Raw genomic sequence first — 72,089 nt, forward strand, 5'->3', positions numbered from 1 at the left:
ACATTTTCTCAACTTTCTTTAAAGGTAAGATACTTTACTTCTAGGGCCACCCGGGGTGGCTCAGTTTGTTAAGCGTCTGACTCTTGATTCCGGCTCAGGTCATGATCTCACGGTGCCTGGGATCGAGCCCCACATCGGGCTTCATGCTAATGGTGCAGACCCTGCTTAGAATTTTCTCTCTCCCTCTCTCTCCGCCCCTCCCTCGTGCAGGTGCGCTCTCTTTATCTCTCTCAAAAAATAAACAAATAAACATTAAAAAAAATACTTTACTTCTTGGCCTACACTGTGGGTGTAGACGAAGTGGTGTGCATATATGTTTGTATGTATTTAAGAAAACAGTAAACAGAAAATATTAATACAACGCGACCAAACATCCTGTGAAATCTATTTTGACTTTTCATTTAAAACAAACCAAAACAGGGGCGCCTGGGTGGCTCGGTCGGTTAAGCGTCCGACTTCGGCTCAGGTCATGATCTCACGGTTTGTGAGTTCGAGCCCCGCATCGGGCTCTGTGCTGACAGCTCAGAGCCTGGAGCCTGTTTCGGATTCTGTGTCTCCCTCTCCCTCTGCTCCTCCCCTGGTCATGCTCTGTCTCTCTCTGTCTCAGAAAAATAAATAAACGTTAAAAAAAATTAAAAAAAAAATGAATAAAACAAACCAAAACAAAAAAAAAATCAACAATGCTTTTGTTTTCACAGAAGATACTAGAACCGTCAGAAAGTATTTACTCTGTTTTCGGTATGTCTTCTTCCAGCGACAGGGAACACCAAAATAAGGGTTCTTTCAGCCCAGAGTATCACATCACGATTTATCTGCATGCTAAAGGCCAGGGGCCTTTCGAAACAATCATTACATTGTCCTTCCAGCAATAATACACTGTAACACTTTGCAATTGTTTCCATAGAGTCAGAGGGATCCATCCGGTGGTAGTAGCCACAGGCCGAAACAGGCAGCAACATGGGTGTCAACACATCCTTTAGAGCTTCTCAGGGGAGATGCAAAAATAGATAATGTAAGAACCACAGGACAAAGTCTTACAGGCTATTTTAACCAGGCTTGAGTTGTAGGTGGTACTTTCCAGAAAATTAGAATCAAATAAAATAGGTCCTTTCCCTCCAGAGTCTAACATCTATGCCGCTAAAGCGTGTATGTATTCGGTCTCGCTCTAAACCGCCCGTTTATAGGAGCGCCAGGAGCTCCAAGATTCCTCGGTCCCCAGGGAGTGACAAAGTGGCCTGTTCAGAAACCCTCAGTGGCCTCATAGCAGTTCAAACACCACTTTGCTTCACCCCGCGTTCGGATTCCCTTACTCCCGGCTCCTATCCCTTCATCAGGAGGATGGGGGTGGGATTCGACCTCTTTTCTCCTTCAGTTATGCTCTTGATTCGACCAAACGGCGGGGAAAGAGATGTTTTGAGGGGGGGAAGAAAAAGATGTGCGGACTTCAGGTCTCTCTACAGTCATAGCCACTGAGCCAACAAAATCTGACATTGCTGACTGAAAAGAAATGACCTGTCAAATCTTCATCAGGCCCAGGATCCGCAGAGTTCAGTGGTTGAACTCTGTGAAATCTATTTTGACTTTTCATTATCATTCTGTAGGCCCGGTCATAGTGAGCCTCGGGTCTCTATACCCCTCCTCAGAAGAAACACAAGAGGGGCACCTGGCTGGCTCCGTTGGAGGAGGGGTGCGACTCTTGATCTCGGAGTTGTCGGTTCGAGCCCCACTTTGGGTGGTAGAGATTATTTAACAATAGAATCTTTAAAAAATTAAAGAAACAAGATAAAGGAATCACAGGTTGAGTCCTGGTACCTCATTTTTTACCTCCTGGTGCTAAGCTGTTGTTACACCTGCCGTGCTCGCATTCACCCACTGGGCTTAGACTGCACAGTTTGTCCCGACGATAAGGGCCAGGGCAGAGTCAGACTCAAGTCATGATGGTCCGGCCAAGGTAGGGACAGTCGTGTTCAGTTTTGTTTTGCTTTTTTTCAGTCGCTTCCTCCTTTTTGTCAGATCATTCGGATCACTATATGCTCAATTTAGAAAATTCCAAGAGTATCCATAATTATAAAGAAATAAAATAGGGGCGCCTGGGTGGCTCAGTCGGTTAAGCGGCCGACTTCAGCTCAGGTCATGATCTCACGGTCCGTGAGTTCGAGCCCCGCGTCGGGCTCTGTGCTGACAGCTCAGAGCCTGGAACCTGTTTCGGATTCTGTGTCTCCCTCTCTCTGACGCTCCCCTGTTCATGCTCTGTCTCTGTCTCAAAAATAAATAAAACATTAAAAAAAATTTTTTTTAAATAAAAAAAAAAAGAAATAAAATAATGCCACCACCTGGAGACAAAAGCCTGTTTTGTGTGGTATAGAATACTTTTTCCATGTTAATTTAGAAGCTTACTTACCATCAGCTGAATGGGTAGCAAATCTTTACAAAGCCATAGTGTTGTTTCTCTGGTTTCACCTGGACAGCACTGGAATGTGGTGGTATTTCTCACAGGATATTGTAGCCATCTATTTTCTTGTCTGCCATGCCTTGTTCTTGAGGGAGTGTCTATCACATAGTAGTTGTTCAATAAACACTTCCTTTTTTTTTTTTTTTTAGTTTATTTATTTTGAGAGGGAGAGTGAGCAGGGGAGGGCCAGAGAGAGAGAAAGAGTGTGATAAAGAATACCCAGCAGACCCCATGGCAACAGCACAGAGCCTGATACAGGGCTCGAGCCCACAAACTGTGAGATCATGACCTGAGCCAAGACCAAGAGTTGGACACGCAACTCGCTGAGCCACCCAGGCGTCCCTCAATAAACATTTCTTAACGGAAGTAAATGAAATCAATCTAATCACCCGGCCATGGACTCCCAGGTAGACTTGGAAGCCAGAATCAAAAGTTTCGTTCTGGTTCACAGTTGTAGCCAAGAGCAAATCGAGTTTTATCTGCTAAGGAATATTTATTTTGCTTTCAAAGTAAAACACCTACCCTCTTAAACTTGAATTCGCTTCATGGAATTTTCCATCTCTGTCGATTCTGACATCTCATAAATGTCCAGGGAGAGAAAAAGAAAAAAAAAGTCACAGAATGATCGGTATTTAACAATTTCTAATTAGAGTGTTTCCCATTGTCAACACAGATATCTTATTTTCAAACTTTGTTCATAACTCCGGTGGGGGGGGGGGGGGGCGGGAATCAAAGGCACATGGGATATATATGAGAGATCCAGACCTAAAGGACAGGATGTGGGCTTAAAACTTGGCTCTGGCATTTTCTTTTCCCAACTTAAACGTCCCTTGGTGGGGGGCGGGGGGAGGCGGGGTGGGGGTGCTGGGTGGCTCAGTCAGTTAAGCATCCAACCCTTGACTTCAGCTCACGTCGTGATTTCACGGTTCGTGGGTTCAAGCCCCATGTCGGGTTGTGTACTGACAGCGTGAATGAAACCTGCTTGGGATTCTCTCTCTCTCTCCCTCTCTGTCTGCCCCTCCCCTGCCCGTGCGCGCGCTCTCTCTCTCTCCCAAATAAGTAAATAAACGTTTAAAAAAGTCGCCCTTGGTTTCTTCACTGGTGAAATTAGTAATAGCCACAAATAGCTGACTGAATCACACTCCCTTGCTGGGATGAATCGGCGAAGACACACGATTCTTACTCTGAGATCTAAGACGTGGGTGGAAAAGTTTGAAACAGTGGTGAGCAGTCCCATCTGGGCGTGTCCTGGGGGAAGGACAGCTGACTGACCACCCAAGTGACACCAGTTCCAACCGACTCTTGTCCAGGACATAGCCCACCCACCCGCACGCTCAAAAACTCATTCCTGTCACCGTCCAGAGTTGCCTGGGCTCAGGGGGCTGATGTGCCCTGACAACATCACAGGAGGTGACAGTGATAAATCTCCAGGCCATGTGGCTCACTTACAATAAAAAAATAGCGTGTGGGTGACCTGTGCCCCCAATGTCTCCTCCACCCCAGCCGAGTCTCCCCTCCACTCACCCACGGTAAGTGGGCTACGTGCAAAACAAATATGTGAGGGTGTTGTTTTGTAAGCCTAGAATCAGAACAAGAGAAATTAGTTGTATAATTCAAAGGTTCAAGGGTATCGAGGGTTTGGGTTCCGTCCATTGCACTGAACTCTTCTGTTGTCCCAGTAAAATGAAACCCTTTCAGGCATTGTTATCAGTAACAATCTGACCTGGATGTACCGTGACTGAATGCTGCAGTCAGATTTTAGCGCTTGGAGTGGTCGGACCAGAAACGTTCAGCTTGTCGGCCAGATTCCTTGCATGTTAAAAACATGTACGTTGTTGGGACGCCTGAGTGGCTCGGTCGGTTGAGCGTCCGACTTCGGCTTGGGTCATGATCTCATGGTTCATGAGTTCGAGCCCCGCGTCGGGCTCTGTGCTGATGGCTCAGAGCCTGGAGCCTGCTTCGGATTCTGTGTCTCCCTCTCTCTGTGCCCCTCCCCTGCTCGTGCTGTCTCTCTCTGCTTCTCAAAAATAAATAAACATTAAAATAAAAATTAGAAAGAAAAAAACCACAAAGCTACGTTTCTTTTTAACAATGTATGCTGTTTAATGAAAATAGAGGGAAAAACCTATATTCATCTAAAAAACGCAGCCTGACTGCCAGGATCCTTAAACAAACATAATCTTAAACTGCCCAGGGCCAGGTAGGGTGCGGTGCTGTGAATCGCCCACCTTTAGCCTCCTGACCACACCTATGGCTGGAGAGACAGAGCTTGACGAAGCGGGTAGAGGAAAGAGACAGGCCAAGTGACACAGACGTGGCCTGGGGTAGACTTGAGAACCCAGTTGCCGGGCTCCCCTGTCTCCATCCCTTGGCGAGAAAACCAAATGTTGCCAATTGTTCAGTTTCACTTAGTTCACCTAAGTGTCCATCCCTCTCTTGGTATTTCTACCTTCTAATAAAATCATCAGTGATGTGGTTTGGGAGTGATGGGGTGGGGCAGAGGAGTGGGGGGAGCGGTCCAGAGCCAACTGCCGAGAAAGACTTCTTAAAACATCTTTGGTGCAAAAATGTGGTTTTATTAAAGCTCGGGGACGGGATCCGTGGGCAGATAGAGCTGCCCCGGGATTGTGAGGAGAGACTTGGGAGTTGGGGGCCGGAGGGGGTGGGGTGGGTAAAGGCCAGGCTCAGTTCCCAAAAGGATTTTCGCGGGCTAAAGAGGACTCACGAGATCCTGGAGGCCTAGCTATTGTCAAGGTAAGGTTGTTTCTCTCGCCAGCAAAGCATTGACCTTAAGACAGTAGGGGGTTCCTGGAGAAGATGTTCTGCTCTGTCCACCTCAAGTATTTGCCAATGGGCTGCAGGTTATAGGGAAATTTAATTTTATCTACCATTTTCTTCTGCCTTTGTTTCCCACTACGATTAGTGGGAGCACCTACAGGGCCACTTAAAAATAATATGTAAAATCTCTTCAATTCCCAACACTTCAAGTCGGCAAATTGACAAGCCAGTTAACCCTACCAACCAACTGACATGTTTATAGACTGGTTTCTATTTAAATATCTGTGCAGAGGGGCGCCTGGGTGGCTCAGTCGGTTGAGCGGCCGACTTCGGCTCAGGTCACCATCTCACGGTCCGTGAGTTCGAGCCCCGCGTCGGGCTCTGTGCTGACAGCTCAGAGCCTGGAGCCTGTTTCAGATTCTGTGTCTCCCTCTCTGTGACCGTCCCCTGTTCATGCTCTGTCTCTCCCTGTCTCAAAAATAAATAAATGTTAAAAATACATATATATCTGTGCAGAGAGGGGCACCTGGCTGGCTCAGCTGATAGAACATTAGACTCTTGACCTCAGGGTCATGAGTTCAAGCCCCGAGTTAGGTGGAAAGCTTACTTACAATAAGGAAATCGAAAAATGAAATAAATGTGTCTGTAGAGAGAGCTACAACCATCTTTTATTGAACTCTCAGGCTTTCTTGTTTGACAAAACGTAGCACCAGATGATAAAAGGAGTTTATGACTCCAAGGCTAGGACAGATGCCAAGATGGAGAATTGAGAAGATCAGAAAGAAAATCCGGGAAACGTCTAAAAAGACAAAAGGAGGGAAAGTGTTCGTTAACTCACTGGGGGAAATCCTTCCACAACGTATGCATATCAGACCATTGTGCTGCACACCGTAAATATTTTACAATTTTATTTCAGCTCAATATGCTGAAAATAAATAAAACGACACGACATCTTCCATTGACAAAAAAGAGACAGGAAAGAAGGAAATTTTGTTTTCTTCTTGCCAAAAGTAAGTACATTTTTAAGGCGTGGCTGCATTTACCTTTTGTTTAAATTTAATTTTTATGGTCATCGTCCTGATTCCGTAAGTGACAGAATGAACACCTGCAAAAAGGAGAGGACTTTAAAAAAAAAAAAAAAATCTTTTTGGGAATGTTTATTTTTGAGAGAGAGAGAGATGGAGTGCGAGCGGGGAAAGGGCAGAGAGAGAGGGAGACACAGAATCTGAAGCAGGGTCTAGGCCCTGAGCTGTCAGCACACAGCCGGACGCGGGGCTCGAACCCATGAACGGTCAGATCGTGACCTGAGCCGAAGTCGGCCGCTTAACCGACTGAGCCACCCAGGTGCCGAGGAGAAGCCTTTTATAGGTTGAAAGATGCTGGAGGGAGGGAGGGGGGAGGCAGTTAACCACCCCGCCTTGACTGAAGGTGCAAAATGGCTTTAAACCTCGTAGAGGCTTAAAGATAAAACTCTGATGATCCAAGTTGTGAGCTTATGATATTCAGGAAGCAGCTGCAAGGAACATGGGAAAAGGAAGCTGCCTTTCACCAGGACGGTGACTGTGGCTACCACCGGTTTAAACATCTTGTGCTTTGTGGCAAACAAGCAACAAACCTCTCGTTTTCCCCACCAGTGTGTCTAAGAACTTCCTGTACACCCAAATCAGCTGGGGACTGAAACGCCTCTTTTTAAGTGTCAGACTTGTCTTCTAAACCGGAGGGAGGTTTGGCCCACGATAGTGAAAGACACTAAAAATCCCTCATCCCACTAAAAAGATGGATAAGGGGTAACCTCTCCGAATACGAGATTTAGCTCTCAGGTGGTACAACGTGAGACTTTTTATCATGGAACAATTATTAGGATTAAATGAAGCAGAGATCCTTGACGCCTTTCCTCGTCGCGATCTACTGATTAAAGCGACAGTGAGCTGAACGCTAAAGTACAACGGTGTAGTCCCTGTTGTGTTCGAAACAAAAGAGGTGACCTTTTCCGTCAGAGACAAATGTGTATACTTTGAAATCTTCATTCACGCTGCCCTTAAAAAGGCATCACCTTCCATCTCATGAACATCAAACGTCTTCTAATTCTGACCCATCGTTTTAATTTTCTTTTTAAGGGGGCTCCATGCCCAACGTGGGGCTTGAAGTCACAACCTCCAGAGCGAGAGTCACATGCTCTACTGACTGAGCCAGCCAGACGTCCCTGATCTATCGTGTTATTACTTTAATACATTTTTTAACGTTTACTTATTTATTTTTTGAGCGAGAGAAAGCACAAACAGGGGAGGTACAGAGAGAGAGGGAGAGAAAGGATCCCAGGCGAGCTCTGTGCGGTCAGTACAGAGCCCGACGTGGGGCTTGAACTCACGAACCGCAAGATCGGGACCTGAGCCGAAATCAGGAGTCGGACGCTTAACCGGCGGAGCCACTGATGCACTAAAGCTGAACGTATCAGATTAACGATAACTCTGGGTGGCCTCCCTAGCGTCCGTATCTTCAGCTCAGAGCCTAATTGGACAAAAAAGGAAGCGGTTTGGGGCAGAAGCCCCTTTTGGACAGAATCATGAAGCATTTGATGAGGGAGGACCGCCATCCGCTCTGTGCTTGAGACACGAAGCCAGCAACAGTCCCTGCCCCGTGTCACATCCATGAATCGAATCTGCACAGTCCTGCCACATGTCAGCCGTGCTGTGGAAATCAAGGCCCTGGGTCTTTGCCATGCTTTACCGGAGCAATATCGGATATCATTTTATTTCAGCCTTCCTCCTTACCCGATGTCCATAATGAGGTCCCTGGGATACTGAGGAAAGGTTAAGCTGCATGACCTTTTTCAAAAGATCTTCACGTCCAAGGAGTTTCTGTTTTTTGTTTTGTTTTGATCGTTATAGCTGGATGCTTAATGATAAATTAGAGCTATCTGGAAAATTCATCCAGAACACACGATTCTCTTACAGTGCTAGATGAATCCATCACCAGTGGCCCTTGTTAAATTTAGCAGAAAAGAAAACGGCCTTTGTTCTTGTATAGCATATGCAAAAGTATACAATTTGTCTAAGAAGATATTCTGTAACTCACTTAAGAAGCACAATATGGAAGTATGTAACAAGCATTGTTTTCTCCGCTCTAAATCTGAAGCGCCTAAAACCCACGAGAGACCCAAATATCAGTGAGAGAATCATAAAGCACACAAACGATTGGAGATCTCCCGCAAATAGGCACACAGAACTTGTTGATGGTTTGTATTTTAATTGGTATCTTTACTGCACTTAAAAGTCAGCAAGGGGCACAGCTATGATATATCACATTTTTCCTTTCATTACGTGGAACACCAGCCCATTTCAAAGTCTGTACAGGGTTTCTGTGGATAGCTAAAGTTTTAAGAATTTTACTTTGCTGACGAAGGTGGACTTTTTTTTTTTAAATCATTTTTTTTAAAGATAGGAACAGAATTCATTGTAATCATTTATGCAGAAAAGTATCCCTTTGTCACAGTTAAAAAAATTTTTTAGTTTACTTATCTTTTGAGAGAGAGAGAGAGAGCAGGCAGGAGGGGGCAGAGAGAGAGGGAGAGAGAGAATCCCAAGCAGGCTCAGCACTGTCGACACAGAGTCTGACGCGGGGCTTGAACTCATGAACCGTGAGATCATGACCTGAGCCAAAATCAAGAGTTGGGTGCTTCACTGACTGAGCCACCCAGGCACCCCTCCCTTCGTCACATTTTTAAATCTATCTGCACGGCCTTTTTTTCTTGGTATATTTTTAATAAGGTATCTCGAAATTTTGCCATATGCTAATCTGCAGGGTTGTTGATTTTCTTTCTTAATTCTGTTTGACGTCTTGGAAAATTTTGGACTTTTTGAAAAAAATTTCAAGGGGGTTTAACTCAGCTGACAGAAAACTAACATAATGGGACATTTTAAACGGAAGGGTTTATTTTTGTTTTAAGAGAAATGGTTAATAGAAAATGAATTCCTATTAAACCAAAGATTTTTACCTATTGCACTGGTTCAAGACATGTATAATGAGATATGGACATTTTATAATAGAGCCCTTATCAGAAATGAGTTTATGGTTGGTTCTAAAGGACATCATTTAACACAGGTTCCCCCTGCTTCCTCCCTTCCTTCTTTTTCAACTTGTGAAATCCTCACTTAATATTTTATACTGCTTCGAGTGTTTGGGGCTACAAGCCCCACAGTTAGCTACCTCCTTTTCAGTTGTTTATGGCACACAGGGCCAGGGGTTAGGCTCTGTCCCTGCGTAAATCACGAGAAAAGCAAGAATATAGCACTTATTAATGCATTTTGTTCACTGATACAAGGAAGTCATTCTCAAGCTACACGCTCAAAGAATATTGATTTTCTTGCACAGAACCAAGATATTCTGTCCCCTAAAAATTAAACAGTGATGGAAAAAAAATTTTTTTTTTTAAGGGGCGCCTGAAGGGCTCAGTCGGTTAAGCATCTGACTTCGGCCCGGGTCATGATCTCACGATTCGTGAGTTCAAGCCCAGCATTGGACTCTGTGCTGACAGCTCAGAGCCTGGAGCCTGCTTGGGATTCTGTGTCTCCCTCTCTCTCTGCTCATGATCTGTCTCTCTGTCTCTCAAAAATTAATAAATGCTAAAGAAAAAAAATTAAAAAGAATTAAACAGTGATGACTTTTTCGCAACTCAAATGAAAATTTAGGTGAATGATAGTTTTCTCTATCGGTCTTTATATAGTTGTCTTTTTCTTAAATCTTTGACTCTTGCTATAAATTGTATATAGGCATTATTTGTCTATTAGAGACAGTATCTGATGTAACACAAAAGTATATATTTAATTCCTACATACTTGCTCTATCCATATCTCATGTATTCCATTAAAAAGCCTCATGAGCCCTGGGTGTTGTATGGAAACCAATTTGACAATAAATTGTATTTTTAAAATAAATAAATAAATAATAAAAAACAATAACTAACTAAATAAATAAATAAAAAAAAAGCCTCATGATTTCTAGATGGTTTGCCACATGAAAGTAGTAGAGAACCACTAATATAACTCTGCTATTAATTAACATTAAACATTTTGACTGAACTCTGATTTTTATTGATAAGAATGTAAAATACACGTACATAGTGTGTATATGTAAAAACAGCTCACATTTAATTATGACGTTTTATTTTATTTTTATTTATTTATTTATTTATTTAATTTTCATTTTTTAATCTTTATTTATTTTTGAGAGAGAGAATGACAAAGTGAGAGCAGGGGAGGAACAGAGAGAGAGAGGGAGATGCAGAATCCAAAGCAGGCTCCAGGCTCCGAGCTGTCAGCACAGAGCCGGGCACGAGGCTCAATCCCATGAACCTAGAGATCATGACCTGAGCCGAAGTCGGACGCTTAACCGACTGAGCCACCCAGGCGCCCCTAATTATGACATTTTTAAATAGGACAAGTATTTTGGGGTGCGTGGGTGGCTCAGTTGGTGAGGCGTCTGACTCTTGATGTGTCTCAGATCATGATCCCAGGATTGTGGAATCGAGTCCCAGATCAGGCTCCACGCTAAGCATAAAGATTCTCTTTTTCTCTCTGCCCCTCTCCCCCACTCGTGTTCTCTCTTTCTCTCTCTCTCAAAATAAAAATAAAATAAAATTGAACAAGGGGCGCCTGCGTGGCTCAGTTGGATAAGCATCCGACTTCGGCTCAGGTCATGATCTTATGGTTCGTGGGTTCAAGCCCTGCGTCAGGCTCTGTGCTGACAGCTCAGAGCCTGGAGGCTGCTTCGGATTCTGTGTCTCCCTCTCTCTCTCTCTCTGCCCCTCCCCTGCTTGTGCTCTGTCTTTCTCTCTCCCTCTCAAAAATAAACACTAAAAATTCTTTTAAAAAATAAATAAAATTGAACAAGTGTTTTGACATCTGCCCCTCCCTCAACAGAAAACACATTTTGAGCAAAGTGCAAACTGATGTACGAGTTTGCAGGTCTTCTCAATCCGTGTCACTGGTACCCATAATAAGGCTCATTCAAACCCTTTTCCTTGTGTATTCATTTGGTCCTTACTTGCTTTTAACCACTGGGGATGTAGTTTCTTTCCTATTTAGCTGACGGGTGCCTCTTACGGTTTGGGTTTCAATCACCCCCTCACAGATGTGTTGTCATTTTTCCCAGGAAAGTCCACGTTGGTCTTTTTGGTACTGTCTTGTCTCCCAGCTCACTGGAAAGACCCTCAACGGCTCACTCCCCTTCCCTCTGAATGGACAGAGCTCTGCGTTGGCGATCTGGCTCTACTTCAGTGGTTCTCAAACTTGGCTGCACATTAGAATCACCTGGGAATCCTTTAACACCCCCCCCTACTCCCACCCCCCACCCCCCACCAATTAAATTAGAGTTTTGGTCTGAGATCCAGACGGCCTTTTTTTTTTTTAATGATCCACTGTATTTTTGTATTTTTTTATTTTTATTATTATTCTTTAAATTTACATCCAAATTAGCATAGAGTGCAACAATGATTTCAGGAGTAGATTCCTTAGTGCCCTTGACCCATTTAGCCCATCCCCCTCCCACAACCCCTCCAGCAACGCTCAGTTTGTTCTTCATATTTATGAGTCTCTTCTGTTTTGTCCCCCTCCCTGTTTTTATATTATTTTTGTTTCCCTTCCCTTAGGTTCATCTGTTTTGTCTCTTAAAGTTCTCATATGAGTGAAGTCATAGGATTTTTGTCTTTCCCAGATGGACTAATTTCACTTAGCATAATGCCCTCCAGTTCCAGCCACGTAGTTGCAAATGGCAAGATTTCATTCTTTTTGATTGCCAAGTAATACTCCATTGTATATATATACCACATCCTCTTTATCCATTCATCCATCGATGGACAGTTGGGCTCTTTCCATACTTTGGCTATTGTTGATGGTGCTGCTATAAATATGGGGGTGCATGTGTCCCTTCGAAACAGCACACCTGTATCTCTCGGATAAATGCCTAGTAGTGCCATTGCTGGGTCGTAGGGTAGTTCTATTTTTAGTTTTTTGAGGAACCTCCATACTGTTTTTCCAGAATGGCTGCACCAGCTTGCATTCGTACCAGGCAGTCTTTTTAAAAGATCTCCAGGTGATTCTGGAATGTGTTGCCAAGGTTATAAACCACGGCTCTAGACGGAGGTCTTACCTACATATATAGCTGGCCTCTGCTGACTTCTCTAATACAGCATGATGCAGGGAGAACCATCCCCTTAAACCACCCTCCTAAATAAAACCTCAATGAATAAAACAAAACAACTATTAAAGCAGAGTTCATGTGATTTATGCCTGCTCACCCCCTACATTTTTCAAGTCAGCTCTCCAAGCTTAGAATATAAGGACAAAGGAGGTAAAACAAACAAACAAAGGCAATGAATGATCCTGACTATCTTATGAACTTTGCCATTATTCTTTAATGTTCGTTTTGCATATGAGTGACCAAAGCTGTTTTTAAACTTCTTACAAGTTTCATATAGTTGTGGTTCTTCATTCAGTTTCATTCAGTCTGAATCAGAAAATCCGAATTAAAACTTTCATTGTTTGTTTATCCAAAGCTGTGTAGACTGTAAAGTTCTCAGGAGCAATCGTTACCCCTTTTTCATTCCTGTATCCCAGTGTCCAAGAGAGGCCCGAACCCTGAGTCACAGCCCTTCAATAAATCAATTCGTTAGGCCATTAACACACAAATGGACAAATGCTGGGATGTGGAGAGCTAAGCACTTACTGAAGTCAAATCAGATAGAAGTTCACAGCTAAGGGCAGGTGGTGTATATTTACAACCCGTGCACAGCTATCAGGAAGGAAATCAAGATGAATTCAGGCAACATGTCCCAAATTTCTGGTCATTTGTCAAAGGAGGTGATTATAAAGATATACGTGGACATAGTTAAGTAACTAGGAAAAGCCAAGAATAATAAAAAGTCAAAGCAAATGACATGCATAGGTTGAATTACCTACTTTCACAGAAGATTGAGACATGGTGCCCACTGAGAAAGCTCCATGGACTCGAGATAAACCTTTTATTTTATTTTATTTTATTTTATTTTATTTTATTTTATTTTTCCAATGTTTTTATTTATTTTTGGGACAGAGAGAGACAGAGCATGAACGGGGGAGGGGCAGAGAGAGAGGGAGACACAGAATCCGAAACAGGCTCCAGGCTCTGAGCCATCAGCCCAGAGCCCGACGCAGGGCTCGAACTCACGGACCGCGAGATCGTGACCTGGCTGAAGTCGGACGCTTAACCGACTGCGCCACCCAGGCGCCCCGAGATAAACCTTTTAAAAACTATTTATTTATTTGTAAGAGAGAGAGAGAGAGAGAGTGCACAGGAGCAGGACAGAGAGACAGAGAATCCTAAGCCAACTCCACACTAACAGCACAGAGCCAGATGTGGGACTCGAACTCACAAACCACAAGATCATGACCTGAGCCAAAGTCAGACACTTAACTGACTGAGCCATCCAGGCAGCCCTTGAGATAAACCTTTAACTACAGGCAGGATTTAGAAATGACAGAAGGAACAGCCACCTTCGGGACAGGAGAATGGCAGAGGCCAAGGATGGGAGTCAGGGGTGAATGTGGGGCAGGCTCGAGACGCAACAAGTCCTTGTTGGACCTGACTTGTTGGTCAGTCAAGCTGGGTCAGAAGTTTCCTGGCAGGGAAAATGGAGTCTGGGTATTTTCTTTAAATCTTTGGAGGGTGTGTGTGTGTGTGTGTGTGTGTGTGTGTGTGTCTGCTGGTAGAAAGTATGTAAGTGAAGAACCAGAAACTTGAGTCAATTTTTATTACTACAGTAGTCTAGGTGATAAGCATCTGGCAATGGGTGTACATGATAAGAACTAAAAAAAAACAGATATGGAGCATCTGGGTGGCTCAGTCAGTTAAGCGTCTGACTTCAGCTCAGGTCATGATCTCAAGGTTCATGAGTTCAAGCCCCGCATTGGGTTCCATGCTATCAGGGTGGAACCTGCTTCAGATCCTCTGTCCCCTTCTCTCTCTGAAACACCCACCCCCCACGCTCCCTCTCTCTCTCTCAAAAATAATAAACATTTAAAAAAATAATAAATAGGGGCACCTGGGTGGCTCAGCGGGTTAAGCCTTGAACTTGGCTCAGGTCATGGTCTCACAGTTCGTGAATTCGAGCCCTGTGTTGGGCGCTGTGCTGACAGACACAGAACAGTCTGGAGCCTGCTTCGGATTCTGTGGCTCCCTCTCTCTCTGCCCCTCCCCTGCCTGCAGTCTCTCTCTCTCTCTCTAAAATAAACATTAAAAAATAAATAAACAAGAAAGAAAAGGTATGACAGCAAGAAGCATTTAAGATGAAGAATCCATGGGACTTCAGGACGGTTGTTGTCTCTGAAACAAAGGAAAGAGAAGAGACCAAGATGATTGTGAGGTTTAGTATCTAAATGATACTCTGCAGATCGGGAGACTGAAGGAAAACAGATCTCTCAGCACTCGAAGACACCATCTAGAAGCCTCTTGTAAGGATTATCATGATAATCTCAGCTACACAAGGTGGAAGTTAAAGTCTGTTCATTTCAATGATCAAATCTGAGGAGGATGTATCAATTACTGGGGTAAATTTAAGCAGACATTTGATGTAATTTGTTTTCAGAAGCACAGATCTACATTATTTTCAACGCAATCAGCTTCTAACTGAACGTATCCATTCCGATCTGTGACAGGCTTTCTAGTTTTATCAGAGAAAAAGATTTGCAGTGGGGCAGTCATGTATACAACGCATTCTGAAGATTTGTATCATCCTTGCATGTATAGACCAGGGTGCATCTTTAAGTAATCCAAATCAAATGCGACCAGAAGGAGAAAAAATGGGAATCCGTATCTGTACCAAATGCACATCCTGAATAAGTGTCGTTTGTTTTAACTCTTTCGTATAGTAAACCTGATGGAAACAACAGTATTCTTTCGTGGTGCAATGTGAAAGAAAATATCCTTTTTAAACACTGGTGGCAATGTTTCCGATTAATTACATGTCGCAGCAAACATGAACGGCAACTGCTTGTATCATTCAGTAATTCTGGTAAGGGGTCCCAGCATTCTCTGAATGAAAAGAATTGACTGAAGTCATTAGATCAGACTGCTTATATTTCCCCTTATCTGGGCCTTTATTTGTTGGGCCATCTCCCCGAATTCTGCTCTTCGTGATTAACATCCATGTTCTACCCACACTCAAGGGTCTGCTCGAAGATCACTCTCCCTTTTCTGAAGTTCTATCGCACTCGCCGTCTTCATGCCTGTCTTCGTCCATTCAGACTGCCGAAACAAAAACCACCCACTGGGTGGCTTATAAACAACAGAAATGGATTTCTCACTGTTCCAGAGGCTGGAGATCGGAGGCTCGGGGGCCAGCATGGTGGGGTGAGGGTGCTCTCCCAGGACGCAGACTTCTTGTTACGTTTTCACGCGGTAGGAGGGGGCAAGGGAGCTCTCTTGGGCCTCTTTTCTAAGGGCGCGAAGTTCATTACAAGAACCTACTCGTCTCCTCAAGGCCCCACCCCCTAATAGCATCACCTTAGGGGGTAGGTTTCAACACATGAATCGGGGAGGAAGACTTTCTCGTTCCTTGGCACACCTCCTTTAGACTGGTCATTTCCCATGCTTACTATTTGCTTTCTTTTACTTGCTTTTCCTCCCCTAGCGACTGCGGAGGGATCTCCCTACAGAATGGAGGAACACGCTGAACGACCCTCGCGGTGGGAAGTACCAGGTAGATCCAGCGGGTGACGCGTTCTACAGCAGGACAGTCTGCAATTCAACTGGTCTTTCTCTTTAATGAGTCGGTACCATGCAAAGAGGGGCTGTGCCGTATGACGTCATGCCTGCAATCTGTAGTGATCAAGCATGTTTCATGGTTTCGGGTCAGAGCCTGGTTTGGACAAACCAGGTAGAAAGGACTTTTTTAGGATAGTTGTGGAAACTGTAATATGAACGGGATGTTAGATAAGATGCCCCTAAATTTATGGACATGAAAACCTGGAGACCATCAAGTGAAAAGAGCAACAAGACCTGAGCCACCCAGGAGCCTCTGCTAATGCTATATATTTTTTTAATTTTATTTTTTAATGTGTTTTCTGCTAATGCTATATATTTTTTTAATTTTATTTTTTAATGTGTTTTTTTTTTTTTTTTTTTTTTTTTTTTTTTTTTTTGAGACAGAGAGAGACAGAGCATGAACAGGGGAGGGTCAGAGAGAGAGGGAGACACAGAATCGGAAGCAGGCTCCAGGCTCTGAGCTGTCAGCACAGAGCCCGCCGCGGGGCTCGAACTCACGGACCGCGAGATCGTGACCTGAGCCGAAGTCCGACGCTTAACCGACTGAGCCACCCAGGCTCCCCGCTAATGCTATTTCTAACATTTTAAGAACAGCCCTTGTCCTAATCATTGGTTAGTACCTTTAACCATATCTCCATCTTTGGGTGGTTTTAATATTACCAGCCCTCATCTGCATACTCCCCATTAATTCATTTCTTCTCTGATTTGCCTCTCCATAATTATCCCGAGCACATTTTAAGGCGCCTTTTGGCAAAATCACACTGGGATCACCTATATTCTGACAATATACCTGTCTGATTTTTTTTTTTGAACCGCCTTCGAGTAGATTAAGTTCCCTTTTTTCTTCCAACTTCTGTAGATGGTGCTCTGTTATTTCCTATGACAAGAGGAGAAGTGTTAGGGTAAGCTGGCTTCGTTCTTTTGGAAGTTCCATCCTTCCGTGCCTTCCCCTCTTCGGCCTGTAGAATGATGGACTGCCCGCTGTCAGTCTCACGGCCAGGCTGGGGCTGAGATTTTCCCAGCTAGAGTCCCTCCAAGGCCCAGTAGACCATTCGATGGCTGAGAAGAGACCATGTGAGGGTCCGGAGCACAAAGCAGGGGCCACGGCTGGGTTCTGGGAGCCCCATGCCTCAGGGTTTGGAATAGGAGAGCAGGTGAAAGCCGGTCAGAGTCTGAGCCTGACCAGAAAATTCTTCCAGTCCTTCATTGCAGGAGACAGAGGTAAGGGATATGAGAGTGGGTTACCCTGAGACTTGCTCTTAGATTTATTTCAGATTTAGGTGTTAAATGCTTTTGGCTTCTAAAAAGATTTTCTCCTATACTTTTTATTATTATTTCTGATCTATTGGTTCTGCTTACTTTTTTCATAACGATAGTTTATGGATCCGCAGCTCTCCTTAGCGTCCTCTTTATTCCAGTTATTGCCGTCAGAAGAAAACACAAAAGAATATCTTTGTGGCTTTGAGTTAGGCAAAGATTTCTTAGGCCATAAAAAGCACAAACATAAAAGAAAAAAAAATCAATAAATTGAACTTCATCAAAATTAATATTTGCTTCTTGGAAAACACCAGAAAAAAATGAAAAGGCAAGCCACAGATTAGGAAAAAATATGCATCATGTATTTCTGACAAAGAACCCACATTCAGAATATAAAAAGAACTCTTAAAACTCAGTAAATAAGAATAAAACAAGCAATCTGATTGGAAAATCAGCATAAGAGCTTGACAAGACATTTACAAAAGAGTATTTGAATGGCCAACAGGCAGATGAAAAAATGTTTAACATCATTGGTCAGTAGGGAAATACGAATTAAACCCATAATGAGATGCCACTACACGTCCACTAAAATGGCTAAAATAAAAATAACTGTTAATACCAAATGTTGGTGAGGATACAGTGAGCATGTAAAATGGTACAATCCCTCTGAAAAAGTTTGACAGCTTCTTTAAAAGTGAAGTATGGATTTACCTTAGGTATGTACTAATTTACCAGCGTATGTTACCAACTTTTTCATTCCTAGGTACTTACCTAAGAAAAAGGAAAACAAACGTCCATACGAAGACTTTTACACGAATGCCCATAGTAGCATTATTCATAATAACACCCCCCCCCCATGGAAACTACCCAAATGCTTATCTACGGATAAACAAAACGTGGTTTATCCATAAAAGCGACTCAACCGTAAATAGAAATGAGTTTCTGAAATACACATGAATGAATCTCAGAAATGCCATGTTAAATGAAAGAAGCCAAACACAGAAGAATACATACTATGTGATTCCATCGATTTGCCTTTCTATAAAAGGCAGACTGGAATGATAGAAAGCTGATCGGTGGTTTCCTGGCACGGGGGCTGAGGTGGGGGTAGGGATTGAAGGCAAAGGGGCCCAGGAAAGGTCTCGGGGTGATACGAGTGTTCTAAAACTTGATTGTGGTTGCCCAACTGTGTATATTCCTCAAACCCCACCGAACTGCATGCCTACAATGGGCAATTTTTATTGAGTGTTAAATATACATCAGTGACACTGTAAAAAATATATATTATTTCCTTCACATTCTAAATCATTTCCTCAAGCTCGTTAGGTACACATGATCCCACTTTCTGCCGTGTTAGTTGGAATACTAATTTTTATTGCTCTCAATTAAAGTTTTATTTCAGTGTGTGTGTGTGTGTGTGTGTGTGTGTGTGTGTGTGTTTATTCCAAACATCCTCTTTTACTGAAAACTAAGGAACTATTAACTATTAACTAAGTTAACTATTAACTATACATTTTTCTTCTATTTCATGAACAAATCTATTTCACGGGGAAAGGAGGGGGGAGATTTTTCTCTAAGCATTTATAAATTATAAATTTGCTAGTGAATTTGTTCACAATTCTATTTGTTTTCTACTTTCTCATTTTACAGTGTGATTTGTTGGCCTTCGATGAATAAGTTGGGAACTTGTTTTCCAGGCTTCAAAGGTGAGACAGAAAGGCTCAGGGTGGGTGGAGAAGAGGGTCTGTGGGACTCGGGATCTCAGAGCACAGAGCAGAAGGCAGGAGCCCACGGAGCCTTGCACGCCACGCCCTGCATGGGGAGCAGGCCTCTGAGTGTGGCCCAAGGACAGGAAAACTGGGCAGTATTCTACAAGCCCTGATTCCCCGACATAGACAGCAGAGATGGGCTGAGAACAGCTCCGGCAGGGACAGAGCGAGGAGAGGCTAGTGAGGGTGCTGGGTCACGTCCGGGGCAGAAAACTGGAGAAATGCCTACAGACAGAGTCTGGACCGGTTTCAGTTCTTCTGATTCTCACAGGGGCTCCTGGAAACTCTCTTGTTTACGCATGGACATATAGGAGGCTGAGCGCGTCCACAGGCTCCCTGCCCTCCCCCAGTCCCCAGCCCGCCCCCCACCCCGCCCCAGGGCTCCCTGTTGTGGCTCCTGAAATCCCTGTGCTCTCGAGATGCAAATGTCCTTAAGGAGGACATTTTTTCAAAGGAAAAAAAAAAAAAAATCCTGACAGCATCCTTCGGTCTCTAAAGAACACTTGCCTTTGGTTCTCCTCAGGTGGACCTGTATGTTCCTAACAGATAGAGAATGAAATAAGTTTCTGAGTTGTACCATTCGAGGAACCGCAGTTAGAAAAGGGTGCCTGGGTGGCTCAGTCAGTAAAGCCTCTGACTTGGGCTCAGGTCATGATCTCTTGGTGGGTGAGTTCAAGCCCTGTGTGGGGCTCTCTGCTGAGGGAGAGGCATGCTTTGGCTTGTCTCCTGTCCTCTCTCCCTCAAAAAAAAAAAAAAAAAAAAAACAGAAGAAGAAGAAGAAAAAGAAAGAAAGTTAAAAAAGATTTTTTTTAAGGTATTAAATCCAATTCTTCCCTTCTAAATGCCATCCTCACCGCCCCACCCCCCATCCCCTGCCCCCCTCTTTTCTCATTTCTTTGACCAAACAATTGCATGCTCTCTGCACCCCCCTGCCCCACCGCCCCGGTACAGGTCTGCTCAGTGAGCTAGTCCCTCCGTGCAGCACGGAGCCCACGCTAAAGAGTATCTTTGTGTTTCCAATGTCCTTGCCCCCCGTGACTCAATTATCGTTAAGCGACGAACTGGGACGAGAGAACGCGGAAGCCTCTCAATAGACCTCTGAGTGCAGGTGGACAGGGAGAAATACGAATGTCTTCGGGGATCCTTCCAGAAAGTGGGAGGGAACAAAGGACTTGAAGAACAAATGGGCTCTGAGAGAGTCTTAGGAAAAAGAAGCCGCATCCACTGATGACCACAGGAAGGAGGAGACGGTTATTATCTAAAGATTCAGAAAGACCGGCATGTCGTTCTGGCCCGGTGCCAGGCACACGTGATGCTCTGGCAAGAATGATCAGAGATCTTCTGGGAAAGCACGGACCGCATGTGTGCTGAAAATGTGTTCTTTCTCTGGGTTTGAGGTGACAGACAGCCACATCACACACCATCCCTTTTCCCATCCTGGTTCCAGCCAGGCAATAAACCCGATCGTCACCCAGTCTGTCTCAACCATGTGGTTTCCCTAGCCAGCTGAACAAAATATTTTCAGAATGTGGGATGTAAACAAGGGTCCTACTGTTAGCAATTCCGTGTCATTTACTTGCGGTTTATTTTATTTCACTTTAAGTCGCCTTTGAATTCAAAAGATGGCCCGCCTGCGTGATGCATGGAAACAAATCAGAAATATAGATTAGAATGGCGACTGATTAGTTAGCTGGGCAAGTGTCTGTGTAAATGGAAGGGGGGGAGGGGGAGAATCTATTATGCTCCTGGGATATTGCTTCCCCACAGGAAATTCAATTGTGAAGAGGGCTTTAAGAGCAATGACTTTAGTCATCTGTGTTCCCTACACAGTGGTTACAGTAAATGCTAATAGAATTCCTAGGCGGACCTCCGCCGGTGCTCATGCGACACAGCTTCACAAAGAAAAATGGGAAGCGGTCCCGAGATGCGAGAGAAGTCCCACAAATACGCATTAGCAGACTGCGATCACAAAACGTGTGTCTCTCACGCTACTGAAGGTGTTTTTCACGAAAACACAATTTTCCGGGTCCATTATTCCCTGTTGTTTGAAAGTCTGTATCCACGGTGTATGTTGCTAAGTGATAAAGGTTGTGTGACGCTTCTGGTACTCGCTGAGAATCCAAATCAAGACTTGCCTTGGCTTATAAATTTCCTCTGAAACACTTTCCGTCTTCCAAATCGATAGAGAGCTAAATGAGGCATAACAATTTCATGATTTACCCATGGGCCTAGACGATTGATGGTTTCCTGGCCCGGCGCCATGCATTATGCATTTTCTAAAATTTTGTGGACACTTCATAGTTACACTACCCACCTTTTTTATATTATTTGGAAGCCGGTCAGCTAACGTGAAAAGGAGCTCGATTATACGTTTCTTTGAATTTTTCACGCCATCGCCTGAGGGCGGTTAAGTGGCGATCCTGGGGTCACAGGCAGCAGGCGTCCCCTTGAGCTCACCGCCTTCCCTCTTCAGTCGCCTCTTGGTCCCGCACTCACAAGTAATTGGTTTCCAGCTCCCCTAATTAGTCTCATCACACTTTGTCAAGTGAAACCGGCTGTATCGTAACTCACAAAAGAATCTTCCTCTGACTGCAGCCCCAAGGAATAAGGAATAACGGTGCCCTGCGAGTTTAGGCACCTAGAGGCAAGGAGGAACAATCACCTTGAACCACAAATGGTCTGGATCATTTGGCAGAAGGGAAGGCAGCTTCCTCTCACAGGTGAGATCTGGAAGAGTTTTCATCTGAGGAGGGGAATCGGATAGCTCGAGAATGGGGACTTAAGGCACGCCGGGAAACACGGGGAGAGGCTAATCCGTGCTTTGAATCGAGTGACTCTGCAGACAGATTTTGGTACCACACCTAAGTGCCCTGACAAACAGTGGCATTTCACTGTTATCCAGGAAAGCCCTGGAACCAAACAGGACCCTCCTCCCGGGCGACAGGCTCAAGTTTGATTTTCCTATACGTTTCTGGTTTCTTTTATAAACACAAATTGCAACCCAGGCTCTCGTTAATTTGTTCTGAAAACAGATCATTCCTGATCAGCTATAAAATAATTATTGTCCGTCTTGTTAGATTACTGCCCTCCACTCTTCTATGTTTTATGTGTCCAGGATTTCCTGTTTTTCACTGCATTTGCTTCTTTTAATTCCTTATAGTACATGCATGAGCAATACAGAAACCTGACTTTAATCAGGCATCTGCTCGAAAGCCACATCTTGAGTATTTCAGCGAGAACTGTTTTCATTGTGAATAATTCTCACTGAGAGAAGAGTCTTTCTTGATCTAACTTGAATCTCCTTGATCTAAATTAAAACCATGTCTGCCCGTTTTAGCATGAGGAGAAACATTTATTCCTCCTACTTTAATTCCAATTTGGCCCATGCAGGATGGGACATCTGCCTATACCCCATCAAGGCATGTGGGGGAAAACCTGACGTCCTTGATATCCAATAGGCCACGTTTCACCCATGAAGAGTCACTATGGTGTCTTACTCAAACCATTCTTTCCTGCATGAATGAGAAGAGCCAACATTCCCCTCTGTTTCCTGTCCCCTGAGTGTCCCAACATCCACTAACACCCATCCCAGACCCATCTCTCCAAGGAGACCCTAAGGCCTGGAAATCTTCAAAGAAAGAAGACACGAACCTGACTTTGACCCTAGGTGGGACTCTCTCATTCTCTAACACAGTTTTCCTGGGTTAGGGGTGGAGAAGCAGGGGAGGAGAGAGAGGTTGAGCTGGCTGTTTTAATAAGTGTGCCTGTTGGTCTCCATGAGATAGGTCTTAATTGAGCGCATCTGCTAAAGGCTGGAAGCGACCGTCTCAGGCCCTGCTATCGTCTGAATGTTTGCGTTCCCCCCGAAATTCGTACGTGGAAATCCTGATGCCCAATGTGATGGTATTAGGAGGTGGGGGTCTTTGCGAGGTGATTAGGTCATGAGCCCTTGTGAATGGGGTTAGTGCTCTAAAGAGACCCCACAGAGCTCCCCTGTCCCCTCTACCATGTGACACTAAAATGAGAAGTCTAAACCTGGAAAAGGGTCCTCACCCAACCAGGCAGGCATCCTGATCTTGGACTTCCAGCCCCAAGAACTCTGAGAAATACATTTCTGTTGTTTGTAGGCCACCTGATATGTGATACGTTTGTTCTATAGCAGCCTGAATGGACTAAGACCTCAACATCTAATATCTGCATATTCTCTAAAGAGGCTATGGTTTTTGTAATTGTTCTACATGCCAATAAGGGCTGGTGGAGTTGTTGGCCCAGAACTTGGAGGTCTCTGTCCTCAAGAAGTTTTCCATTTCATCTCCATCGATTAAATGACTCAGGGTATGTAACTATTCCTGGTAGGTCTTGTTTTATAAGATATTAATAATTGTAGAGCTTCCCTTCTGGATAGTTCTCTGTTCTCAAATGCGATTCTGAGAGTGTTCACAGCACCTGCGAAGGTCTCATCGAAATGCAATCCTCCTTCTTGATCTTGCAGAGTCAAAACTTTGCATCTGTGCTAACCTTGAAAAGTGGCATCTTTGTCTAAACAATAGGCACCACTCTGGCCATTCTTGGGGCACCTGCGATTGTATGGCATTCTCTGCCCTTCTCACCCTTCTAGCGGAATGCCCCGTGAGCAGCTCTCCCTGATTCAGCCACATATGTGGCATGGATTTTAGCCCTCAGCCATCTTTTCTTGCTATTTAAAGAACAGCTTACAAGTCAGGGAGTCAAATTACTCAAGAGGTGTGATTAAAAGGTCATTGGCTGGTTCAAACCTTGGTGCTGAACAGAATTTTCGTTATTACACTATCTCCAGATTTTTTTCTTCCAATTTTTGGTAAAAAAAATGGCTTGAGGTTATGTTTCATAACATATTTCAGTACCACCCTGTTCCAGCCTCCTGAATCCTTTTTAAAATTTTTGGGGCGCCTGGGTGGCGCAGTCGGTTAAGCGTCCGACTTCAGCCAGGTCACGATCTCGCGGTCCGGGAGTTCGAGCCCCGCGTCAGGCTCTGGGCTGATGGCTCGGAGCCTGGAGCCTGTTTCCGATTCTGTGTCTCCCTCTCTCTCTGCCCCTCCCCCGTTCATGCTCTGTCTCTCTCTGTCCCCAAAAAAATAAATAAACGTTGAAAAAAAAATTTTTTTTTTAAATTTTGATTTGTTACATCCATGAATTGACCATTGAGCGGTGTTCTTTCAGGCTGAACTCACAGAGTGTTTAGAAAGGGTGTAGATAAACTCTTTTTCTCTCTCAAAGGCAATTGGCAATTACCCAACAAATCCTTCAAGGGACTCACGAATAAAATTCATGTTGTTTTCTTATTTGAAAGAGAACACATACTGCTCGCATAGTATTGAAATTAAGAAGAAAACATAACATTCTATTGAATAAAAACAACAAATAATAAAAATGTATGCATTGGTTCTGGTATTATTGGTTCTGGTCTGTATTATGGACCAGTTAGAAGACCCACAGAGCGGGATGCCTGGGTGGCTCAGTCAGTTGAGTGACTCTTGATTTCGGCTCAGGTCATGATCCCGGGGATGAGATGTTGAGTTCCATGTTAGGCTCCGTGCTAAATGTGAAGCCTGCTTTGGATTCTCTCTCTCTCTCTCTCTCTCTCTCTCTCTCCTTCTGCCCCCTCCCCCACTCGGGCTCTCTCTCACTCTCTTTCTAAAATAAAATACATGTTTTAAAAAATAAAAAGAAGACCCAGAGAGAGAAGACAAATAGAAAAAGATTTCAAAAAATTAGAAAACCAGAGGGAGACAGAGTTATAGGAAAAAACAAAACAAAAAATACCATACGGACACAAGGAAAAGCAAGAGATGGGAGTTCAGACAAATCAGGAGCGTAAGCTTTAAATAGTAACAGCCAACAATGGCTTTCTAATGTGTTGCCATTAAACAATGACACCTTTTCACAACTGGAACATAAATGAAGGAATTGTCTTCAGGAACTTTACTCTCAGAGCAGACACTGGAGGTAGAACTTGAGGACCAGTGTTCTCCCCGCCTTGCTTTAAAGAGAGAAATGTCAGAAAATAGAACTGAATGTGTGGTATTTAGAGATTGATGGACGATCAAAAGGCCGTAGGAAACCCACAATGGAGACACGATGGAGTCTGAGCTGGTCCTCCCCATCCTGCAGCGTCCTCCCCACTTTACCCTGCTTCTCTCACAGAGTGCTCCAGGAGCCCACAGGCCCCCCTTTCTTGGATATCGGTGAAGCTGAGATACAATGAGGCATGGAAGGTGCTGGAGCCAGTTCATGCTGGCTGGTGAGAACCAATGATTACATTTGCGGGAGTTCTGCAAACTGGCTGTTAAACGTAATCATTGCAAAAATGAAATTCTACCAATGTGCCATAAATAAACTATCTTCAAAGCAACGGGAAGAAATACTCAAAACTCACCATTTCCTAGTTATTTTGCTACCTTTTAGTTTTACCTACGACATCACAATATTTGCCTTTATTTAACCTGTATGATGGGAATACTATAAGGGCATATGTACCTCTTTCCCACTCCGTGTTAAAGGAAGTCATACTGCTGGCTTAAAATCAGCCATGTCGGGAATATTTGCACCCTGGAAATCAGCAAATGCTACAAATCAGGGCTTTTTATTTTTTAGAGAACTGGTTATTGAACGTTGACCAGCACATCACTGGATAGAAGGGAAAGTCAGATGCCATCGCCAGATTTCCCAGAGAAGAATAAAATTCTGGAACTACTTGAAAGCAATGGAGTGGTCAAGTGTACCTTAAAACAACTCCTAAGTTATGAGTCTAGATCGATTTTACTTATTCCGTCACAAGTGTAAAAGTTGCTATTTTGTATGAAGATAGAAAGTATAGAACAAAAGGAAAAGGTGAGAGTTGCCAGTATCCCAGAGAGCATTAATGGCTTTCCCCCCTGCTGTACCGTGTTCACGACTGAGCCACTGGTCACAATAAGTCATCGGAGTAAGCCCACAGGTTAGATGTGAGCACCTTGGGACCAATCCTCAAATCGACCTGCTTACTGCCCAACCAGACCAGAAATACTGCCGTCTTGATGTTTCCTCTACACTATTTCTCCGACATCCTCCAGCTATGGAATGATACAGATGTGAACTTTCAAAAGGAAGCCAATAGTTAAAAATCCGTGTGGCGTTCGTGTGTGTGTGCACATGTGTATTTTATTTTTTTTTTTTAATGTTTACGTATTCATTTTTGAGAGAGAGTAAGAGGCATTGAGATAGGGAGACAGAGAATCCCAAGCAGGCACCGTGCTGTCAGCACAGAGCCAGATGCGGGGGCTTGAACTCAAAAACCATGAGATCATGACTTGAGCCGAAACCAAGAGGCAGATGCACAACTGACTGGGCCACCCAGGCACCCCTGTGTGTGTGTGTGTGTGTGTGTGTGTGTGTGTGTATTTTAGACGATTTCCGAAAACAAGGAAACTATGTAGAATTCCAATTAAAAATAGGCACTACAGGGGCGCCTGGGTGGCGCAGTCAGTTAAGCGTCCGACTTCAGCCAGGTCACGATCTCGCGGTCCGTGAGTTCGAGCCCCGCGTCAGGCTCTGGGCTGATGGCTCGGAGCCTGGAGCCTGTTTCCGATTCTGTGTCTCCCTCTCTCTCTGCCCCTCCCCCGTTCATGCTCTGTCTCTCTCTGTCCCAAAAATAAAAAAATAAAAAAATAAAAAAAAAATAGGCACTACAAAATAATTAGGTGCATTTTGCCAACTAATACATATCAGCCATTCCTTTTGAGCGCATACTATATTATCCCTCAATTTTTCTCTTTATTACTCAGCAGTTAAGTACATCTCTGAAAGCTACAGTTGACCAGATAGGTAGATGATAGATAGATAGATAGATAATAGATAAATAGACAGATAGATCATTTTCCTGGCATATAAAATACTTTTTACTCAGTTTATCCAATAGACTCTAAGCTCCCAAGGGCATTTTCCTCTTGCTTAAAAACTAAAAACTTAAAAACACTGGATCCATTATTTCCTGTACATAAGTGCCTTATAAGAGCCAGGCCTATGAGAAGGAAACTATCTGTCTGTATGATGTATTTTAAAGCGTGCCATGAAAACCCCTTTGCTCCCCAAATACTCCCCACTTCCCTGAAGCACAGGATACATGTTTAATAATTTTAAGTGGACCTTTTATGAAAGAGAGTTTTATTGGCTAAGATCTATCTTGGCTAAATCCAGTCCCAAGAAAATGACCTATGATCTAGGCAAAAAAGGGGCAAAAACCAGGTAAGGAGTATTAGAAGCAGAAAGAAAAACTTTGAAAAGAGATGTGAGGAGATTTTTTTTGAAGGCAATCTCTGATTAGTTTTTTAAGTTTTTTTTTTAGTAATCTCTACACCCAACATGGGGTTCGAACCCACAACCCTGAGATCAAGAGTCACGTGCTCTTCTGACCGAGCCAGCCAGGCATGCCTGATTCTTTTTAAATTTAGCTAAAGATCGTTTTTTTTTAATATATATATTTTTAATGATTATTTATTTTTGACAGAGACAGAGCGTGAGCAGAGTAGAGGCAGAGAGGGAGAGAGAGAGACACAGAATCCGAAGTAGGCTCCAGGCTCTGAGCTGTCAGCCCAGAGCCCGACACGGGGCTCAAACTCACCAACCGGGAGATCACGACCCGAGAAGTCGGAGGCTTAACCGCCTGAGCCACCCAGGCGCCCCTAGCTAAAGATCGTTTAAAAACTAACAGACTGTGGGGGCGCCTGGGTGGCTCAGTCGGTTAAGCGTCCGACTTCGGCTCAGGTCACGATCTCGCGGCCCGGGAGTTCGAGCCCCGCGTCGGGCTCTGTGCTGACCACTCAGAGCCTGGAGCCTGTTTCAGATTCTGTGTCTCCCTCTCTCTCTGCCCCTCCCCCGTTCATGCTCTGTCTCTCTCTGTCCCAAAAACAAATAAACGTTGAAAAAAAAATAAATAAATAAAAAATAAATAAATAAACGTTAAAAAAAATTAAAAAAAAAAACTAACAGACTGTGAACTGAGATGGATTTTCTGGTTGGTGACTTGACACCCGCCATGTCCCCAGTGTGCCATGTGGAAGCTAACTGGGATTAGGGCCGTCATGAAGCAAACTCTGGTTCTCGAGAGGCTGCAGTTCTGTCCAGCTATGCTGTAAGGCACTGAAAGAGCATTGTGTTTGTGTCCAGTTGCGTGTTAGGGCACCACAGGAAGACCTGGCCTTTATCCCACTCTTGGTGTAAGTGCTGAGTTCAGCAATGGTGGCTTGCAGGTCTAGGATTGCCTCTTTGCAACCACCGTGGCTCTCCTTTCAAAATGAAAACACCACGTTGAGACCCATATTTTCTCCTTTTAAAAGTCTTTCGATTTCTCGGGGCGCCTGGGTGGTTCAGTCGGTTGAGCATCCGGCTCTTGATTTCAGCTCTGGTTATGGTCTCACAGTTCATGAGTTCGAGCCCCCTGAGGCAGGCTCTGTGCTGACAGTGTGGAGCCTGCTTGGGATTCTCAATCTCCCTCTGTCTTTCTGCCCCTCTCCCACTCACAGGTATGCGAGTGCCTTCTCTCTCTCTCTCTGACTCTCTCTCTTTTTTTTTTTTTAATTTTTTTTAACGTTTATTTATTTTTGAGACAGAGAGAGACAGAGCATGAACAGGGGAGGAGCAGAGAGAGAGGGAGACACAGAATCCGAAACAGGCTCCAGGCTCTGAGCTGTCAACACAGAGCCCGACGGGGGGCTCGAACTCACAGACTGTGAGATCATGACCTGAGCCGAAGTCGGACGCTTAACCGACCAAGCCACCCAGGCACCCCTGACTCTCTCTCAAAGTAAACAAATAAACTTTAAAAATCTTTAGATTCTTGAATTCTCTTCTGATTTCTCAAAATCTGAAGTTAATGACCCTACCCTAACTATAGTCAACTTCCCGAGTATCTACCATTTATAAGAGGTACTTCCTTCCATAAACTAATTTCACTTCCTGTCCTCCCTTCAAAAAGAATGTAAACTCAAGTTTCTGATGAAATCAACCTTTATGTTTAAAGATTGAGGGTGGAAAAAGTTCTTTCCTTAATAACATCATCTGTATCATTTCTTTCCCTACTAAGAAATGGGAAACAATTTAGTGGGCTTTTTTTTTTTTTTGGTCACATTTACTCTGAATTCATCATATTCAACAAGGAATAGTCTGACTTACCTTTGAACTACTTACAAAGAAAGGGCTACATAAGTAAAAAATAAGCAAGATTATAAGGACAACAACTAGCCTACCTAAGCTATGAACTTTCAGCAACTTTATGAGAATACATTTGCTTGCCAATGAATGTTAAAAAATATAAATACATCACTAGTGGGAATGTAAAATAATACAAGCACTTTGGAAGGCAGTTCATCAGTTTCTTAAGTTAAACATATGCTTACCATATGATTTAGCAATTTTACTCCTAGGTATCTACCCAAGAGAAATGAAAACATGTCTGTCCAATGACTTGTGTCCATGACTTGTACACATGTTCACAGCAGCATTATTAATGAGAAGCAAAAAGCTGGAAACACCCCAAAAGTCCATCAGCTGGTGAGTGGGTAAATAGGTTGCGGTATATCCATTCAATCTGCCAATAAAAAGAAAAGAACTGCTAATACATTCAACAGCGCAAATGAGCCTCAACAACATCACTCTAAGTGAAAGGAACCAGACACTAAGACTACATATTGTGTGATTCCATTGATATGAAATTTATAGAAGGGATAAAACTATAGAGACAGAATATAGATCAGTGGTTACTGGGGATGAGGTGGGAGCGGGGACCATCAGCGAATGGGTGTGAGAGAAACTGGTGGGATGATGGCAGTGTTCTAAAGCTGGACTGTGGTGATGATGATTGCACGTCTGTATAAATTTATTTACACTTATCTAGATGCCACTTAAAATGGGTGATTTTTAGGGTCACCTGGTGGCTCAGTTAGTTGAACATCCAACTCCTGATTTCAGCTCAGGTCATGATCCCAGGGCTGTGGGATTGAGCCCCACATTGGGCTCTACACTGAATGTGGAGCCTGCTTGAGATTCTCTCTCTCTCCCTCTGCCCCTCTCCCCCACTGTGCCTTCTCTCTAAAATTAAACAAAAAAAAAATTTTTAATGGGTGAATTTTATACCATGTAAATTATGCCTCAATAAACCTGCTTTTTATTTTTTATTTTTTTAAATTTCTTTAATGTTTATTTATTTTTGAGAGAGAGAGAGAGAGAGAGAGAGAAGAGTGTGAGCAGGGGAGGGGCTGAGAGAGAGGGAGACACAAAATCCGAAGCAGGCTCCAGGCTGTGAGTGGTCAGCACAGAGCCGGATGCAGGGCCCAAACTCATAAACAGTGAGATCATGGCCTGAGCAGAAATCGAATGCTTAACAGACTGAAACACCCAGCTGCCCCAGTAAAGCTGCGTTTTAAAAGAAAAAAAAAAACCATAGTAGCAGGAAAAATAAGAAAATCTCTATTTGCCTTTACAAAAAGAAACACAGAAAGAATAAACCAGAAAACCATGAAGCTGGTTAACTCTAAGGGGAATGTAATGGAAATGCCCCAATATAAAAGAGAGAGCAAACTGAAACAAAGCAGCCTGGTTAGATTTCGAATGAATAGTATAACAACACAGAAGGAAAATAGAAAAAAAGGAAGGACAAGCCGGGCAATGTACAAACACAGTATTTGACTATATGTAACACCCTCGGTTTGTGGTGGGGTAAGAGGGCATGGAGGACATTACAGTTAAACGCTGTACTCTTTTCAGTAGGTTTGTTTTGTATAGAGGCGAGGAGGAAGCAATTCTGAGATTATTTTAGATCACGCAATTGAGCAAATAAGTAAATATATCGTTTGGGGGATCCAAGGTTCTCACCGAAAAAAAAAAACCAAAAGCCACGTGCAAATAAATATGGAAGAGAAGAAGGCAAGAAGAAACCTCATAGGGATAAATGAAATTGAAGTTACGAATTCATTATTCCCAAAAAATGTGTCCTCGTGAATATGTACTTATGTATATACAAAAATGTCCATGGATATTTGTACGTGTATATGTACATGTATAAATATCCATTGACTTTCTTGTTCACCCAGCTGAAAAGTACAAGGAACAAAGATTCTCTGAGAACAATGAGCATACCTCCCACCCAGATCTTGGTTTCTGATACCTTCTCTCATCAGAAGGAATCGAAGGTCTTCCTAGAAAAGGCTGAATTCAGGGCTGGGGCAGGTAGATACAACAAAAGCCTGGAAAATCTTTCTATGCCAGAGATTAAGGAAGTACTCAACATGATGAAGGGGGTGGAAATCACATATCACAGGGTTGCAGGAGCACCTGGGGGCTCCACCGGCCAAACCTGGGACAGTTAGAGCACCGAAATAATTAAATACAATAGCGAATTATAAATTACTGTAAAAATAGGTATTTGGGAGTCTATACCTGTGATAAATATATAAATAGCTGGTGGGTTCCCGCTTAAAGTGGAATACTAAGTGCCAAATGATCAATGAGAATGGAGTTAAATGCTTAACCAACTGAGAGTTGGAAAATAACCATTTTATACCATGGAAAATAACCATTTTGCAACCATCGTAGGAAAGAGCCATTCAGCAGAAATCAATGGATGGACGTTTTTTTTTCTTTTCTTTTGAGAAAGAGAGAGAGAGCATGCACGAGCAGGGGAGAGGTAGGGAGAGGGGCGACTGAGCCACCCAGGCTCCCCCAGGTGGAAATTTTGTTGAGGAATAGGATGTGATTTGCATTGACTTAAATCATCTCCCCACAGATTGCATATGTGTGTGTGTGTGTGTGTGTGTGTGTGTGTGTGTGTGTGTGCGTGCACGCACACATATATGAGGGAGATGAATTCAGTAGGTAGATAAAATTATAACAGTAGGTAAGTCTCAGTAAGCAGTACAGAGATAGTCTTGGTAATATTCTTACTCATGCAACTTTTCTATATTTGAAATAATTTCCAAATAAAAAGCTTTAAAATTTTTTAGTGTTTTTTTTCTTTTTTTTAATTTCATTTTATTTTAGAGAGAGACAGCAAGCACAGGGGGGAGAGCAGAGGGAGAATCTTAAGCAGGCTCCACACTCAGCACAGAGTCTGACATGGGGCTCGATCCCATGCCCCTGAAATCATTGCCTGAGCCAAAATCAAGAGTCAGATGCTCAACTGACTGAGGTGCCCCTCCAAAAAAAAGGTTTAAAAATTCAAGGAAACTCTCTCTCTCCCCTTCTCTCTCTGCCCCTCGCTCACCCACACCCTCTAAAAATAAATTTTAAAAAAATCTGAAGAAACAATCTGGAAGTTGTCCTCTGCCTGCCCCCCTGCAACCCCTCTTCCAAGGAGTGGCCCAACGTTAAAAGTTTTGTATGTGTATTTCTAGACATACTTCTTTTTCTTGTTTAAGATGTTAAGTAATCTCTACCCCCAACATGGGGCTGGAATTTACAACCCCAGGATCACGAGTCACATGCTCAACTGACTGAACCATCCAGGCACCCTCCTAGACCCATTTCTGTGCATTTTTCTTCCTATGGTAAAACACACATAACATAAAATTTACTCTGTTCGCCTGGTTTTTTCAATGTTTATTTTTGAGAGAGAGACGGAGCGTGAGCGGGAGTGGGGCAGAGAGAGAGACAGACAGACAGACAGAATCCGAAGTACTCCAGGCCCTGAGCTGTCAGCCCAGAGCCCCACGTGGGGCTTGAACTCGTGAGCCATGAGATCACGACCTGAGCCAAAGTTGGCGCTTAACTGACTGAGCCACGCGGGCGCCCCCATGTTAACCATTTTCGAGTGACCTGTGTTCAGTACAAAAGGGTGGAATGCTTCTCAATTTGCGTGTCATCCTTGTGCAGGGGCCATGCCGATTTTTCCCGTGTTGTCCAAGTTTATGTGCTGACAAACTGAGCACTCCATGCATTTATAAGGTTCCAACATTAAAACTGTAGGCATACTGTGCAAGGGAGGAAAAAGAGAAAAAATGAAGGTGAAAGAATGCTTTTCCTAGTGAAACAAAAACAAAACCAAAATTGGCACTTGTATGCTGCAAGAATTTTAGGGGAACTTTTCAGGCAGAAACAAAATGACAACAGGTGGAAATTTTATTCCACGCAAAGGAATAAAGAATACCAGAGATAGTGGAAATGGGGAAGAAAACAAAAGCATTCTTTTCTCCTGCTTAATTTCTTTAAAAGATATTTGACCAAAGCAAACGTGATAAAGTGTGTGGGGTTTATAACATATGCACAAGCAAGATGTATGACGACAATTTCACCAAAGACAAGAGGAGGAAAATGAAAGTGTGCTGTTTTAACTACGGGTTTAAGTGCACTGTTCTCACATGTCACGTGAAATGATGTAAGATTATTTAAAAGGAGACTATGGGGGCTCTTGGCTGGCTCAGTCAACAGAACCTGTGACTCCTGATCTCAGGGTTGTAAGTTCGAGCCCCATGTTGGGTGTAGAGATTACTTAAAAATAAAATCTTTTACGGGCACCGAGGTGGCTCAGTCAGTTAAATGTCCGACTCTTGACTCCGGTTCAGGTCATGGTCCCGGGGTCATGAGATCGAGCCCCGCGTCGGGCTCCATGCTGAACACGGATCCTGCTTGGGATTCTCTCTCTCCTTCTCCCTTTGCCCCACACCTCCACTTGCACTGCTTACTCTCTCTCTCTCTCTAAAATAATAAAATAAAATAAAATAAAATAAAATAATCTTTTAAAAAATAAAGGTAGACTACGATTAGTTACAATTCATTAGATATTGTAAGTCCTAGACCAAGCACTAAAAACAACTTTCAAAGAAAATATAACTAGTAAGCCAGTAGTGGAGAGAAATGGAATCATGAAAAAATTAACTTAATACAAATGAAGAAAAAACAAAAAAGAGAGCAAAGAGTATATTGGGATAAGTGGAAAACAAACACTAAAATGCTAAATTTAAGCCCAATCATATCAATAATTACACTGAATGTAAATGGTATATATATATGTATATATATATATATATACATATATATGTATATAGGTATATATATATGTATATAGGTATATATATATGTATATAGGTATATATATATGTATATAGGTATATATATGTATATAGGTATATATATATGTATATAGGTATATATATATGTATATAGGTATACACATATATGTATATGGGTATATATATGTATATAGGTATATATACATATATGTGTATATATATGTATATATGTGTATACATATATGTATACACATATGTATATAGGTATATATATATAAAACTAATTCATTGTTATATATCAAGTATAACTCAGTTTATTAAAAAACTACTCCATTAAGGGCCTCTGGGTGGCTCAGTTGGTTAGGCATCTGACTCTTGGTTTTGGCTCAGGTCATGATCTCATGGTTTCATGGGTTCGGGCCCCGCATCAGGCTCTGCGCTGACCGTGCATGAAGCCTGCTTGGAATTCTCCCTCTCTCTCTGCCTCTCCCCTTTTTGTGTCCTCTCTGTCTCAAAATAAATAAATAAACTCTGAAAATAATAAAAGGTAACAAAAATTAAAAACCACTCCATTAAAAAATAGAAATTGTCAGACTGGATGAGAAAAAAGCAAGATATGCTATCTGCAAGCAATCGTATACTATCCACAAGAAACCAATTTTAAATATAAAAACATGGGTCGGTTAAACATTAAAGGGCAATGAAACATATCAAGACAATGTACAAAAAAAAAAAAAAAGAGTAAAAGGAGAGATAAATAAATGCCATGCCAGCCATAGGCAGAAAACAGGGAATTGACTCTATTAATATTAGAGAAAGTAGGTTTCAGTTCAAGGGACCATAATAACAAAGGATCAATTCATCGAGAAAACATAACAGGGCTACAGAGTTTCAAAATACATGAGACCAAAGCTGATAGAAGCAGAAAAAGAAATAGACAAAATTGTAATTGTAGGTTTCAACACTCCTCTCTCAATAATTGTTAAAATAGGGGCGCCTGGGTGGCGCAGTCGGTTAAGCTTCCGACTTCGGCCAGGTCACGATCTCACGGTCCGTGGGTTCGAGCCCCGCGTCGGGCTCTGGGCTGATGGCTCAGAGCCTGGAGCCTGTTTCCGATTCTGTGTCTCCCTCTCTCTCTGCCCCTCCCCCGTTCATGCTCTGTCTCTCTCTGTCCCAAAAATAAATAAAAAACGTTGAAAAAAAAATTAAAAAAAAAAAAGTGGAGAGGAGAGAACTTTGCGATTTATTTTATGAAGCTAGTATTACCCTAACACCAACACTAAAAAAGAAATCAAAAGGATAGAAAACTACAGACCAGTACTCTTTGTGAACACAGACACAAAATCATCAAGATTTTAGTAAATCAGATTCAGTTAAATATTAAAAAAGGAACATACCAGGACCAAGTGGGATTTATCCCAGGAATGTAAGATTGATTCAATATGCAAAAAATCAATAAGTGTGATTCATCATCACAGACAAAAAAAGGAGAAGCTCTATGATCAACCAGCTCAACAGATGCAGAAAACATTTGACAGATTTCAACACCCATCTATGATTAAAAAATCAAACCAACTCTCAACAAACTAGAAATAGAAGGAAATATTCTCAATCTGATAGATCCACCAAAAATGTAAAGCTAGCACCGTACTTAATAATTTAAAACTGAATTATTTTCCCCTGCGAGAGGTTGCCCCTTGCCATTTCTATTCAACAGGAGTTCCTAGTCCATGATATAAGGCAAGAAACCAAAATAAAAGCCATGTAGTTTGGGAAAGGAAGAAATAAAACTGTTATTATCCATTGGCTATGTGGTTGTTCATGTAGAAAATCCTAAAGGATCTATCAAAAAGCAACTACAACTAAGAAGCAAATTTAATGGGCTCCTGGGTGGCTCAGTAGGTTGAGCGTCCGACTTCAGCTCAGGTCATGATCTCATAGTTCGTGAGTTTGAGCCCTGAATCAGGCTCACTGCTGTCAGTACAGAGCCCACTTCAGATCCTCTGTCTTTCTCTCTCTCTGCACCTCCCCCATTCACACTCTCTCTCTCAAAAATGAATAAACATTTTTTAAAAAAGAAGTAAATTTAACAAGGTCAGAGAATACAAGCTCAACATACAAAAGTAATTGTAGGTCTAGAGTCTAGCAACGGACAATTGGAAACTGAATATTTTTAAATAATATCATTCACAATAGCATCACGAAGCATGAAATCTTTAGGGATAAATTTAGCAAAACATATGATGCTATGTACATTGAAAATTCCAAGACTTGGCGGAGATAAAAGAATGAAGATTTAAGTACATGATGAGGCATACTTTGTCCATACTTCAGTTGACTCAATATTGTTAAGATGTCAATTCTCCCTAAATTGATCTATTGGTTCAAGGCAAGCCCAATCAAAATTCCAGCAAGATTTTTTGGCAGGAATTTACATAAAGATGCAAAAACCTAGAACCGTCAAAACAATTTTGGGAAAGAGGAACGATCACTATTTGATTTCAGGACACAATATAAAGCTAAACTAATCAACATGGGATGGGTGGTGTTAGTATAAGGGTAGACGTAGAGATCTACGGAACCAATTCAAGAGTCTAGATAAACCCACACATAAACAATCAATTGGCTTTCAATAAAGTTGCCAAGATATCAGCCGTGAAAAGACAGTCTTTTTAACAAATGGTTGAAATCAGTCTGGAAAAGATAGTCTCTTGAGCATATGGTTCTGGAAAAAAAATTGAATTTTCATATGACCAAAAAAAAAAAAAGAACCTCAACTCTTTTCTCATATTACATAAGAAAATTGACTCAAAATGTATTCTCAACTCGGGGCACCTGGGTGGTCCAGTCGGTTAAGCTTCCAACTCTTGATTTCTGCTCAGGTCACATGTCATGTCTGTGCAATTGAGCCCCACATCGGGCTCTGTGCTGACAGCACGGAGCCTGCTTGGGATTCTGTCTCTCTCTCCTTCTCTCTCTGCCTCTCCCCTGCTCGTGCTGTCTCTGCCAAAATAAATAAACTTTAAAAAAATTATATTCTCAACTTTGATGGAAAATTGGAAGGCATAAAACTCCTAAAGCAAAACAGAAAAAAACCCTTTGTGATTTGGAGCTAGACGAAATGTTTTAGGACACAAGGCACAAACCATGAGTTAAAAATAATACATCGGAGACATCGAAATTGAAAACTTTTGCTCCTCAAAATACGCTGTTAAGAAAGCAAAAGGCAAGCCACGTGTTGAGAGAAAATATTTGCAAAACATATATCTGATAAAGGACTTGTATCTACAGTCTGTAAAGAATCACAAAACAACGACAGGGCAAACAATCTGATGTTTTAAATGGGTAAAATATTGGAACAGAGATTTCACCCGAGAAAATGCACTAATAGCACATAAGAACATGAAAAAAAAAAAAAAAGCTCCACCTCATGAATCATTAGGGAAATGCAAATAAAACCACCTTACACCCTCCATCATGACTAAAATGTCTTCAACAGGTAATAACAAATGTCGACAAGGGTACGAAGCAACCAAGACTCTCGTCCGCCGAGGACACAAGGACAAAATGGTAAAGCCGCTTTGGAAAGCACTTGGCTTCTCATGAAGTTACGTATACACTGACCACTGGACCCCACAATTCCACTCCTAGATATTAGCCCAAGAAAAATGGAAATGCACACCCTGTGAACGTGTGAATGTTCATAACCGCTTTCTTCATAATCGAACCAACTGGAAGCATGCCAAACGTCATCCACGGGTGAAGAGAAAAGCAAATTACGCAGCACTAGCTTGGTAATAGAAAGGAACCAACTTCGAGACACGGAAACAGGGCAGCACACTGAAATTGTATTCTGTGCCTTGGCCCCCTTAGCTGCCCCCCACACCCGCCACTGTAAACGCCTCGCCATCAGGAGCTGTTTCCTCTTTTCCATCGTACTCCCAGGGTCTAGCAGAGAGCCTGACATATAGTCACTGCCCAGTAATATTTTGTTGAATGAAAGAATGTGACTGCTTCTCCGTGTTCGTGAAGTTCTTATTTACGCCAAATCGGCGTGCGCCTTCTGGGCATTGGGTTCTTTTCTCGTGCCTTGCTTCGGGGAAGAACGCTTCGCTCTGACTTCTGGATGACCGGTCGGGGTCGGCAGTGGTTACAGGGCGGTGATGACAGCTTCTGCGCGCCTGCTCCCTTTCTCTCTCCTCTTGTTCTGCCAGAGCTTTCCGAGCGTGTGAGTGGAGGTTGCTTGCGTTTCTCCTCGGGCTCGGGCGCCGCGCCAGCCTCGGCCCCAGTGTTTGAATTCTATGCTCCTTTGGCCAAGTCTCGGGAGCCAACTTGCAATTTGGCTGTTGCAGTACATTCTGGCTCTTTCGCAGGCGGTTTGGGCTCGTTGATATTCACGAGCTTGCAAGGAGGAGGTTCATCTCACCAGGGAGAAGGGGCAGTGGAAGAGGGGGCCCTTTCCTGGCCTCGCTGTGGCCCTGGCCAGGCCACTGTCCTGCCTGAGAGTAGCCCACATGCTTCTAGAGGAATTCCTTAAGTTCCCTTCCAGATGGGCATTTTGGCCTTCAGACAGAAGTACCCAAAGCCCCGTGTCACCCTGGAAGATGCTAAGTTTTCACCTTGTGGGGACCCTGATGGGTTTTTCATGGAGTCACAAATGTGTTCCCAGCTCCAGGACCCACAGCAGCTAAGGAGGGATGCCAGAGCGGAGAGCAACGTCCATAGTGGCAGAGCCTGCCACGATTCCATGGGCCAGCATCCAAGAAGATTGTTTTTTCTTGGAACAGATTACTATTTCTGCTTTCCTTTTTTCCTCTGATGAGGTCATGGACTCATAACACAAGCATGCCTTTGCTTTCCTTAATTCAATGAATCTATTTTCCAGAGTAAGCATTCTAGCTCCGTTTTTGACTTCATCAACAGGTGCGTGTGTGCGCGTGCGTGAGTGTGTGCGCGTGCGTGTGCGCGGACAACTGCAGGAGCCTAACCTATATGTGCCACACGTTCAGACGGTGCCAGAATATGAGGGCGTCCTGCTAGCTAGAGTAAAATCACAATTCTGGAATATTTATATTCCTACTTCTAGTACATCCTAAGTGCCAGGCACCATGTTAAATGCTTTTCAGGGTTCATGTCCTTTAATCCATAGGGCAACTCTATGAGGTGGGCTGGTGTTAGCCCCACTTCACAGATGACGGAATTGAGGTTTATTAAGGCAGTTTGCCTGGAGTGATGGGACTGGTCTTCAACCTCAGAAATCTGACTTCGGAACTATGTTTTTTATCTCCGCATATTGAGAGTGACAGGTTAGCCCTTGGAATAAAATCACCAAAGAAAGAGGGAAGTCCACGGCCACCTCTAACTTCGTCACTGGCTGTGAACGGGCCCCGTGCTGCTCAAAGGTAAGGGCCAAAGTGTCTGGACTCTGACTTCCTGGCTAATGTTTTGCAGACGTGACTGCTTGGTGTTTCTCAAACATTCTCTAACCTAGACCCACAGGAACTTGACCCAGGTTTCTTGAGGGGGGAAGGGCGCTAGTGATTCTCTGGGAGCCTGTGAAGAATGGCAACTCTGGTGGAAAGAGTCCTTCTCTGTCGCTGAGAAAGTACTGGGAGCTGCCATTGTTTCGTTCATCAAACATTTTCAAGCAGCTATTCTTTGGGGGGGGGGAGGGGGCGGCGCAGTGAGAAAGGCAGCAACAGACCCTGCCTATGGTCTAGCAAAAAAAGACCATGACTAACTGAGCAGGAGCGAGAGGGTGCCAGAGGAACCCTCAAGAAGTCAGAGCCATGGGGCCGCGTAGAGGCCAACCCCAGGATCAGTCCAGGATTAAGACCACAGGACGCTGAGGGGCTTCTCATGTGTAGCTGTCCCAGAACATTTTAAGTGACCATCAAAGGACTTGCATGAGCAAAAGACACTGGAGACTTTCAGGGTTCTGGTGTTTCCGCGGGTAGGCATGCAGAGTCCAAATATCTCTTGTTCTCACTGCTAACGTCAACCACACGGCTAACTGGCTTTGATCTACAGAAGCTTGATTACATCCAGCCATTGCTAAAAGAAGTTTCTTTTTCTTCCAAATAGAATTTTGTTCTCATATACTGGATCTGCCATCCTCCCAGGGATAGTAATTCATTTCCTGAAGTTGATTTTTCTAAGAAGTAAATCCTCCTCGACTTTGAAAGACAACCAGGAAGTGATGTGGCAAAACCAACGAACAATGGCGGTAATTAAAAAGGTACCTCGGGCTTCTCCAACTTTTCATCAAGCGCCCCAACAACAGAGGGGAGTGAAACCCTGCCCCCAGGAAGTCTGGAACATCACTACAGCACTCATAAATTTCTTTCAAGTTTTTTGTTTTATTTTAAAACGTTATGTGAACATTAATGAATTTTGTGTTAACTCCGTAATACAGCAGAGATTGTTTTAATATGAAAACAGTGTATTGCCTCCAAATCTTTGAGTAGCTGCTCTGGGGAAATGAGCAGGCTACATATTCCAGGGCAAGAAAATCCTTTTCACTCTTCTTCATTACACATTGCTTTTTCCCCCCATAAAAACAGCCAGTAAGTACATAAAATTTACAATAAAATTTGAAAATATTTCACAACACTTAACAATGTTTTCCTCCCCCACTTTGGAATAGTGACCCCAAATCTAAACCAGAAGGCTGGGATTCATCTCTTTGAATCTCTGGGGGGGGGGGGGGGTTGGGGTTTTTTTTTCTTTTTTTACATTTTATTTTTGAGAGACAGAGAGAGGCAGAGCACAAGTGGGGGAGAGGCAGAGCGAGAATGAGACACAGAATCCGAAGCAGGCTCCAGAATCTGAGTTGTCAGCACAGAGCCCGAAGCAGGGCTCGAACCCACCAACCATAAGATCGTGACCTGAGCCGAAGTCGGATGCTTAACCAACTGAGCCACCCAGGCTCCCCTAAGACATCAGTCTTCTAAATCAAGACAAAGTTCTTCATAGAATTGTCTGAATGTCAAAACACTTACGGTTTAAAACAGATGATTAAGGGGCGCCTGGGTGGCGCAGTCGGTTAAGCGTCCGACTTCAGCCAGGTCACGATCTCACGGTCTGTGAGTTCGAGCCCCGCATCAGGCTCTGGGCTGATGGCTCAGAGCCTGGAGCCTGTTTCCAATTCTGTGTCTCCCTCTCTCTCTGCCCCTCCCCCGTTCATGCTCTGTCTCTGTCTGTCCCATAAATAAATAAAAAACGTTGAAAAAAAAATTAAAAAAAAAAAATAAAACAGATGATTAAGATTCTGGAAATTTAACTTCTATTTTCAACTCCTCTGCTAACTTTAGAAATTCATTAATTCTGTCTATGCCGTGGTCTTGCCATCCAGAATACTGACTTCTGGAAATAAATGAGGTAAAAGAAAGATACTTTAAGCATACGTCACTGACTGTTCTATGTAGCATCCTTGACCACGGTTGTCTAAGTGTATCTCAAGTTTGGTGAGCACCATTCAATTACTTTTCTCCTAGGAACAGATGAGTGGCACCTGGGAGGATCCGTGGGTTAAGCGTCTGACTCTTGATCTCCGCTCAGGCCACGATCTCACTGTTCACGGGATCGAGCCCCATGTCAGGCTCTGCACTGCCAGCACGGAGCCTGCTTGGGATTCTCTCTCTCTCCCTCTCTCTGCCCCTCTCCTGCTCACTCTCTCTGTCCCTCTCTCAAAATAAATAAAGAAACTTTAAAATAAAATAAATTTAAAAATAGATAAATATATATTCTATTTTTTTAAAGCATCATCAGGACTAAGATGAGTTATGTAATACAAATAAATGAAGTCATTAAGAATACAAATGAGGGGCTGGGATGCCCGTGTGGCTCAATAGTTTGAGCGTCCAACTTCAGCTCAGGTCATGATCTCACAACTGGTGGGTTCGAGCCCCGCGTCGGGCTCTGTGCTGACAGCTCAGGGCCTGGAGCCTGCTTCAGATTCTGTGTCTCCCTCTTTCTCTTCCCCTCCCCCTCTCACAATCTGTCTCTCTCTCTCAAAAATAAATAAATGTTAAAAAAAAATAAAAAGAAATGGGAATGCAAGCTGGTGCAGCCACTCTGGAAAAACAGTACGGAGGTTCTTCAAAAAAACTAAAACTACCCTACGACCCAGCAATGGCACTACTAGGCATTTATCCAAGAGATACAGGTGTGCTGTTTCAAAGGGGCACATGCATCCCCATGTTTATTGCAACACTATGAACAATAGCCAAAGGATGGAAAGAGCCCAAATGTCCTTCGATGGATGAATGGATAAAGAAGATGTGGTATATATCTACAATGGAGTATTACTCGGCAATCAAAAAAAAAATGAAATCTTGCCATTTGCAACTATGTGGATGGAACTAGAGGGTATTATGCTAAGCGAAATTAGTCAGAGAAAGACAAATATATGACTTCACTCATATGAGGACTTTCAGAGACAAAACAGATGAACATAGAGGAAGGGAATCAAAAATAATATAAAAACAGTGAGGGGAGGGCGCCTGGGTGGCGCAGTCGGTTAAGCGTCCGACTTCAGCCAGGTCACGATCTCGCAGTCCGTGAGTTCGAGCCCCGCGTCGGGCTCTGGGCTGATGGCTCGGAGCCTGGAGCCTGTTTCCGATTCTGTGTCTCCCTCTCTCTCTGCCCCTCCCCCGTTCATGCTCTGTCTCTCTCTGTCCCAAAAATAAATAAACGTTGAAAAAAAAATTTAAAAAAAAAAAAAAAAAAACAGTGAGGGGAACAAAGCATAAGAGACTCATAAATAAGGAGAACAAACAGAGGGTTACTGGACGGGGTGTGGGAGTGGGGATGGGCTAAATGGGTCAGGGGCCCTAAGGAATCTACTCCCGAAATCATTGTTGCCCTCTATGCTAATTTGGATGTAAATTTTAAAACATTAAAAATAAAATTTAAAAAATAATCGTAAAAATAAAAGCAAAAAAAACCCTTTCAGCTGTAAACTGACACACGCTAGACACAAAAAACACAAAAGACAACTCTGATGTGAAAATGTGATGTGACTATGCCATTAAAAAATATCACTGAAAAAAAAAATATATCACTGACAGCAAATAAATAAATAAATAAATAAATAAATAGAAAGAGAAAAAGAAAAAGAAGAAAGAATATAAATGAGGGGCAGCTATGTGGCTCAGTCAGTTAAGTGTCCAACACTTGGTTTTGGCTCAGGTCATGATCTCACAGTTCCTGAGAAGGAGCCCTACATCAGACTGTGCTGACATCCCAGAGCCTGCTTGGGATTTTCACTCTCCCTCTCTCTCTGCTCCTCCCCTGCTCACGCTCTCTCTCTCTCTCTCAAAATAAATACACTTAAAAAATAAAGAAATGCGACAAGCCTTTAAATTAATTTTTTGCACAGTAAACTGCCATGTATGATCTTTCTTATACATAACAAAAGAATTTTTTAAAATTTTTTTTAATGTTTTTATTTATTTTTGAGACAGAGAGAGACAGAGCATGAAAGGGGGAGGGTCAGAGAGAGAGAGAGAGACAGAATCTGAAACAGGCTCCAGGCTCCGAGCTGTCAGCACAGAGCCCGACACGGGGCTCGAACTCACATACCGCGAGATCGTGACCTGAGCCGAAGTCGGAGGCTTAACCGACCGAGCCACCCAGGCGCCCCAACAAAAGAATTTTTAAATATTTAGGTATAAGTCACTAAGAATTATTTTTATATTCCTATCCCTTTAACGTAGATTGCTAACTTTAACCCTTTTAAATAAAGGGATGTTGCAAAATATTTGTTGGTATTGAGGAACATAAAACCAGTTACTTATGCAAAATTCCCCTCCTTGTCTTGGTAAAGGGAGAAAAATATTGCATGAATTAATACGATAGGCTGAAGAGTCATCACATTTCTTTGATAAATATGATCGATGCAAATCGTATAGAAAACAACGAGCTAGATATACAGAGTGACATTTTTTTGTGCACGTAGGATTCTCATTAGTTATGTTAGATGTGTTTTTATCATGCAACTTTCTCTGGCATTTTCCTTAATCTATTTTGTTCATTTACTGCCTTCATAATAACCACAGTGCCCTACAAGTAGTCTTACAAACTTAATCTTTTCCCATTAGATTGCATTTTCATATTTACAGCGCTATTTGGAAAAAAAGAAGACCAGAGGAAAACTTCGATGGCAGATTGTCACATGAAATTAAATCTATGTCCTTAAAAATGAAATGGTGCACTCAGCCCATGGCTGTGCTCCTGCAGAATTAGATCTAGTATTGTTTCTGGTTTTGCATGTTGCTAAGGACTATTTCTCGCTCTCTGGAAAATTCCTTTCTGAAATTATCTGTGCAATATTTCATTTAAATTGCAAGATAAGATAATCTGCATTTTACTAACACTTCCAGAAGTACTATGTAAGTAGATACATCAGCCTAAAGACAGAACACTAGCTTCTATGTAGTAAGAGCGACCCAAATAGAAAAAGCACTACATTTCTATATAGCTATCTAACGCTGATGCTAATTATCAAGTCTAATCTTTTGCCTTGATTTGAGCTGTTAACACTTGAAAATCTATTTCCTGAAACTGGCTTGTTATGAATATCAAGGCATGTGAATTTCAAATAAACACCAAGGAGGCAGAACAATTTCCTAAGGGTTATAATCATACTTTTTCATTTTTGTGTATGCCTATATCATGTTTGCTAATATCAGCATAAAATATTGTCAGCAGTAGCAATAATGACATGAATTTGTTGAATGCCCTCTACGTGCTGGACGTTGTGCTCCGACTTTTTTACGACTTACCTCCTTTAATCCTCTTATCCCCATTTTTGCAAATGAGAAAACTGAGGTTTAGTGACATTAAACACCTCGCCCATGGTTATACAGTCAGTAAGTGGCGACACATAAACTTGAAATTAGACATTTGGACCCCAGGCCTTATGTTCTTCTTTTTTGTTAATGTTTATGTATCCTTGAGACAATGCAAGAGACAGAGTGCAAGCAGGGGAGGGACAGACAGAGGGAGACAGAGCAACCGAAGCCCCAGGCTCCGAGCTGCCAGCCCAGAGCCCGACGCGGGGCTCGAACCCTCAAACCATGAGATCATGACCTGAGCCGAAGTCGGATGTTCAACCTACTGAGCCACCCAGGCATCCCCAGACCTTATGTTCTTAAACTACTATTCTACCTCAGAGGGAATTTAAGGGAGTTTTGAAAGATGCATAGTATATATGAAAAGAACATGAATTAGGAGCATTTGGGAAAGAAAATAGGAACGTAAAAGGGCAGGGGAATTAGGCCGGTACACGAAATACACATGCTCAGCTTGATGTATTTCAAGCGTCATAGCAGTCTTCGCAAACACGGAACACAATTACAGTGCTTACATTTTAAAACTGGATCATTCAGGGGTGCCTGGTGGCTCAGTCGGTTAAGCGTCCGACTTTGGCTCGGGTCATGATCTCATGGTCCGTGGGTTTGAGCCCCGCATCGGGCTCTGGGCTGACGGCTCAGAGCCTGGAGCCTGTTTCGGATTCTGTGTCTCCCTCTTTCTCTGACCCTCCCCTATCCATGCTCTCTCTCTCTCTGTCTCAAAAATAAATAAATGTTAAAAAAAATTTTTTTTAAAATAAATAAATAAAACTGGATCATTCAGTCAAGAGAAGCAGGTGAAAACTATACAGACAGCCTCCTAAGGATGTTCATAAACAGGACACCATACAATGGAATGAAGCCCATTTTCGGCAATATCCTTACAGTAAACGTGATGATGAATTTCACGGGACCGTTTCCTACCCATCTGCCAACACAGGCAAATTGCACAACTCAGTGAAAGCAATTCTCCAGAAGGCCAGCACAACCTGGTCCAGATATCCCCAAGGGCCATAAGCAAGACCAAAGGCATTCACAATGCCAAGCAATTTGTTTTTGAAACAGAAAGTTAAAGCAAAATACAAATAATGAGCTTATGCTATCGCTTTCCGTCACTAAAGAAATCATCGACTTTGATCTGCAGTCACGCCTTAGGTTCAATATTTTTCAAGAAGTAAAAGTCAAAGGGGCTCCTGGCTGGTTCAGTCGGCAGAGCATGCGACTCTTGATTCACGGGTTGTGGATCGAAGCCCATGTTGGGCATAGGGCCTACTTAAAACAAAAAAAAAAAAAAAAAGTAGAAGTTGTGAACATAGAATCTTATCTCAAGTGCTTGTATCTTAAGCAAGAGGGAATTAAAATAGCATGTGGTTACCTTTACAGGTATCGGTGACTTAGAAACACCTGATCGTCACATCTGCTGCTATACATTCCCCTCTCCTCTTTTTCCATCTCCTCCATGCTGCCATACCAAGGAATATTGTGGAAAAACGAGTGGAGCTTCTAGAAAACCTGAAGTTACAGAAGTAGACAAAAGAAAGTTACACCTGAAACAAATATCACACTGTACATGAACTATCTAAAAGATGTCTCCCTCTGTCTCTGCCCCTCCTCCACTCACACTCTGTCTCTGTCTCTCTCTCAAAAACAAACATTTTAAAAAACTTTTTAAATGCACCAAGAAAGTGTATAATTGTAGTGATAAAACTTCCCTGAATCTCGACACATGAATCTATACATGTAATAAGATAGCATAAAGTACACACGTACACAGAGTGCGTGTAAAAATGGTGAAATCTGAATAAGGCGGGTGGATTGTACCAATGTCAATGCCCTGGTTGTGACATTGTACTGTAATTTCGCAAGGTGTTATCATCGGGGAAAGTTGGGTGACAGATATTGACATCTGTCTCTATGCTATTTATTGTGACTGCACGTGAATCTACGATCATCTCAAATAAAAGGTTTTAAGACACACGTGAAGAGTTTGTATCTTAGAAATGGATCTTTCCAAATTCCTGGTGCCGCTGTGGACCAAACCCACCTGGAGGTTTCACATTTACTTGTCTGTTTATCTAATTTGTGTTCGTTCACTTCTCAAATAATGCATTTTGATTTTTTCCCCCACCTAAAAGAAAATCTTACTCACCCTTTATGATCCAGCTTCCAAAAGCCTTCTACAGATTTTTCTTGAACTTTGCTCACCAAACAAGATCAACATGGTGCCTTTTATGCTGTTTCCATAACACTTTGAATAGAGTAATGACGGCTAATATGTATTGAGTAGTTACTATACCCCAGGCACCTCACCTTTAATCTTTCCAACAATTCATTGAGGAAGATACTATGACTCTCCCCATATTACAGATGAAGGAATTGAGGTACTGTCACATGGAAGGCAGGTGGCAGAGTCAGCTTTCACAGCCAGGCACCTTGACTCTAGAGCCACGGGTAACTCATGTACATCCTGCCTCTTAAGTTATCACTTGGTACATGGTGTTCACTTGTTTATATTCTCACCTCTCTCCCTTCTTCCAAAGTAAGAGTCACTCGTACAGGCTTTCTCCACTCACACTAGCTAGATTCTGCCTTCACTCCTCCACCAGTTAGGATCTGGCTTCTCCTCTCAACACTCCACGGAAACTATACTCATAATGGCGAACAATGAACCGAAGGTGCTCAACTCAGGTAGACGCTTTTCGACCTACACCTGCCTTCTCGGCTGTATCAGAAACTTCAGACCCCTCTCTCCCTCTCGACTTCCTTTTCTGTTTCTATTCCTATGTTGTTGGCGGCTCTTTCTCAACTCCTTCGTTTTCTCCTTATCTGCCTACTGTTAAATTTTCATCCCTGTCCCCGCCCCAGTTCTATTCCTAGCATTCTTCTCTCTTTCCTCTGTAGACCTTTCCTAGGGAGACTCATCCACTCCCGGTCATTTCTTTCCAGCCCAGATATTCCTCTTGAGCTCAACTTCCATACGACCACGTGTTCCTTTCCTGCGTTCTTCTATGTAGACCTTTATCACAGCACTTCTCTTCCGTCTTTTTTTCTTAGCATCTGGCACGGAGGAGGTGCTCAAGAAATATATATATTTTTTTAATAAGAGAACTGAGGTAAACCAGATTGGAGGATGTTTTGGTAAATGATGCTGTAAACCGTAGAACCCCCCTGGAGACAAACTGGGTTTAAAGACAGAATAGGCTGGCCTTGGGGACTGATTCAACATAGCGCTAGAACAAAAGGCAAACAGAACTTGTAGGTGTCTGCCACGGGCCACTCAGTATAACGTGCGTGAAGAGATAACATTATAGGGTGCGGCCCTCTCTCTTGATCAACTTACCCGTCAATTGCCAAATTTCATTTTGTTTTGTTTTGTGCTGTGTGAGATAGAACCAAGGGGGGGAGGATCTGTTCTCTAAGCCATCAGTTAACTGCTCCAATTCCTCCCATCTATAAGGACTAGAACAGAGACTCTGTCCATTTGGTCCTCAGGGGCCTCCCCCAGGGACTACTGTATCGTAGGCACGCAACAAAAGTGGGTTGTCTTCTCTGGAACACCTCCCATGCACCGGGCACTGGGCTACATGTTTGTATATATTTTCTCCTTTAATACTCACTGTGATGTGTGGCTTTTTTCTTCACCAGGCAACTCTCGGACACCAGCTGGGTGCCCTACAATTCAACTCGATCCTGACACCCTCTCCCTGGAGAGGGCGTCAGATCCCACAGGTCAAAGGCTCAGTCCTACAAGACTGTCCCCTCTTCTGACACCAATTACAAGTGCCGGTTGTCACCTGACCAACAGGCTAGAGATCCCAGGTTCCCACAACCACTTCTTTGGGGTAGATTAATTTGCTAGAGCAGCTCACGGGACTCGGGGAGACACTCTACTCCCTGGATGACAGTTTATGATAGAAGGCTATAACTCAGGAACAGCCAGATGGGAGAGAAGCATGGGGAAAGGTTACAGAACTTCCATGCCGCCTCCAGGGACACCACACTCCCCGAATCCAACCTGGAAGCTCTCCAAACACTGTCCTTTTGAATTTTTTATGGAGGCTTCTCTCCATTAAAGGTGTGTGGGGGGAGGGGGGAGGTTCTTCTGACACCCAGCTCCCATCTTTAGGTGTGTTCCCACCATCACCTCATTAACATTACAGAAGACATCTTTTTGGCTCTCATCACAGGAAATGCCAAGAGTTTTAGGTGCTCTGTGTCAGAACTGGATGAAGACCAAATATACACATTTTTACCGTAAATCACAATATCACACCAAAAAAAAAAAAAAAAAAACCCACCAAACTCATTTTAGGGGTAAAGATGCTAAGGTGTGGTTAAGTGGCCTGTTCAAGTTTACGCTACAAGAAAATAAGTCGAGGAAGGAGTTAAACGGAGATGGGTCTGATTCGAAGGGCCGCTCTTAGGTAAAATGCTACATGGCCTTCCAGTATGTAGCTAAAGTTTCCAGGAAGATAAAATCATGCTAAGTAATTCAAGGGGGCCTGGCTGGCTCAGCAGGTAGAGAAACAACTCTTGATCTCGGGGTCGTGAGTTTGAGCCCCACTTTGGGGGTAGAAATTACTTAAATCACATATTTTTTTAAGCTTTTATTTATTTTTTTATTTTGAGAGAGATAGAGAACGAGGAGGAGGGGGCGGGCGGGGGGTGGGGGGAGGGGGACAGAGGATCCAAAGCAGGCTCTGTGCTCACAGCCGAGAGCCCGATGTGGAGCTCAAACCCACAAACCATGAGATCATGCCCTGAACCGAAGTTGGACGCTTAACCGACTGAGCCACCCAGGCTCCCCCCCACCCCTCACCCACAAAATAACATCTTTAAAAACATTTTATATTAAGTAATTCAGTTGATACAATAAGAGAAAAGAATATTCATTCACATTGGGCCATACATTTTGATGCGTTTCATTGAAAGATACTTTCTGCCTTTGAGTTCCCTTTATTTGTTCCTATGTATAAATATGACCATTTAAAAGCCAAATGCTTGTACGTCCAGGCTTTTTGAGCACTTGATAAAATTCTTAGGATGTTACTTAATATTACAAAAATACATGGATGGAGTTGATGTGCAATGCTTTTGTGTGTGAAGATCTTCTTTCTGTGTGTTCGCTTCTTGGGGGGGGTGGGGCGGGGAGAGAGTGACTGTTCTGATCAAAACTGTTCCTTCCTTTCTAGAAATGAGGGTATTTTCCACATGGGTATGTGTAGGAAAAAGGTTCAGCTTCCGAGACGAAAATATGAAACCTCAACACGAGAGCGGGGGAGAAAGTCGAGGGTGGGGAAGAGGATAGGAGACGAGAAGGATGTCCTGGCAGTGCTGCCTTCTCAGTCAACCCTAAAGCAGTACCTTGGCCTGACAGTTAAGAGCATGATGACAAGGGCCACCTGGCCGGCTCAGTTGGTAGAGCATTGGACTCTCGATCCCCGGGTGGTGAGTTCGAGCCCCACATCGGGCACGGAGCCTACTTAAAAAAAATAAATAAATAAAAATAAAAATATATATATATTATATATATATAAGTAAAAATAAAAAATATATATTATATATATTAATATATATATAAATATATATATTATATATAAAATATATAATATATATATATATTGGCTTCTTGTCTGCTCACCAAGAGCCTGCCTCCAGCCTTCCGCCTCACACCCACCCACACACACCCGTGAACTGCTGAGGGAACCCCCAACCACAACAGCCACCTCAGTCGTCCGGAGTCTAGCAGAGAAGCTAAGTGGGAAGATTCGGCCCTCTCCATCAGTGATTCTTGTGCCTTATACATCCTGGGAGACCAGCTAGGAAAAATTAAGAGAGCAATGTCTTAAGAATAAGCACATGAGAGAAAAAAAAAAAAATTATTCTAATACAGTGAAATTGGGCAGCCTGCTAGATCGCCTCCCCTAAAAAAAAAAGAGAACACTGTTGTTTAATGTCCCAGAAAGTTTTTTGAAACAAGCAGTTTGTCCCCTTTTTCTGAGCACAAGGCCCAAAATAGGAATTATTTGGCTTTCTCTTCTGAGGCAGATCTGTGCAGGCCTAGCCTGAGAAAGTCCTCCTTGCCCATTAACTAAGGAAGCCGTCACGAAGGAATTCTGGGAATCGCGATATGCGTTTATACACAGGATGTCTAAATGGGAAACAAAGCCTGCCCTGGTTTTTTTCAGAACCGGACCACACTTCTTTCTCTCTGCTCCTTTTAAAGATGAGGCGGGGGAGAGGCAGCTTCAGAGCAGCACTGCCAATGTCTCCTAAATGCTCTGTCAACTTGAGTTACTGGAAGGAAGATGGCCTCAGCCTCGTGGTATAATCTAATTTTATGGGTATTTGGCCTTATGATAGAGCAAAAGCACGTTGCTTATCAAAAAGACACGACTCTCTCTACTAGCTCTGAGAGCTTCCAATGAGTCTGGCTCGCCTGCCAGGCACGTGACGTGCTATCCATTTTGCAGATGGCTAAGCTGAGGTTTAGAGAAGTTGAAGAAGGGGGTTACATGGTTAGTTAAACCCAGGCAATGGGACTAGAGCCATCACTCTTGACGCCCCCCCCCCCCCCAGGCTCCACACTTAACAGCCCAGTTACGGAGACACAACAGGAGCCTGCAGGGATTTAATAACACCAGTTAGCAGATGCTTTGGGCTGAGCAAATGGAATGAACTGCTTCTTATTCGGAGCACGGAGAAAGGAGGCTTTGGGGGCAGCTGAGACGGGAGACTAGGAGACAGCATCAGAGGAAGCACGGGCTACTGGTACGGCCAGTCGTACTATGGTTCCGCCATTGGCCTCCACAGAGGAACAGCACTAAACACATCTTTGGCAGACTAGAAAGGAAGTCATTTTTCACAAACACTGTAAGTTTGTATCTACTTGTGAAACCGGCTGCATGAATAGGCGCTCTCTCCCAGGAGGTGTGTGCAACGGGAACTGGTCAGTTTGTCCGAGGAAATCTCTCCAACCCTCCCCCTTCCCACCCGCTCCAGGGGTAGGTTCTTGGATTTCAAGCCCCTTCCACCAAATGCATGAGTTCTTTGGCTGTCAGTCTCTCGTGAACCAGAGCCCAGAATAAATTTGATTGATTATACGCCCGAACACTGAACAGAGAGAGGAAAAAGTCTCTCTCTCTCTCTCTCTCTCTCTCTCTCACACACACACACACTTAAAGTTGTCATATTCTCTCTGTGGTTTTTGGCAGCCTTTTCAGGAAATATTAAGTTAGACTGAAACATTCAGAGATCCTCGTAACTTTCTAAAACATCTAACACATTATGAATACAGTCTGAAATCACTGAAACGCTAATTCTACTTATTCTAGCAAATACAACAGCTGCTTAGAATCAGAACTAACAATAGCCAACTGGGGTGGGGGGGAGGGGCAGAAGGATGAATTTTTACAGGGGTTAAAAATGTCTTATGTGATAGATACATTTTAATAGCCGCAAAGCACCTCAAAGCAGTTACGTCGCTTTCAAAGCAGTTACATTGCTTTCAACCAAGAGTCACAACATTAAAATTGATTGTTACACTCCTCCCCCCTCACTGGCGTCCCACACAAAATGAAAGACTTAACTCCAGTACTGCTGGACAAAAAAAAAAAAAGTGTTCACCATCTATCACAGTGACCACAGTGGCCTTGGCTACAAATAACGGGCTTCCTTTTGGCATGTGCATTCAGCCCGTCTTTGCAGGACAGATTTGGAACGAAAGGAAAGGAAGCAAAGACACTTCATCTTCAGATGTAGCAACGCAGCCAAAACGGGAGTTGGAGGGGGGTCTTGTATTTTACCCAACAAGTTGCTGTTTGCTTTTTTTGGTCCTCGGTCCCCTTCATGCTCCTATAGTGAGATGTCAGAAGTACAGACATTTTACGTGCAAGAATTCTCTCATACCTAAATTCGTGCCTATGCAAATCTTCGCTTCTCCTTAATTTCGCCATTGATTGGAGTCTTTGCAAGCCACTAAACTGTGACAAAGTGTGTACTTTACTGAGCTAACATATAAACATTTCATAAGTTCCTCCCAAATATTCATGAACTATTTTCAGACATAGTGTTTACGAAACTATTAAAAACTCATTACTTTTGCCAACTCTTTCATGAGTTGAAAAGTAAGCACGGGTTATTTATATCATTGCCCTAGAGACACTAGTAATTTTGGAAGTAATTTTGGTCTGGAAGACATTTGCATTTAAGATACATCCTGCACTGGCATCAGTTTGGGGTTTTTTTTTTTAACTTTTTTTTTTAACATTATCTTTTATATGCTCATCTATCGGGTAGCAATTCTAGTTAGTCCTTTTAAAGGGCCGTATAAAGGACACATATCAATTTTTAATTTGATTAATATGGTTGAAATCCTTAATTTGATTGATAGGGTTGAAGGATCTTACACGTTGAAGTGGGAGCAAAGCAGTCCCTGGAGGAATCTGAGTGGATATCTCCCGTCTTTACATTAAAGCGCCCCCTGCGTACGAGAACATCAGCGTCTGTACCGAGCATTGTCCCCATGTTGTTCCCCACGGGTCAACTTCAAATGACACATCCTCCCACGCGCGTACGTCTACGCAGGCGTGCACGTGCGTGTTATACACAGCTTGTCAGGCTTGTCCTATGAAGGGATTGAATGATGCTTGTTTCCTTTTCCCTAAGTCTACTCTCTCATTTTTCATAAGCTCTTGCCTGAGATCAGGTTTGGGCAGAAACCTGAAGACGTGAAGGTCTTACACACTGATGGGTGTTAACGGCACCCATCTTAACAGCAGTCCCGGGCACGTCAGATGGTGTTGTCAGAATTAGTCAGAACCCCTGGTCTTAGAAGCCTGAGCCCCTGTTCCTGGTGCCCTCATTGTTGTTCTTGATTCCCGACCCTCAGAACCTGACTCCAGCCCGTCCTGGATCATTGGCTAAACCCACCGCCTTGGACTTCTTCAGGCTTATTTGTCCGTTCTCTTATTTTTGATGTGCTAAATAGGTCAAAACTGGCAAGAACAAAGAAAATCCTAAAGACCAAAACATAATTAGGTGAATCACCTCAGACCCTCTCTCTTGCCCCGCCTGTCACACCCAGTCTATCTCCCTGTCACTCAGTTCTACTACCTACGTGCACCTGGAATCTGCCCTCCGGGGGCCATGCTCATCATGACCTCACCTGTGGACCTAAGGACCCCTTCCCTGGAAAACTGCAGAGGGGTCCTCTCTGGCCTCTGGTTATGCTCCCCCTCCAGCCCCTCCTCCCCAAAACGCTGAGGGAAGCACTCTGAAACAGAACTCTAGTTATAGCTATCCCCCTGGATAGGATACGGAACCCTTCTTTGGTTCCCCATGGCACTGGGAAGGAGGTTCAAGCAGCCTGAGGCACGCCAAAGGCCTCTCCTGTTCAGCCTCTTTCCGGCATCCTGGGCCCCAGTCTGTCCTGTTCCCAACTGCTACGCACCCAGTCCTAGCACTTCATGCCCGAGGCCCCTGCCCACACTGCTCTAAATTCACTGTTCCTCTTTGGGCACCGATGACTGGTACTAGGCATTCCCTGTGCCCTGGAACCTTTGTCCCCTCCTCCCAGTCAGCTGGCTTCCTCAGGGAAGCCCCCAGGCCAACAACCTGCAGAGTGCATATGCACTGTGGAATAATTAAGGGCAAACAAGGGGTAATTGCATAGCTGAGACAGGTCAGAAATGCTGAGGAAAACACGGGCTGCCTGGCCACCTCAGTTGGTGGAGCGGGTGACTCTTGACCTTGTGGCTGTGAGTTTGAGCTCCACCTTGGGTGTAGAGATTACTTAAAAATAAAATCTTAAGAAAGAAAGAAAGAAAGAAAGAAAGAAAGAAAGAAAGAAAGAAAGAAAAAGAAGGAAGGAAGGATGGAAGGAAGGAAGGAAGGAAGGAAGGAAGGAAGGAAGGAAGAAAGAAAGATGGAAGGAAGGATGGAAAGAAGGAAGGATGGAAGGAAGGATGGATGGAAGGAAGAAAGAAAGAAGAAGAAGAAAGAAAGAAAGAAAGAAAGAAAGAAAGAAAGAGAAGGAAGGAAGGAAGGAAGGAAGGAAGGAAGGAAGAAAGAAAGATGGAAGGAAGGATTGAAAGAAGGAAGGATGGAAGGAAGGATGGATGGAAGGAAGAAAGAAAGAAGAAGAAAGAAAGAAAGAAAGAAAGAAAGAAAGAAAGGGAAGGAAGGAAGGAAGGAAGGAAGGAAGGAAGGAAGGAAGGAAGAAAGAAGAAAGAAAGAAGGAAGAAAGAAAGAAAGAAAAAAAGAAAGAAAGAAAGATGGAAGGAAGGATGGAAGGAAAGATGGATGGAAGGAAGAAAGAGAAGGAAGAAAGAAAGAAAGAAAGAAAGAAAGAAAGAAAGAAAGAAAGAAAGAAAGATGGAAGGAAGGAAGGAAGGAAGGAAGAAGGAAGGAAGAAAGAAAGAAAGAAGAAAGAAGGAAGAAAGAAAGAAAGAAAGAAAGATGGAAGGAAGGATGGATGGAAGGAAGGATGGATGGAAGGAAGAAAGAAGAAAGAAAGACAGAAAGAAAGAAAGATGGAAGGAAGGAAGGAAGGAAGGAAGAAAGAAATAAGAAAGAAGGAAGGAAGGAAGGAAGGAAGGAAGGAAGGAAGGAAGAAAGAAAGATGGAAGGAAGGAAGGAAGGAAGGAAGGAAGGAAGGAAGAAGGAAGGAAGGAAGAAAGAAAGAAGAAAGAAGGAAGAAAGAAAGAAAGAAAGAAAGAAAGAAAGAAAGAAAGAAAGAAAAGAAAGCAAAAGCAAGCAAGAAATTTTGAGGAAAACAAACATGCCACCATCAAAATCTAATCTGAAAGAGATGCCGTTGTTGTTTAAAGCAAGTAAAATAATAAAAATAAGGTCTTCAAAGAGCAGGAACTTCTGCATTTTAGCCTCAGGAATACTTGGGCTGCCCCAAACAAATGACTACTACAGTACCTTCCTGGCTCTCTCTCCCTCCTGAAAGCGTCTAGGGACCACAGGATAACGATGTGTAAGAAGTCCTCAGACAACCTGGGTTTTACATGTACGGCTAGGGGACCATCACAGCTTTTCTATGGCAGAACGGGCAGAACTTACCCCCGCCCCAGGTATACAAGCAACTGATATCCATACCACCAGCCAGATTAAAGGGCACGAGAAGCAAAAAGAAGGGTGAAGTCAGGTGGCATTTTGAGGAAATGTCTATTTGATGAGGGACGAGAGTGGGGAAGGCAGACAGATACCCTGGCATTTTCATCTCTCGCCCACTGAAGGGTTTGATTTCAATTCCCCCTCTGCCCTCGTCCCAGCTTCTCAATTTAGGATGAAACAATGTCGGGATGGAAAGATCAAACAAATAGATCTTTGTGAGACAACAAAGAGAAAACAAAGAGGTACAGAGGGATCCCAAGGGAGGCGGAGGGGGTGGAGGGGGTGGAGGGGGCGGAGGGGGCGGAGGGGGCGGAGGGGGCGGAGGGGGCGGAGCCTGCCTCTGGCTTGCATTCCTATGGCGGGGGGGGGGGGGGGTAAGTGGAGAAGAGATGTGGCAATTCACAGGTGTGTGTGTGGGATGGGGGGGGGGGCTGCCTACCTCTCCCCGTCATTCCCTAATTCCACCTCTTTAAACACAGGAGGGTTCAGTTTAGAAAATCTTCTGCCAATAGTGCAGAGTATTCTGGAGCCAGACTGCCCAGTGTGGATCCTGGACCTCCACCTACCAGCTAAGTGATCCTGAGCAAGTTTCTTAACCTCTCTGTGCCTCAGTCTCCTTGTCTTTAAAATAGATGTGAGGTGTCCCCCCCCCCCCCCCCCCCCCCCCCGCCGTGGCTCTGTCCATTAAGCATCAGACTCTTGATTTAGGCTCAGGTCATGATCTTGGGGTTTGTAGAATGGAGCCCCCCACTACCCCACCCCACCCCCATCTAGCTCTGCACTGACAGCATGGAGCCTGCTTGGGATTCTCTCTCCCTCTCTCTTTGTCCCTCCCCTGCTCACGCTGTCTCTCTCTCTCTCTTTCAAAAAAAAAAAAAAAATTTATAACAGACAAGAAGTCTCACCGACAAGCCAGGATTGCCCTGAGGATCATAGGAGTTAAGATAAATATAAAGCATTCAGAAGATTAAGTCTCAATAAATGCTAGCTCTTATTATGCTAAGCAACTTAATTATTTTGTGCTTCAATTTTTCAGTCCGCAGACTTGAATTTGCTTTCACCCACTGGTCATTAGAAAAATTAGGACATTATGAAAAAGCTTCCAAAATATGAACTAACATGTCAACTTGGGAGACATATTTAGAAAGACTTCACAGTCACCAAAGCGTTTCACAAACAAGAAAGAAATAACCCTGTCCCCATTTAATCTTACTTCTTTCAAACACATCCCCCTAGAGATATCATTAATTCTGGCTGCTCTACACATCAGCTGGCAGAAAGAAAACAACCATCTGCCTCGAGGAGAGATGAATGGAGTTTCCACGGGCGCCTCGGTGGCTCAGTCGGTTGGGCATTTGACTCTTGATTTTGGCTCAGGTCATGATCCCAGGGTCATCAGATTGAGCCCAATGTTGGCCTCCACGCTCCTCATGGAGCCTGCTTAAGATTCTTTCTCTCTCTCTCTCTCTCCTCCGCCCTCGCCCCTCTCCCCTGCTAGCACTCTCTCTTTTTCTCTAAAATAAAAAAAATAAAACTTTAACAAGAGTTTCCTCACCAGTTCTCCAAGTTCCCATGAAAACCAAGTGCAGATGAAGGGCTGAGTTTATGTTCTTTTGTGCATACTATCTGAAACTTGAAGTTAATAATTAGTTGGAATTTGTTTAATACATAGTTTATGCGTTAGATACGCTGTATGTCTACTGACGAGAACCTAATGAGTAGGACTAATGTTATCCCATCTTACAAAGGCTAAGGTGTAGAGAGGTTGAGTAAATGGTCAGATCGACCACTGTTGGCTGCCTGTTATGATCCTACGTATACTGGATAATGTTGGTTTTCACTATAGACGTGCAACACTTGATATTATTAATTTTGAGGTTATTTTTCAGTGGTTAAATCCATATCCTAAGACATATTTACAGATTTGCTAAACATCCTTTCCTGGGAAGGCCAGTCATTTTGTGATAACATCTTTCCTACGTTTGTGTATTACGTGTCCTTCTGAAGAATAAAATAATGGTCTCAGGCTGTGCTATGGTCTGAATGTTTGTGTTCTCCTCAAATCATATGTTTAAATCCTAACCCCTAAGCTGATGATATGAGGAGGTGGGGGCTTTGGGAGGTGATTAGGTCCTGAGGGGTGGAGCCCTCCTGAATGGGATTTGTGCCCTTTATAAAAGAGGACCGACTTCCCAGTACTATCACACTGGAGGTTAGGTTTCAGTGTATACACTGTTTTAAAGGGAAAGAAACAGTCAATTCATAACATGGTATTGGGAGATGGCAAGGTTTTCTTCTTTTAAAGAGTAAAACAGGGGCGCCTGGGTGGCTCAGCCAGGTGAGCGTCCAACTCTTGATTTCGGTTCAGGTCATGATCCCGGGATCGCGGGATCCAGCTCCAAAGGGCACCTACTTAGGATTCTCTCTCCCTCTGCCCATCTCCCTGCTCATGCACTTTCTCTCTAAAATAAAAAATAAATAAATAAAGAGCAAAACAAAACCCCCAAAATAACCTTTTACGGTCATTCCTTTCATTCGTTAATTTTTTTATACTTAAAAAATTTTGTTTCCGTTTATTTTTTGAGACAGAGAGAGCAAGCAGGGGAGGGGCAGAGAGAGAGAGGGAGACAGAGAATCCCAAGCAGGCTCCATGCTGTCAGCACAGAACCCTACTCGGGACTTGATCTCACAAACTGTGAGATCATGACCTGAGCCAAAACTCAAGAGTCAGACGCTTAACCGATTGAGCCGCCCAGGTGCCCCGCCAATTGTTAATTTAATTGGTGGCCTATGAAATTCAAACTAAGAATATTGTGGCATCCTTTGGGGAATCTTCACTTTGCAGAAACATCAGCTCTCTGTCATTGCTCTGTTTTCTAGAACCACAAGAACTGAACCTTAACTTGGCTAAAATGCATGCTCATAATTTGATGTGAGCAAGCCAGAAGAAAAAAGATATTTTTAAAGCAATTAGGGAAGTGAATTATGGACTGACTCAGATGACGCCAAGGAATTATCGTTCCTTTATGAGGTATTGTAACAGCACTGTCATTTTTCTTTACTCCGTATTTTTTTAAAGACAGACACGCAGGGATAAAACGACACATCTGGGGGTGGCTTCAAAATACTTCAGCAAATTGAGAAGTAAAAGAAAAAAGGAAAAGATGAAGCAAATGTGTCAGTCTTGATCATTTTTTAATCTGGGTGATGATGAGATCGTACCGCCTTTGTAATTATTTGAAAATTTTCACCAAATAAATTATTTAAAAATTTTACAATAAAAAAAAATTTACAATAAACATATATGTAATATTCACATCCTGTCATCAAGTGCTGATGATTTTTTTTCCCATTATTAACTCTGTAGACTTGGGCAGTTTCCTCTTCTATAAAAATGAGGTGAGAATACCTAATTTGCCGGTGGGTTAGGGGATTAAATGAGATGCCTGGCCCCAAAGGGATGTTCAAATAATGTTGGTGCCTTTCCCTCCAATTATTGCCCCCCGCCTCCTCACTATGTACAAATTCAGAATCCTAAAATAATATCTAGATACTAGCCATTCACATTTTACCAAATGAGATGCTATCGGGCCTTAAAAACAACACACTTCGGGGCCCCTGGCTGGCTCAGTCAGAAGAGCATGTGACTCTTGATCTTGGAGTCACGAGTTGGAGTCCCACTTTGGGTGTAGACAGTACTTAATAATAAAAAATAAATAAATAAACCTTAAAAATAAATAAACAGCAGGGCACCCGGGTGGCTCGGTCAGTTGAACGTCTGACTTCGGCTCCGGTCATGATCTCATGGTTCCTGAGCCCCGCGTCAGGCTCTGTGCTGACAACTCAGAGCCTGGAGCCTGTTTCACATTCTGTGTCTCCCTCTCTTGTTGCCCCAACCCCATTCATTCTCTTTCTCTCTCTCTCTCTCTCTCTCTCAAAAATAAATAAACATTTAAAAAATTAGAAACTAACAGTTTTTTGAAAAAAAAATAAATGAATAAATAAATAAATAAATAAATAAATAGGGGGGCCTGGGTGGCTCAGTTCGTTAAGCGTCTGACTTTGGCTTTGTGGGTTCAAGCCCCGAGTCAGGCTTTGTGCTGACAGCTCGGAGCCGGGAGCCTGCTTCCAATTCTGTATCTCCCTCTTTTTCTGTCCCTCCCCTGCTCACGCTCTGTCTCTCTCTCTCTCTCGAAAATAAACATTAAAAAAAATAAATTTAAAATAAATAAATAATAGGGGCGCCTGGGTGTCTCAGTCGATTAAGCGTCCAACTCTTGATCTCGGCTCAGGGCATGATCTCACAGTGGTGGGATCCAGCCCTGCATTGGGCTTTGCACTGACAGTGTAGTCTGCTTAGGATTCTCTCTCTCCTTCTCTCTCTCTCTGCTCCTCCCCCACTCACTCGTGCACACTGTCTCAAAATAAATAAATAAACTTAAGAATAAACAAATAGATAAAAACACGTGTCTCTAGAGTATCTGTATGATTCAATTTACAATAATAAAATTATGTTTTCCGAAACATCATTTGTGTGAAGATATAGTTGGAACAGGAAATGATGGTCATTTGACGTAAGGATTACACAAATGTTGCTCAGAAATTAATTTTTTTCAGAAATTCAGAATGTCTCAAAGTTCTGTTTTATTAAATTTTATAAAAAGAGTATTGCATTATTCAATGTTTATGCAACTGAACTCAAAGCTTATTATATCACACTGGCAAAATCCCTCAGCCTGTATCACCATTAACTTGTTTAAATTTCTTCTTTGTTATTTATTTGTTTTTTTAACAATTTAAAAAATATTTTCAACGTTTATTCATTTTTGAGAGACAGAGTGTGAGCGGGGGAGGGACAGAGAGAGAAGGAGACACAGAATCTGAAGCAGGCTCCAGGCTCTGAGCTGTCAGCACAGAGCCCGACATAGGGCTCGAACCCACAAACTGTGAGATCAAACTGTGAGCTGAAGTCAGACGCTTAACCGACTGAGCCACCCAGGCACCCCAAATTTCTTCTTTTTTTTTTTTAATTTTTTTTTTCAACGTTTATTTATTTTTGGGACAGAGAGAGACAGAGCATGAACGGGGGAGGGGCAGAGAGAGAGGGAGACACAGAATCAGAAACAGGCTCCAGGCTCTGAGCCATCAGCCCAGAGCCTGACGCGGGGCTCGAACTCCCGGACCGCGAGATCGTGACCTGGCTGAAGTCGGACGCTTAACCGACTGCGCCACCCAGGCGCCCCCAAATTTCTTCTTAATTGAATACAATTTTTTTTGGAATTCTTTTGAAATTATATATGATGCTGAAAATTCAGCAACTTTTCTGTAGCAAAAAAAAGAAAAATTAGGTCTCTATTACTGTAAGTAATTCTTAATATTTTCATAGGTATGTTCACTTTTTTATTGGTATAATATGTTAAGGTTCATAATGAAATAATAAAAAAAAAATTTGTCTAAATTAGAGAAAAAAAAATCTTTGAAGTGTTTGATGAATCAAAACTGCAGGGGACACTTTGAGGAGAACACTGATCCCGAAGACATATTCTTCCCTGGCTTATTTCTCGAATCATCCTATTGGTTATTGAGTGCAAATGTGGCCTATGGAAGGTACTCATTTTTGAAACTTTTACCAAAGAGCAAATGTGTTTACTACGCTTTGCCGCGTGGATGTTTTTAAATTTTCAATTAAGAGCTCACATTCATCATTTTCACTAGCACACCTTTTAAGGGGCATTGGAGCAATTTCATAAGTTAAACCCTGTCCAAAATAACCCATCAGGCAGATGACAAAAGGAACCCTTGCTTTGAAGCTTGGGAGGAGGGGGTGGTTGGGGGAAATTGCCTTTCAGATGTGAAAAATCATCTATCTTTAGGGTTTGTTTCATGTTTCTTCAAACGTTTCATGTCAACCTTTCCCCGGAGCAAAACTTGAGATGAAGTTGTGTAATTTATTGTCATGCTTTAGCCATATTATATTTATTCTTCCCTTTGATACCTTTTTTTTTTTCTCTGAGGTCCTTGGAGACGTTGAGATGACAACGAGTTGACTCTTCCTGCGGATATTGGGAAGGAGCAGGAGTAGCAGAAAGGGAGGAGGTGACAGGAATGCAAGGGAGGACATCAGAAATGGAGAGAGGATGGTAAAGTGTTCCTAGTTTGACAGCTGTAGTCTAAAGGATTTGCCTCTGGCCTAAAAACAGAAGGTCCACCCACAGGTAAATATCAGCAGGGGTAAGGTCCTTGCATGTAGCGTAACTTCACAAAATCACAGCACGTCCAACAGTCTGGTTCGTGCCAGAGAAGGAAGAAAACGTGTTTATTCAGTGTCTCTTAGGCGTCATGAACTACGGTGGGTAGGTTCTTTACAGGTGTGTGCTATGCCATACTCATGACAACCCCATGAAATAGATACTTTTCCCCCAATATACAGGTCAGAGACAGAGACTCAAAGAAACTATAAAATCGATCTTGAGTGACCTTTGTGGCACAGCTGAACTCCAGTCTGCTAATCCTAAAGCTCGTGATTCTCCCATGACAGATATCATCTTGCTATTACGCCAAAGTCCTGTTCTATGGCTTACCTTTCACTCAAGTCAATCAACAGCACATAAAGGAAACTGATGTAAGAAAAATCCTATGACTTGGGGCACCAGGATGGCTCGGTCAGTTGAGTGTCCAACTTTGGCTCAGGTCATGATCTCTTAGTCTGTGAGTTTGAGCCCCACTTCGGGCTCTGGGGCTGTCAGGGCAGAGCCTGGAGCGTGCTTCGGATTCTGTGTCTCCCTCTCGCTCTGCCCCTCTCCCACTCGCACTCTGTCTCTCTCTCTCTCAAAAATAAATAAATATTAAGAAAATCCGGTGACTTGAAGACTTTTAAGCCACAAATGAAAGAAAGTCAATGAGGAAATGCATCCAAATGGGAGAGACAAAAATCAGTAAAATTGGTGAGATGATTTAAATGACCCATTTATCATCTGAATTCATGGTTCTTTAACTTTGTATTCCGGGACCCTTTGAGATTCTGATAATAGCTATGAAACTGTGTATGCACACAACCTTTCGGAGGGCTTGAGTTTATTTGGGTTAATAAACCCTACTCTGTATTACGCAGAGTGTAAAATGTACTTAAAGGGGCGCCTGGCTGGCTCAGTCAGTTGGGCGTCCGACTTCAGCTCAGGTCATGATCTCACAGCTTGTGAGTTCGAGCCCCGCAGGGGGCTCTGGGCTGACATCCCACAGCCTGGAGCCTGCTTCAGATTCTGTGTCTCACTCTCTCTCTCTGCCCTTCTCCTGCTCACTGTTTCTCTTTCTCTCACAAATAAATAAAAACATTTAAAAAATTTTTTTGATGTATTTAAATATGAAAATGTTTATGTATACAAACGGAAGACTTTTCAGATGCCTTTATATACCCTGCAACATCAACTGCCTGAAGCTTGACCTTTGTTGATTGTATAACTTTTGGCCCATCAGTGTCAAGGGTTACTTGGGGTCTCGGACCGTACATCCATCCATTTGAAGAAAACCACATTAGAAGAAGGGGCCGTAGAAGAAGACGGCGGCTGGTGGGTATAAAGGGTAACAGTGTCACAGCCTCAAAGTTCTGGGGGAATCACAGCCTAGAGCGAATGCAAATGCAGTTGTTAATTTCATTTCCCCCTGTTAGATGAAATGACACCCTGATCAGCTCGTGTAAATTGGTGCGTGACAGGGCAGGCCTGGCCCAGGGGTCCAGAGCATTGAATGCACTAGTTGGTCTCCCTCTAAAGGAGGAGGAAATTGTAAGGACAACAGGAGCTTCACCGCCCACAGCCACCTGGCTTCCCTGAAAAGTAAGAAGTAGGAAAAGAACCACGGGAGAAAAGTGGGGCAGCAGACTGAGGCAGTGAGACAGCCCCCACAAGAGTTAAGAAAAAGGGGGGGGGGCGGTGAATAAGGCAGGACCCCTCAACCAGCTCAATAGGCGGCCGCATACACATTTTTCAGTTAGCAAAACGTTGCACCGTTGGTTCAAAAACACAACGCTTCCGGAGTGTGAAACTGACGAGTCGCATTAGTTTACTTTCGCCCGTTGTTGTTGCTTAGCTTTCCGTATTTTTATAGGAGACCTTTGCTAGTTAACATTACCACCAGCGAGGAGGTGGTTTCTATTCCCTGCTCGGCCACCGATTTGCTCTGACAAACTCAAGCCCTTCTCTCTGGGACACGGCTTCACAAAAAGGGACCGAACAGGGCTCTCCCAGTCTTTCTAAGAGTCTGTAATGCGCTGCAGATACATACGGCAAATTTTCCAGTGGTACAACAAAAACAGGAAATAGGAAACTTCTGCACCAATTAAGACGGGGATTATTCTCTGCCCCTCCCTGCCTGAAGTCGGGGGGGGGGGGGGGCGGTAACTAAAGGTTTGTCTGCTGAGGGGAGAAGGACTGGATGCTTGAGTGTTTGAATGGATAAGGTTTTCCCTTCGACACTAAAAATGAAAGCCTTGACTCATGGCCAGATACAGACAAATTCTGAAAAGAGGCAGTTTATTCCTGGCACCGTTCCCTCTGTCCACCTTTCTGTCCTAACTTCGGAGTGTCGCAGCTGCACCCTTTTTCCAATCCTCCCCACCTCCCACGAAAGCTTAGGGATGACCGAAGGTTCGGTGTCCGAATCCTCTGAGTTTTGCCAGAAGCCCGGCAAACTTGGCATCCGTTATTTCTTTTAGGGGCTTTAAAAAAAAGCAACCTTTTTGAGCCAATTTACACTGAGGTACGAATGACTAAGATACCTTTGACATCCCAGATGCGTTGCATTTTTTAACAACATCCTGCAGGGAGAGAGGGAGGGAGGGAGCGAGGTTTTTAACTGGTAGGATGTTGGGGAAATAAAATGCGATTTAAAACAGAAAAAACAACAACAAAAAAAGGCTTTAGCGTGAGAGGGAGAACCCAGGGACGTACCAGGTCTGCTGAAGTCTGATCCCCATACCTGGTTTCAGTATGGGTGGGTTTTTTTGGCATCTGAAGTTCTAACTGTTCTGTCTTGACCCCTCACTGCCAGCATGACAGTTTTTAAGGGACTAGTTTGAGGCTCCAACAGTGTGGAGATAAGGGATAAACATTTGTAACTGTCTGCTATTTATAAGCCAGGAAATGTTTATATTTGTACGAGTTCTAAAATTCCACTTCTAAAATTGTGATTACTCACTCCTTTCTCAAATATCAACTTAAAGCTTTAAAGGCAAATCAAGAAATGAAAAGCATCCCTCTTGGAACTATTTTGCTTTTCCACTGTCTCTGCTCCTCTGAAAAAGCCAAAAGTGGATGGGAAGGAAACACAAAACTTTAAAGCCGTTCCTAACACCTGATTCGTTAAGAATTGGCAAGCACATGGTTTGGCAAATCACCTTTGCTTCAATGTTTCTATGTCCCTTTGTGCTTTTTATTTCTATTTTTTTCAAGATTTTGTTTTTAAGCCATCTCTACACCCAACACGGGGATCGAACTCACAACCCCGAGATCGAGAGTCGCCTGCTCCACCAACTGAGCCAAGCGGGCGCCCCAGAATACTAGTTTTTATACCACTGGTCACAGGAGATCAAAAACAGCAAAATTGTTAACAGTACTGAACCTGAAAGGTACCGCTATCCTATACAACTCTTTGGCCCCAAAACTTTTTTTTTTTTTAATATTTTTTTTTCAACGTTTTATTTATTTTTGGGACAGAGAGAGACAGAGCATGAACGGGGGAGGGGCAGAGAGAGAGGGAGACACAGAATCGGAAACAGGCTCCAGGCTCTGAGCCATCAGCCCAGAGCCCGACGCGGGGCTCGAACTCACGGACCACGAGATCGTGCCCTGGCTGAAGTCGGACGCTTAACCGACTGCACCACCCAGGCGCCCCGGCCCCAAAACTTTTGAACCACTGTGTAAATAACTGTCAACAGAAACAACACACACAATTGCTGCTTCTTGTGACCAGGTCTGAGATCTGGTTGAAATCCGTGGTCGAACAAAGGTTTATTTGTATTATAGGCCATAGGAGCAATGGCCGGAATGCCAAACACATATATCGTGTGTCCAAATATTTGGAGTGGTCCTAATCTGAGCTAGTAAAGGTTTCTTCTCTACCGGCTCAGCAAAGGTCAAGTTGTTAGAGAGGAAACTGTTTAGGTGGCAGACCTCACCAAAAACTTGAGGGAGAAAAAAAACACAAAAAAACTTGAGAGGAGACAATATAGCTTTTTCCTGATTGTCTTTTTCTTTTTTTTTTCTTTTTTTTTGGTGGGACGTCTACCTTAGTGATGGATGCTACATTAAAGAGATTTAGGAAATTATTACTAGCAAGGCAAACATGTACAAAAGGGGCGAGGAAAATGAGAAAGGTTTCCCCTTGGTCTATGAAACGCGGTTTTTCTCCAGTGCTGTAACCTTCCTCTTGGCATTGGGCTTCATCACCATTTAGTGAATATAACGGTTTTCTGCCCGAAAGAACCACATAATCTGAAACGCACACTGTCAGTATCAGGGAGACACATGTTTTCTCTGCACAATCCAAACACAGACTGAGTCAAGGAAGGCACAGTGGGGTTGCAGAAAGAATCTGGAGTTGGATACAGTTGCACTCCAATCCTGCCTGTGCCATTCATTAGTTACGCGACCAAAGGCACTTTTTCGGAGCCTCGATTTGCTCATGTGTAGAATGAGGATAATAGAGGCTGCCTCATAGGTTGTTGGTGTTGTGTGGGGTTTACGTGATGCACCTGGCATACACAGCAATAATGGGCTGTGGGTCTTCTAAAAATGGCCATGATAGGATGACACAAGAGCCCTAATCTACCCTAGTCTAGTCTTTCTTTTTTAATACAATTTATTGTCAACTGGGCTTCCATACAACACCCAGTGCTCATGCCAACAGGTGCCCTCCTCAGTGCCCGTCACCCGCTTTCCCCTCTCCCCCACCCCCCGTCCACCCTCAGTTTGTTCTCTGTATTTAAGAGTCTCTTATGGTTTGCCTCCCTCCCTCTCTGTAGTCCTTATAATCTGTAGGGATTTCATGGCTTTTGTGCATAGGACCATTCTGGGTGAAGTGTCATAGGATGGAGTAACTGAGGCGCCCTTTAGAGGCTTTTCAGACAACTAGCGTTCTACATAGGAATGGGACAATGTCATATTAGATTTGAACTTTTACCTAGTAAGGTAACACGTTTAAATCTTAGGAAAATGGTGTGAGGAAAAGAGGGTGGAATATGTTCCCTCTTGAGTGTCCCTCCTCACAAGACCTGGGTTTAAGTCCAGTTCCGCCAGCAATGTGTTGGGTGAACTAGTTCCTTTACGTTGGGAAACTTCCATTTTCTCATACGTAAAAACATCTCGCTCGTATTTCAGGGCTGTTATGAGCATTCAACAAAGGTAGTGTGTATGAAAGAGCTGTGAAGGGTGCCTGGGTGGCTCAGTCAGTTAAGGGTCCAGCTCCTGATTTTGGCTCAGGTCATGGTCTCCCAGTTTGTGAGATCGAGCCCCGGATTGGGCTTGAGATTCTCTCCCTCTTTCCCTCTCCCCTTCTCCCACTCACAGTCCCTCTCTCTCCCTCTCTCAAAATAAATAAATAAGCTTAAGAAAAAAGAAAGAAAGAACTGTAAACTGTACAGCTCTAAATAACATGGATCGTATTTGTTTCAAAAATTAGTCATTCAGCAATGATATTCAAACCTTGCTATAAAACTACTACCTAATCACAGAATTTAATATAAGCCAGAACTTCCTCAGAGCTCATCAAAGATAATTTATGTAAAAAGAAAAACTCATTGACCTCATTTTGAGACGATGTGGAATATGGATGAGGACTATCGTAGAGGAAGGCTCCCTGCTTTTGTACCTACCGTGCCGTGTAACAGAGGTCTTTTTCACGTTGTACTTTAAAAATGATTAATACAAACCAAATAATAAATTCACTGGATCTGACTACTAAGATGATTGCTTTTTGAAAATACTTTTTTCCTATCTCACTGAACGTGTTTGTATGCATGAATGTACACATACATATGCATATTTAGCAGCATATATGTGTGTGTGTATACGTGTTTATGGGAGAAACTTCAGCAAATACAAATATGTATATAATGTATGTAATGTGTATAAATGTATGTAATCTATATAATGTATATATAATGCATGTAATGTATATAAACATACACGAGTAGAGATAAAAATACTGTGTTGATATCAGATATAGAGAGAAATATGGATACATATATATACACACACACTTATATACACATATGTGTTATATGTGTGTATATATACGTATATTGAAGAAACTTTAGAAAATATAAATAAGCAAAAATGATATAAAAATCACCTGTAATCTCACTACTCAGAGGTCACTATTATTATTTAAGACACCATTTCCACAGCTTTTTAATATACTGTATATAAATATACAGAGAAAAGGGTAGAAATACAGATATCAGCTATAGAGTCTATATAAAAATGTTACCTCAACCATGATTCATACTATGACTTTTTTGTTCAATAATACATCTCAAATGTTTTCATACCCTTGCAGTAACACGTAAATGGTTTTGTAATATTCCTTTGAGGACACTTCCCACATTTTCAACTAGCCTTTACTGTGCAATATTTCTTTGGTCTCCTTTTTTGTTTTGAACAGCAATGTCATGAACTTTCTTGCAGCTACATTTTCTTTATAGATTCCGAACTGTTTCTTTAGAATAAATTGCGAGAAGGGCGCCTGAGTGGCTCAGTCAGCTGAGCAGCCAACTTCAGCTCAGGTCATGGTCTCGCGGTTTGTGAGTTCAAACCCCGTGTCAGGCTCTGTGCTGACAGCTCAGAGCCTGGAGCCTACTTTGGATTCTGTGTCTCCCTCTCTCTCTGCCCCTCCCCTGCTCATGCTCTGTCTCTCTGTCTCTGTCTCTCTAAAAATAAAAAAATAAGCATTAAAATTTTTTTTTTAAAGAATAAATTGCTAGGAAGAAAATTACTTATTCAAAGGGTATATGGGAGCCTGTAGGTGGCTCGGTCAGTTAAGCTTCTGACTCTTGATTTTGCCTCAAGCCATGTTCTCATGGTCCTGAGTTTAAGCCCCACGTAGGGCTCCATGCCATTAGGGCTCGGAGCCTGCTTGGGATTCTCTCACTCCTCTCTCTTTATCCCTCCCCTGCTCACTTGCTCTCTCTAAAAATAAATAAACATTAAAAAAAGGGGGGGTATATGAAGTAATATGGTTTCTGATAAGTATTGCTATGTCCTCCTTCACAAGTGATATGCCAGGCTGATGCTTACAACCCCAAGATCAAGAGTCACATGCCCTACTGACTGAGCCAGCCAAGCACCCTTCCTATTATCCTTTTATTTTACTATTATCATTTGTTCTTATATTCATTGACGAGTGTTTAGAAAATGTAAGCAAACAGAAAAAAATTAAAATTCCCATAATCTCATTATATGATTAACCATTATCAATACTTCCTTTCAGTCTTTATAAATATTTAGATTTACATCTATATTTAATATATATAGTATGCTCTTTGGTGTATTTTTTTTTTTGGTGTATTTATTTTCTTGTTAATTTCCAAGAGCCCTTTTAAGAAATACGCATTGCAAAGTGTTTCCTATTTTTTTTATCCTTTAAAGTTTGTTCATGGTGTATTTTGATGCACATTAAATTTTCATGTTCATTCCTTATTAATCCTTTTACACTTTCACCTTTTGTGTCATGCTTGAAAAGTTCTTCCACATATAAAATTTTCTTTTTGCTATTTTCTTTTTATAGTTCTTTAATCCACCTGGAATCAATTAGGAATCCAGTGCCAGGCTAAGAATCCTTTTTTTCTCGGAGGGGAGGGAAGATGGCGACGTAGGAGGACGCTGGGCTCACCGCGCGTCCTGCGGCTCACTTAGATTCCACCTACACCTGCCTAAATAACCCAGAAAACCACCAGAGGATTAGCAGAACGGAGTCGCCGGAGCCAAGCGCAGACGAGAGGCCCACGGAAGAGGGTAGGAAGGGCGGCGAGGCGGTGCGCGCTCCACGGACTGGCGGGAGGGAGCCGGGGCGGAGGGGCGGCTCGCCGGCCAAGCAGAGCCCCGGAGTCTGGCTGGCAAAAGCGGAGGGGCCAGACGGAGTGTGTTCTGACAGCAAGCGCGACTTAGCGTCTGGGAGGTCATAAGTTAACAGCTCTGCTCAGAAAGCGGGAAGGTTGGAGGGCAAAGGGAGGGAGAGTTGCTGAGCCCCGGGAGGATAGAGCTCAGTTTGGTGGGGAACAAAGGCGCTCGCCAGCGCCATCTCCCTCGCCCATCCCCCAGCCAAAATCCCAAAGGGAACCAGTTCCTGCTAGGGTACTTGCTCGCTCCGTGCCAACACCCAACGCTGTGCTTCTGTAGATCCGTCCCTCTGGCGGGTCTGACTCCCGCCCGGTGCCGCAGGGACCCTCCCGAAGCGGATCACCGAAGGAGAAGCGGGCTGAGCCTGCCCCTCCCGCCCCTGTGCACCCTGCCAATCCACCGCAGCTAATATGCCAGATCCCCAGCACCACAAGTCTGGCAGTGTGCAAGTAGCCCAGACGGGCCACCCCACCCCACAGTGAATCGCGCCCCTAGGAGAGGGGAAGAGAAGGCACACACCAGTCTGACTGTGGCCCCAGCGGTGGGCTGGGGGCAGACATCAGGGCTGACTGCGGCCCCGCCCACCAACTCCAGTTATACACTACAGCACAGGGGAAGTGCCCTGCAGGTCCGCACCACTCCAGGGACTATCCAAAATGACCAGACGGAAGAATTCCCCTCAAAAGAATCTCCAGGAAATAACAACAGCTAATGAACTGACCACAAAGGATTTAAATAATATAACAGAAAGTGAATTTAGAATAATAGTCATAAAATTAATCGCTGGGCTTGAAAACAGTATAGAGGACAGCAGAGAATCTCTTGCTACAGAGATCAAGGGACTCAGGAACAGTCAGGAGGAGCTGAAAAACGCTTTAAATGAAATGGAAAAGAAAATGGAAACGATGACGGCTCGGATTGAAGAGGCAGAGGAGAGAATAGGTGAACTAGAAGATAAAGTTATGGAAAAAGAGGAAGCTGAGAAAAAGAGAGATAAAAAAATCCAGGAGTATGAGGGGAAAATTAGAGAACTAAGTGATACACTAAAAAGAAATAATATACGCATAATTGGTATCCCAGAGGAGGAAGAGAGAGGGAAAGGTGCTAAAGGGGTACTTGAAGAAATAATAGCTGAGAACTTCCCTGAAGTGGGGAAGGAAAAAGGCATTGAAATCCAAGAGGCACAGAGAACTCCCTTCAGACGTAACTTGAATCGATCTTCTGCACGACATATCATAGTGAAACTGGCAAAATACAAGGATAAAGAGAAAATTCTGAAAGCAGCAAGGGATGAATGTGCCCTCACATATAAAGGGAGACCTATAAGACTCGTGACTGATCTCTCTTTTGAAACTTGGCAGGCCAGAAAGAATTGGCACGAGATTTTCAGTGTGCTAGACAGAAAAAATATGCAGCCGAGAATCCTTTATCCAGCAAGTCTATCATTTAGAATAGAAGGAGAGATAAAGGTCTTCCCAAACAAACAAAAACTGAAGGAATTTGTCACCACTAAACCAGCCCTACAAGAGATCCTAAGGGGGATCCTGTGAGACAAAGTACCAGAGACATCGCTACAAGCATAAAACATACAGACATCACAATGACTCTAAACTCGTATCTTTCTATAATAACACTGAATGTAAATGGATTAAATGCACCAACCAAAAGACATAGGGTTTCAGAATGGATAAAAAAACAAGACCCATCTATTTGCTGTCTACAAGAGACTCATTTTAGACCTGAGGACACCTTTAGATTGAGAGTGAGGGGATGGAGAACTATTTATCATGCTACTGGAAGGCAAAAGAAAGCTGGAGTAGCCATACTTATATCAGACAAACTAGACTTTAAATTAAAGGCTGTAACAAGAGATGAAGAAGGGCATTATATAATAATTACAGGGTCTATCCATCAGGAAGAGCTAACAA

The 72,089-nt window shown here is 43.2% G+C and overlaps 1 pseudogene; it reads right to left on the reverse strand.

Annotated features, from left to right (window-relative positions):
- Positions 1–32,890: 32,890 nt before the first annotated feature.
- Positions 32,891–32,990, reverse strand: LOC112868030 (U6 spliceosomal RNA; annotated as a pseudogene).
- Positions 32,991–72,089: the final 39,099 nt, after the last annotated feature.

The sequence above is a fragment of the Puma concolor genome, chromosome B4 (assembly GCF_028749965.1).
Source record: "Puma concolor isolate L17-30 chromosome B4, mPumCon1.1.hap2, whole genome shotgun sequence".
Classification (NCBI taxonomy): Eukaryota; Metazoa; Chordata; class Mammalia; order Carnivora; family Felidae; genus Puma; species Puma concolor.